This window comes from Pinus tabuliformis, chromosome 9 (assembly GCF_031772625.1).
Source record: "Pinus tabuliformis cultivar Carrire ecotype Pingquan chromosome 9, CPIR1, whole genome shotgun sequence".
In the NCBI taxonomy this organism is placed as follows: Eukaryota; Viridiplantae; Streptophyta; class Pinopsida; order Pinales; family Pinaceae; genus Pinus; species Pinus tabuliformis.
In genome coordinates this window covers 1,498,102,127-1,498,174,215 of record NC_142307.1, presented here as the reverse complement: position 1 = coordinate 1,498,174,215, position 72,089 = coordinate 1,498,102,127, and positions in this window count along the sequence as shown.

The following is a 72,089-nucleotide window of genomic DNA, read 5'->3' as shown; positions in this document are numbered from 1 at the left end:
AGTAGATATTGCAATGCTCCCTCCCACCCCCTTGTACTATTTCAAGTTGCACGAGGTGTTACATATTCATTTCACCTAATCTCCAAGATCTATTATGAAGATAGGATTAAAAAATACTCTTTTTCAAATGTCATCAAAACCCAAAAGAAATGTTGTCATCATGTTCAAATTGATGGGATCTTTCTGGTGATATAAATTTCATCTCAATCTGACTCCAAGATTGAATGTTATGCCCATTTTAATTTTAGCTAATCATCTAAAGCCATATCAACATTGAATCTCCTTGGTCATCCACATTACCCCTATTACCCCTATTTGTAGAAATTTTGAATAATATGACACTTATTCACAGAGATTATCCCGATTATACACTGTTGTGGAATACATGCATAACATAATCACCTCTATGTTGATCATCAATTTAGCAGCATTAGAAACAATGAAACATCAATCGCATGCACACATTAACAGAGTATGTCACCCGGGGAAAGCATACAGCTGAAAACGCCACACTATCTGTATATTATAATGATTGAGAACATGTAACAATACATAGTACAATACTCCTCACAAGTACTCAATACTATCTCCACCTGTTACACACAAAACTAGCTCAGATCCAAACAAGTCACAGGTTCAAATCTCTTACGCTGCTTTGCCTGCCTCCACTGCACAATCCAAAGTGAAAAATCACATGAGCACAAGCTACAATTGCCTTGGTATTGGCCCACACTGTGCAGTCCTCATTGGCATAACTCAATCCCATTGATTGTGCAAGATCTCATGGACAACTATAGTCACAATTGATAGCAATCTCAACCTCTAACACCTGTCTCGACTGAACTGTACATGCACTGAGTTAAATGATGTATTCTTTAGCTGCTTTATGAGTTAATAATTAGTGAATTAATTAGTATTTAATTCACACAACTCATCACTAGTGTATTCTTTAGTTAGACTAAAATACAACTAGTTCGACCAAGTCGAACTGAACACAACTCCGTTAACTCCACAATCAACTCCACCGAAACTCAACCGCATGAGTTCTAACTGAAGTCTTGCATGCAATAGCTCAACTGACCCACAAAGAAAGTGTATTTCCTTCTGACAGCTGCATGTGCCACATTTGTAGCTCAAACTGAAGTGCTCCAAGAGGATAAGATAATGTTTATAGTCCAAATATTATTATGAGACAATAATATTTGACTATTCTATTTTTACCCTGGCAGTCTAAAAATAGAAACCTGCCCATATGTCTAAAAATAGAAGTCCATCTATTTTTACCAACATGACCAATCATCCACAAATAACATACTGCAACTCATAGACCATGATCCATATGTCTAAAAATAGACATAGTCTAAAAATAGACATTGCACCAAAAATAGCCTGCTGGCCCACTTAGTGAAGGCGACTTCTTTCCACTAAGCTCCATCATCTTGTTTCATTCTCAACAAATCTGACTCCAAGATTGAATGTTATGCCCATTTTAATTTTGGCTAATCATCCAAAGCCATATCAACATTGAATCTCCTTGGTCATCCACATTACCCCTATTTGCATGACATGGCACGATCATGTCAACATAATGCATGGTCCTTGACATCATAGTGCTACCATGTGGCATTCATGTTTGGGTGACATTGTGTTCACATGTCAGCATAATGGGTGTCTATGTCAAGCATGGGTCCTTATGTGGCATCCACATGGTCCATGTCAGTTCCCCATGGCACTACCACATCAACACAGTTGTGGTGCCCAAAAAGTCTTCCTCATTTACTTTTGCATCCTTTTCTCAATACAGTTAGTCCAAGGAAAATCTGACACTTCAACATTGTATTAGCTATTACGATCCCTAGATGTTTGGATCTACATAACCATTTTTGCTTGGAGGTGATCCTTCCATATCCACATCTGGGCCTTTACGTATGCATGGACCCTTTGTCACCATCATATCCTAGATACCCCAATTATAATCCAACTTAGAGGTGATCCATCCCTAGCCACATTCACCACTTGACATTTCTTACCATTTTCAGAGCCCAATTCCCTAGATCCCAGTGGTCACTCGAAGGTAATATAGGTAAGTCACATGTGGCCTATTACAAATTTTGTTTCTCCTTCCACACTGTAGACGGCTAGATCTTAAATGCGGGCTGTGTGGAATAAGGGAAAATTATCTTGGATAGGATCCATCTTGTGCACATAGGTGATGGCCCTTGCCACCACCAGATGGTGGATGCCAAGATCTAACACTTTGAAGGGAAACCTACCTGAATACAAGAAAATTTTGAAAACAATATCTAGCCTTGTCTCATATCAGGTTCGTGAAAAAGAGAACTTTTCAGTGTTCACCCCAAACCCTCGATGCCTTATATGAAATTCATTTTACTAAATGATCTAGCCTGGGTGGGTTTCAGCCTACACACCAAGGTAATGACAATTACAACCACTAGATTCCTAGATCACAATTTTTTTTGTAGAAGCACTAATGTAGGGGAGAGAGGAAATCAAGGAATTTTACAAAGATTTCTTAACACAAGGGAATCTATATAGAATGCCAAAATTCAGAAGGTAATGGCCAAGGCCTAAGAAAAGACCCTCAAAGGTACTAGGCCACGTCAGGAAGGAGATAAAGGGGAACCAACAAGACCAATTTATGCTAGATCTATAGTAAGATAATGACATGGCCCCAAAGATGAAATTAACCAAGTTCAAGCACTTCATATGGTGAATTATGAAAAGAAGTCTAACTCCTTTGACTATTGTAGGCCAGCTAACCTCTTTAATGAGATAATTCTTCTTCATTCATCTTCAAGGATACATATAGGTTTGTGTGACCATTCATATGGATTATATATCATGTTTTAAGCAATCAATCTCATGATTTTACAATTACTTAGCATTCTTAGTTACAACAATGTATAAGTGTTCATAAACCCATCGAATCATCACATCATTCATAGACAAATTGACAATAAACTCTAACTAGATACTCATTTAAAATACAACATATAAAATAATTTCATATCATGTAAGGTAACCTACAATCATGGGTATGGGAGTAAGCTTCCCAATAAATAGACATATAAGTCCAATAAGAACTTATGAGATAACAAGTTCATTGAGTGAAATCACAAGATGAGTCACGGTTATGTAAGTGATCATGCAAGATGGCAATAGTCACATAGTTCAAGTAGTTCAAATATATAATACAACTTGTCAACCATGAATATGGAGTGATTTAAGTAAACCTTTCATGAGTAATACATAACCATACATCTATTAATAAAATACATCAAAATCCATAAACCAAATATGCATAGACCACTACACTTATTTGAGTGTATTGGAATAGCTAGCAACATAATGAGGGACTTCGACTCACCACCTAACTGAAGACTAGCTACACTTCACTCTCTCTTATCACTGAAACCTCTTAGTAAGATCTAGACTTTGTCGAAAAATACTTTCATAAGGGAAATTCACAAAATGGATTGCTCACACACTCAGGAGATGGATTCCACTAATGTGGTGGTTCTTTAACTACTCTCAATTAGTAAGAATCATAGTGAGTCACTTACTCTCTGAGTTTCAAATCATAGGGGTTCACCTAACTTCTAGAGGAAGTATTTTACCTAGTTCCAAGGGATTGAATCCACTATGAAGGTGTTCATTAGCCAACTAGAAAGAAATTATCAGCTCATTAACCAAACATCAGGGACTAAGTGGTTCATTATCCAAATACAAAGCATTAGTAATTTAATTAACCATTCAATAAGCACTTAATGGTTCATCAGCTAAACAACAAGCATTATGTGGTTCTGACGCGGGCAAGGCCTGCAAATACCAGGATCCTCCGACAACCATGCATATAAAACATACACCTCAATACACGCCAGAGTTTACACTAAAATTTGCGGAAGCTTGTTTCATGATGTTGTAATCTCATGATTTATAAAAACCATGCTTGGAATTAAACCCAATTCATAACTCAAATTCTTTCTATCTAAACCAATTCCAAGACAACAAAGCTTTTCAATCTGAATATACAAATGCATCTTAATCTTCTACCAATAAATTTCATTCAATTCCAACTCCCATCTTTCATTCTTATAACGCGAGAGTTTAAAATCAAAACTCAATAAAAAGATGCGGCCCTGCTACCATTTCAATCTCACATAAAAACCTTTCATCCCAAATTCAAATCTTGAAACACTTCGAACATTCCCATAAACAATCTCAAAATATATTGGCTGGATTCAATTAAAGAGTGCACCCTTACCTTTAAACTTTGATGCTTATTCCTCATATGTCTGCCCACTAACTTATTTCAAACAACAAACAGCTCGAAGTGTTTATTAACAAAACAGCTCGAATTTTTTTATTTCAGCAACTTGCATATATGGTTTTACAACACGGATTTTTAAACAACCTCCATAAACAAAGGCGCCCATATATTAAGACAGTTTCTGGCAATCATTTTCATGCTTATAACTTATATCTTACTCATTCTAGATTGCGCCCTTCAGATTCTTCAACAATCGAACTATTAGACTCATGAGATTTATCTGTTTCAAAAGACCATTGTCACAAAACATACCTGTTTATTGAAACGTTGTCATCATGGCATAAGTTTGCATCTGAATGTCTCTGCGTTTCCTCCAAGTCAACTACAACATGCACTCTTTACAGATCATTCATTTGCGTCCAAACCTGGAACAAATTCTGATAGCAAATGTCAATTGGATTTAACCTTCATTCTAAGGCAATTGCTAAACCCAACATTGATTTAAGAACTGATGTCGATTCCTATGAATCGAACCATTCAACTCAACTTATATCAATCACTGTCTTTGCAGATACAATGTGCTGCCAAATACCACGATTTCTTCTCAGAGAAAAACGTTTCCTCTGCTTCTGATGCAGAACAGAGACAAATAAAGCAGGAGAGCCAATGGCGCAGATGCTTATTCCTTCAATCGATCTCCCATTTCTGTAATAACTGCATGTCTTTTGTTGAGTTTAAAACCATTCAAACCTGCGCCTTCACGCTTCATGCTACATTCTTCACTATGGCAATTTCATAAAGTTCAGATTTAATCAAAAGCCAGTAAACCACGACTTACCAATACATCTCCAGGCTACATGTGGACTTTAACATTCAACGCATCCACATTCAGAATTCACTCCAGGTACTTTATAACATAATTTCTTCAAAACCACCTCACAGTAGATCCTTCATTTCATTTGTAGAACGTCCGGTAAAAAAACCTTTTTCAATTGACATGATTAAAATAGAACTCTGCGTTAATATTAAAACAGAACTCTGTCTCGATTTACTTCGATTAGATCATACTTCACCCGATGTATATTTAATTCTGCATTGGCTTTCAATGTAATTTCATGCAGCTTTATGACTACCGTGCGCCCTCACTACCAATCAAAACAGAAAAGAAATCGATTTATTCAACACACCCAGTTTTCCTCTGGAAATTAATAACATTGATTCTTCAGTTCATGTGTAGAGTCTCAACACACATTAATTCACACGGATTTATTATTCCAACTAACCACTGCAATTTCAATGTTATATAATATCGATTTCTGCAACTATGTGCAGAACCATATCTCAAAACTTATTAAACGCAAACATGTTCATACAGAATCGAATTCAGCATACTCATATGTATATAAAAACAAACATTCACAAAGAGCTTTCTATTCATGCCAGTTATGCAAATCTATGGCCCTTTTAAAAATTGCCCGAAGGCTTCCAAGGAGAACCCTTGCTCACTTCTCACACTCACTCACCCCTTCTCATGCCTTTGAGGCTTGATGAATTTATACAATTTTAAAAATGAACTAATTAAATGCTCAATCCCTTCAATTTCTCAACAAACCCCTAAATCTCTCAACATCCCTAAAGGATAGATCTTTATCCCTAAAATCCTTCAACTAATTAAATTCTCTCATATCCTTTTATTAAATAAAAAGATATTTACAAAAATCCTCACCTTCTCCTATTTTATTCAAATTAATTAATAAAATATTAAAAATTATCACACCCCCTTTTAACATATTTACAAAATAAAAAAACGCCCTTGATGCTCCTGCATCAGACTCCCAATGTAAGAAAATTCATGACCACCTGGTCATAAGTCTGGATATTTCCTCCTGGATCCCAAATTTTATTTTGTAATCTTCCTTTGCTTGTTAATTGCTTTACTGCTGTTGTTATCTGCTGTTGTCTTCCAGGTTTCCATATTTTGTGCTGTAATGCTCCACTTGCTGTGCTCTTGCAATCTTTCGCTGTCTTTCTCTTGTTGTCTTTCCTTTTCTTTCTTGTCGCTGCTGGTCTCTTCCGGGATTCTTTTGTCATCAGTCTTCTGATACTTTCAATCTCTCGGTCCAAATAATCTCCCGGCTGTTGATTTCTTGCTTCCTGCTGAGCTAAGATGGCTTGCTCAGTTTTTACTTTCTCTATCTGTACTATCACTTGCTGACTTCTTGCTTCTATGCTTGTTTCTGTTCTGACTGCCACCCGATCATCCATGCCCTCTTGTCTTCTGGAACAGAAAACTTCTTCTTCCTTCATTTGACTACTCAACTGAGTCAAATGTTCTGCAACAATACCTGCATTCACAAAACACTTGTTAGAACAAAAATCAGAAGGCATCAGTGCCTTGTCCTCCTTTGCCAACACTTCAGTATGCTATTCTGAATTCTCCTCCACTATCAGCACATCAGTATGCTGATTCTCTTTACCCAAAGAATTATCTGAAGAATTCTCAAGACTGTCACCCAGTCTTTCTCTCACATCATCTGCTTCAATGATATCTTTCTGCACTTGTTCACTGTACTGAACTCTTTCTTCTGCCATCTCCCTGTCATACTCTGAATTTTCCAACAAATATTCTAGCAATGCAATTTCTCTGTGACATTGCTGAAGCATAACATCACCATCACTTACAGTCCCTGCATTCATACACAACTTGTCAGTTTGAAAACTACAAGTCTCAACAACTTTAATCGTCGGTTCATATACCAGCTCTTCCAGCTGATCATCTTCTTCATTCACATGAACTTCCTCTTGTATTGTAACAGCAAAAGCATCACTGCTTTTTTCTTTAAAGTACTTATCTCCCGAGAGATTCTTTTCCATGCTTATGACAATTTCACAAGATTGCGCATCCTCTTCAACAAAACCTATAATCACATCACAACTGTCAGCTATAAAAACACAAGAGTTCACATTATGCAGCTGATCTGGATCTGCCCAGTAATTTAAGAAATCATCAATGATCTCCTCCTCTATTTGATCAATGGAAACCTCCTCTTCTAACTCAGCTGCTCTGAGTTGCATACACTTCAACTGTACATCCATCATCTGTTCGAGCTTCTTCAGCTCTTCCATTAACTGCATGTTTATCTGTCGATCTCTTTTTTGTTGTAGCTTCTACCACTTCACTTTCTTTCCCTTCAGTGGAAAGATCCATCCTCTATTCTGGTTTTCCTGCTCTTGCAGCCATTCTTCTAGTATCTGCAATTGTACCTTTATTACTGCAATGTCTCTTTCTCAAACTTCTGCAGTCATCTCATCTTTGTGGCATTCCTCTGAACCTCTTCTTTGATCCTCCATGATCATATTCTCCATGAGTTTCTCACTCACCATGAGTTCTACTAGCCTCTACGACAACAATCTCTTCTGTTGCCACTTACCTCACCAAGCTCTCCTCATTCAGTCTTTTGGTAAGTACTTGGTTCACTGCCTCTGGAACCTTTCGAGCACTCTCTCTGCTCTCTTCAGACTATCTCTTCAACTCACCTTCTTCTTCAGGACACTGCAATTGTCCTCCTTATTCAGCCTTTAGCTAAATGACAGGTTCACTGCCATCTTCTCTGCAACCATAAACTTCAATTCATAAATTTCAAATCAGAAAAGTCATCTCACCTTTAAGATCTTGCATGATCTTTTCCTCCCTGCAATCCTGTTCACTTGTGTAGTTTGCATATCAGATTTAGAAATCTGATCGTCCTTTGAGTCTTTCAACAAAAATACATTTCAATTCAACAAAACCTTCTTGTCATCATTCAGAAAATAAATATTTCAACAGAGCATTCCAGCTCTGATACCAAAATTGACGCAGGAAAGGCCTGCAAATACTAGGATCCTCCGACAACCATGCATATAAAACATACACCTCAATACACGCCAGAGTTTACACTAAAATTTGTGGAAGCTTGTTTCATGATGTTGTAATCTCATGATTTATAAAAACCATGCTTAGAATTAAACCCAATTCATAACTCAAATTCTTTCTATCTAAACCAATTCCAAGACAACAAATCTTTTCAATATGAATATACAAATGCATCTTAATCTTATACCAATAAATTTCATTCAATTCCAACTCCCATCTTTCATTCTTATAACGTGAGAGTTTAAAATCAAAACTCAACAAAAAGATGCAGCCCTGCTACCATTTCAATCTCACATAAAAACCTTTCATCCCAAATTCAAATCTTGAAACTCTTCGGACATTCCCATAAACAATCTCAAAATATATTGGATGGATTCAACTAAAGAGTGCACCCTTACCTTTAAACTTCGATGCTTATTCCTCATATGTCTGCCCACTAACTTATTTCAAACAACAAACAACTCGAAGTGTTTATTAACAAAACACCTCGAATTTTTTTATTTCAGCAACCTGCATATATGGTTTTACAACACGGATTTTTAAACAACCTCCATAAACAAAGGCACCCATATATTAAGATAATGTTTGGCAATCATTTTCATGCTTATAGCTTATATCTTACTCATTCTAGATTGCGCCCTTCAGATTCTTCAACAATCGAACTATTCGACTCATGAGATTTATCTGTTTCAAAAGACCATTGTCACAAAACATACCTGTTTATTGAAACGTTGTCATCATGGCATAAGTTTGCATCTGAATGTCTCTGCGTTTCCTCCAAGTCAACTACAACACACACTCTTTACAGATCATTCATTTGCGTCCAAAACTGGAACAAATTCTGATAGCAAATGTCAATTGGATTTAACCTTCAGTCTAAGGCAATTGCTAAACCCAACATTGATTTAAGAACTGATGTCGATTCCTATGAATCGAACCATTCAACTCAACTTATATCAATCACTGTCTTTGCAGATACAATGTGCTGCCAAATACCACGATTTCTTCTCAGAGAAAAACGTTTCCTCTGCTTTTGATGCAGAACAGAGACAAATAAAGCAAGAGAGCCAATGGCGCAGATGCTTATTCCTTCAATCGATCTCCCATTTCTGTAATAACTGCATGTCTTTTGTTGAGTTTAAAACCATTCAAACCTGCGCCTTCATGCTTCACGCTACATTCTTCACTATGGCAATTTCATAAAGTTCAGATTTAATCAAAAGCCAGTAAACCATGACTTACCAATACATCTCCAGGCTACACGTGGACTTTAACATTCAACACATCCACATTCAGAATTCACTCCAGGTACTTTATAACATAATTTCTTCAACACCGCCTCACAGTAGATCCTTCATTTCATTTGTAGAACGTCCGGTAATAAAACCTGTTTCAATTGACATGATTAAAACAGAACTTTGCGTTAATATTAAAATAGAACTCTGTCTCAGTTTACTTCGATTAGATCATACTTCACCCGATGTATATTTAATTCTGCATTGGCTTTCAATGTAATTTCATGCAGCTTTATGACTACTGTGCGCCCTCACTACCAATCAAAATAGAAAAGCAATCGATTTATTCAACACACCCAGTTTTCCTCTGGAAATTAATAACATCGATTCTTCAGTTCTTGTGTAGAGTCTCAACACACATTAATTCACACGATTTATTATTCCAACTAACCACTGCAATTCAATTTTATATAATATCGATTTCTGCAACTATGTGCAGAACCATATCTCAAAACTTATTAAACGCAAACATGTTCATACAAAATCGAATTTAGCATACTCATATGTATATAAAAGCAAACATTCACAAAGAGCTTTCTATTCATGGCCAGATATGCAAATCTATGGCCCTTTTACAAACTGCCCGAAGGCTTCCAAGGAGAACCCTTGCTCACTTCTCACACTCACTCACCCCTTCTCATGCCTTTGAGGCTTGATGAATTTATGCAATTTTAAAAATGAACTAATTAAATGCTCAATCCCTTCAATTTCTCAACAAACCCCTAAATCTCTCAACATCCCTAAAGGATAGATCTTTATCCCTAAAATCCTTCAACTAATTAAATTCTCTCATATCCTTTTATTAAATAAAAAGATATTTACAAAGATCCTCACCTTCTCCTATTTTATTCAAATTAATTAATAAAATATTAAAAATTATCACACCCCCTTTTAACATATTTACAAAATAAAAAAACGCCCTTGATGCTCCTGCATCAGGTTCTACACCCAAAAAACAAGCACTTAGTTGCATAAAAATCTATTTAGCAAGCACTTAGTATTTAATTAACTATACAACAAGTACTAAGTGGTTCATCATCCAAATAGTGAGCACATAGTGGTTCATCATCCAAACCGCAAGCACACTAAGTGTTTAGTTATTCACTAAGCTTCATACTAATCACATATATTTAAACAAATGGTTCAACGGTTTTAAACAAAGTCAGAACCTAAGGTCACATAGTATATGCTTAAGGTAATAGAGAACAAACTCAAAGTCAACTCTAGTGTTGCTCATCATACACATTATCCTCCATAGCTCCTCACCTTCTAGAAATTTAGTCTTGAACCCTTTTGTCTTCTAGGAAAAATAAGGGTTCCCTTAAACTTGAATGAGAGAAGGAGGAAGAACCAATCTCCACGCACAATTAGCAGTCAAATCCCAAAAACTAATGTACAACCCAACCAAAGATAAATATGAAGCATAAGAGGACCATCTTTGTCCGAGGACCAACCATTGCCAATTAACAATTGAGTTCTTGATCAAATTATGCCCATCCCAAAACAAATATGAAACCTCAAGAGAGATCCAACAGGAACATGAGGGAGCTAGAGCAAGAATGCGCTCCGTTGTGCGTATATATATTTTTCTTCAATAACCCAGTGTGTTCACGGAGACAATTGACATGGATCTTTAGTGTTTCTTTTGAATTGTTGGCTCTTCGACCTACAAGGGGAGAATGAGAATGGGAACTGCCCTCTCATTCCACTATCATAATCCAACCTCAGTAACCTCTACCAAGGCCAGTTCACCCAAATCTCATCAGACTGAAAATTTTGAAGTAATGGCTTTATGGGTCATTGCATTTTAAAATTGTTGGGGGTAATGAGGACATCCAATGTTTTCCCTTATTAACTTACAATTACTCTCAAATTAAAGAATAGCGAATCTTTGTTATTTATGATCTAAAACGGGCAAGTTCAGCTCTGGCGGGATGTAAGAATTGAGCTCTGAGACTTCATGATATCCATAGATGATGCTTAAAAGATCTGTATTTTTCTCAGTACACTTTATTTTGGAGATCGTTGATTACTCCTACGCAGCCAAAGACAGGATCTCGAATTCTCTACCTCGCTTCGTACACCATGTTGTTTACAGCATCGCCTCTCTTCTCGACTGGAAGATCCTGTAACACAATAATGCATCACCACACACTTAGTTTTTGAAAATCTTAGTTTTTGAAAATCTCAGGGTCTCCATACTGTTAGATTTCATTAATTTAGTATGAGGTTAATTAGTTAATCTACTTAAATAAACTTTTATTAAAAAATTCAAGTTCCTCAATAACTTTAAGATATTGCCATTATCTAAATAACTAAGTAAGTTGACCCGTTAATAAATAATTTTGAAAATTGCTTATTATTTCATTCCATATTAATAATATTATTTTGTTTTTAATTTGTATAACTTTAATAGTAATAATAAATCTATCAAATTAAATCTTACTTAATTATTAGTAATAATAGCCCCTATTTGGTTGACATGGCAGTAACATGTCAACATAACGTGTAGTTTTGATTAATGAGTCCATACAGGTGATTCGATTGAAATTTTGTATGGAATAACATGTTAAGAGTATTTTTAACCCAACTTTTAAAACTTCAAAGTGAGCCCATTATTTAAAACGAAAAGTAAAAAAAGTAAGAGAAATTAAGAAAATAATAAACACTATGAACCGTATTGATGGAATAAAACTTAGCATTACGTGTAAACCATTATTAAAGAAAATCAATTATTCATAAAGGCCACATGAATTAATTCCGTTATATCTATATCTATATATATATATATATATATATATATGCAAAGCACATTTAATATTCTCAATGTAAATGACGTTCTCCTAAATATGGACTCACTTAGAAGTTTAAAAAGTTGAGTTTAAAAAACTCTTAACAAGTTATTCAACACACAATTATCAATAATGTGTGGTCCATGTCAGCATAATGTTGCTTGTGGCATTGTTGTATGGAGAACATAATGTTGCCATGTCGACATGATGGCTGTCAATGTCAACGATGGGTCCCTATGTGGCATCCACATGGTCCCTGTAAGGTCCGTATGGCACTACCATGTCAAATTGGGCTTCATTCCCACCAAGTCCTCCTCCCTTTTCTTTTCATCATTTTTCTCATTATAGTTGTTACATGGAAAATCTAACATTTCAACATTGTATTAGTTGTTACCATCCCTAAATTCCTAGATCTACATATCAATGTTTGCTTGAAGGTGATCCAACCCTAGCCACATGTGGACCTTCACATAGGCATGGACCTTTTGTCAACCTTGTATCCTAGATCTGCCAAATCTAATCCTTCTTGGAGGTGATCAAGCCCTAGCCACATTCACCGCTTGATAGCGCTTATTATTTTCGAAGATCAGATACCCAGATCTTTATGGTCACTCAAAGGTAATATATTTGAATCACATATGGCATGTCACAAATGGTATTTCTCTTGACACACCTTATCTGCCTAGATCCCATGTGTGGGCCACATTGAATAAGGAAAAAAACTCACATATGGGATCCATCCCACACACATAAGTGATTTCCCTTAACACTACAAAATTACAGATGAACAAATCTAATACTTGGAAGGGCCCGAAAGAAAACAACTATTGAAAAGGATATCTATCATGTGTAATATCAAGGCCATGCATAAGAGAACTTTTCCATGTTGGCCTTAGACCCATGATGCCTTGTTATGAAAGTTGTTTGAATGAATGATCTAGCATAGGTGGAATTTGGCCTCCACAATAAGGTAATGTCCCTCACCACTACTAGATGTTTGGATCTTTGAATTTCCTACAAAGGAACTTAGGGAGGGGAAGAGAGGAAATAAGGGAAGTTTACAAATCTTTCTTAAGACAAGGGCATCTACCCAAAATGCAAAATTTTAGAAGGTAATGATCAAGGCCTAAGAAAATACCCTCAAAGGTATTGTTCCATGTTGGGAAGAAGATAAAGGGGAATGAGCAAGATAAATTTGTACCAAATCCATAGTAAGAGAATGACATAGTTCCAAAGGCTAAATTAACCAGGTTTAAGCACTACACACTATGAATTATACAAATAAGTCTAACTCCTCTAACTGTTGTAGACTAACTAACCTCTATAATGAGATAGGTCTTCTTCATTCATCTTCAAGGAGGCATACAAGTTTGTATGAACATTCATAAGAGTTATAGATCGTGTATTAAATAATGAATATCATTATTTTATGGTTGGTTACTATTCTTAGTTTATATAAGCATGCGTAAACCCATTGAATCATCATATCATTCATAAACGGAGTGACCATAAACTCTAAACATATACTCATTTACGAAGCAACATATAAATTGGTTTCATAACATGTATTATAACCTACAATCATGGGTATGGCAATGAACTTCCTAATAAATAGACATATAAGATAACTAAGAAATTATAATATAATAGGTTAACTTAGTGAAATTAAGGACATCAGTCATAATTATGTAAGCGATCTTGCAAGATACACAATTCAAGTAAATCAATATCACCATAGATATATAAAATGACTTGTCAATCATGAATATGTAGTGATTTAAGGAAACCTTTCATGAGTAATACATACCCTTACATCTATCAATAACATATATGAGAATCCATAAACTAATTATGCATAAACCACTTTACCTATTTGAGTGTATTGGAATAGCTAGCAATGGAATGAGGGACTTCAACCCTCCACCTAACCAAGGACTAGCTACACTGCCCTCTCTCTTATAACTAACAACCCTTGAGCCAGATTTAGAGTTCAAGGAAAAATGTTTGCATAGGGGAAATTCACCATAGAAAGCACTAGGTGGTTAATCATCCAAAGAACAAGCACTTAGTGGTATAACCAAATATTCAACAAGAAGTTAGTGTTTCATTACTTAAACAACAAGTACTAAGCAGTTCATCAACCAAACAATGATCACTCAATGGATCATAATCCAAATACCAAGCAAGTGTTCAATTATTCAGTAAGCTACATACTAATCACACAGATTTAAACAAAGCATTCAATGGCCTTAAACAAGGTCACAATAATTAAAACCTAGGATCACATAGTACAGGCTCAAGGTCATAAGAACAAACACAAAGTCAACTCTAGTGCTACTCATTATCCACATTATGCTCCACACCTTCTAGAAATTTATCCTTGAATCCTTTTGTCTTATAAGAATAGTAAGGGTTCCCTCGAACCTGAATCAAAGAGAAAGATAAAGAACCAATCTCCATAAACAATCCAAAATCATCTCCCAAGAACTAATATTAGAACCAATATAGGATAAGCCAACCAAAGGAAAATATGAACCCTAAGAGGACCACCTTTGTCTCAGGACCAAGCATTGCCAGTTAACCAATGAATTCCTAATCAAATGATGTATATCCAAAAACAAATATGAAACCCCAAGAGAGAAAAATCATAAACATGAGAAAGTGAGAGTGAGAGTGCCCTCCACTGTGCATATATATAATTTTATCCTGTCGTGGTGTGTTTTGAGATAGAATTGACTTGGCTCTTTATTGTTTCCTTCTGAAATGTTGTATCTCTAATCTGCAAGGGGAGAATGCGAATGGGCATTTCCCTCTCACTCCATCATTATAATCCAATCTCATAGTTACTACCAATAAACTCTACGAACCCCACTGCCCCCAAATCTCATAACAATGAAATCTCTCATATAATGGCTTCATGAGTTTGTAAGTTACTTTGAAATAATTAAATTTGGATGAGTCATGGCCTTTCAAAACTAGGAAAGCAAGTGGTTTTCCTCTTGCCAAAAATCCATAAAGCTATCACCTTTTTAAATTTTTATTTTATTTTAAATAATAATTTTTAAGCTTTTAAGCATGTATTAGGAAGCTATTGTTCACATTTATTATTACAAAAAGCAATGGTATGTGACAAATATTACCTACACAATTATGTTTTATATAACAATTTATATTTTGAAAAAAAGATATGACAATATATAAATATTTTAAATTTTATTATCTAATTCAAAATTATTTTATATAAAAACCTATTTAATATAATTTATAAGAAAAACTTGACATATATACAAATAAAGCATAACCCATTAGATAGAACACTGTTAATATCAAATTATTTTTAAATAATCAATTTAATTAAAATTTTCAAAATAATTTTCGACACTTTATTAATGTACTGTGAATAATGGATATTTTAGAGTATTGCGTAGAAATTACATTAATGCAATATTGGTACAAAATCTATTTAATCCAACTTTTTTTACACAACTAAGCAACCAAATAAATTAACTATATGTATTCATAAATTTAAAAGATAAACAAATAACGGCTATATAACTCCTGTGACGGAAGGTAAAATGGAATCAAAGCGTTCACAATCTGCATAATCATATTTTAGAACACAAAGAGTTTAGAGATCGAAACATAATCATATTTTTGCAGTAGATTTCATTATTCGCATACCATTATTCTTAAACACAGCAATAGCAAATCAGTCTTATTTATGTCCACAGTGGTTGTAAATGCAGAGGTCGTACGTCGTCATAATCATATTTCTGCATCGGTCAGGAGAATGGGCTCGGGAAAGGAGGACATCCAATGTTTTCCCTTATTAACATACAATTATTACTCTCAAATTAAAGATCTACGCCAATTATTTGTGTCTACAGTGGCTCCCATAACTGCAGAGGATCTACGCCGTCTAAAACGGGCGAGTTCAGCTCTGGCGGGATGTAAGAATTGAGCTCTGAGACTTTATGATATCCATAGACGATGCTTAAAAGATTTGCATTTTGCTCAGTAATCCTGGCTACTCCTGCTCGTGTGGAAGCCAATTGCGACTGCAGCTCCGACACTTTATTTTGGAGATCATTGATTACTCCTACGCATCCAAAGACAGGATCTCGAATTCTCTCCCTCGCTTCGTACACCATGCTGTTTACAGCATCACGTCTCTTCTCGACCGGAAGATCCTGTAACACAATAATGCATCACCACACACTTAGTTTTTGCAAATCTGAGGACGTTCAGATCAGTAGAGGATCCAAACACATCTTCATGCGATAAAAGATAAAGTTAATGCACACAATTATTTTGTCCTCGAATTTCATTCTTATTTACAGAGCAGTATTCCAGAAATGCGACTGTGAAGATTATTTATTCTATGCAAAAAAAACTGTAGACAAATTTAACGCAGTTGAAAATTGAAGAAGTGTATGATAGTAAGAATTAGAGCTTTCTATTTTATATAAAATAATTGTATTGTGCTTTCTATTTTATATAAAAAATTGTATTGTGGGAGATAGAGATCTGTAATTCCGTGCATGTTTAATACATCTAAGTTTAACATGTAATTTTGTTCTCAAACTTAATCTAAGTTTAACATATAATTTTGTTTTCAATAATGTGTAGACCAGCGATGGTTGCGAGGGTTTAATGATAATCTATAGTCCCAGGAATAGTTGGGAGAGTTTAATGATAATCTCTAGGATTTAATGATAACCACTCCATCAGGCTTCAGTCAGAAGACATGACTATTAAATTTACCCAAAACCCCAGCGACATGACTATTAAATTTACCCAAAACCCCAGCGAGATTTCTTCGAGACCAGAAATGATGGCTACTCAAAATTGCTGGATTTCTTGGAGACCCGAAATGACAAAATCCTTGTTCATCGGGTCATAACCCTTGAACAGATAGAAATTGCCTGAGATTATGAAGTAAAGAATGAAATCTCTATCGTTTGGTTTGTATAGATTTATAGGAGATAAAAATGAGTGGTTGGAATTTTTGTAAGAGCCACGTCACTATGTTTTTAATGGGTATTAGGATATGTTAATGGACTATATATGCTAATATGTGCTTTTTCATTATGTGGACTCATAGCCCCATTTTACGGGGTACTTGCAAAGGATAGTTTTGAAGCAACAAACTGATCTATGGTTAGGAGGAATGTTTAATGTTTGAATGTAGTTGTGTAAAGAATAATAAAGATAGTTGTTATGGTTACTATGAGTAATATTGTGTAAATGATGTCTATGGTGTTATGTCTAATTTACTAACTATGTGTTGAAATATTGGTTTGCATGTTTAATCCAACTTCGTTTACGATTTTAAGAATTATTTTAGATACACATGCACATGAATGTTCTCATATGTGTATTTCTACATAATAAGACAATTAGATACATTACAAGGTGGTATCAAAGCTCGAGTTCAACACTACACTAATATCAACTAAAGATCAATGCAACTTTGACAAATTTCTTGTTATAGAGTTTTAATTCACTTGATCCTCGGAAGATTATTGTAGTGAAATACAAAAATCCTATGTGAATTGGGTATGAATTTGAAAAATGGTTGTGAAATTAATGAGGACACTATAGAATTAAAGAATGGAAAGGTGAGTAGAGAGCTTCTATGGTGGCTAAAAATTTGTAAAATATAAAAAAATTGGGAGAAATTATATATAGATAACAATGTAGATTTTATCTTTGATGGAGAATAACAAGGTCCATGATGGTTGAAACATGCCAACAAAGCCTTTAGGGTATCAGAAGATGGATATTTTTGAACCAATGCCCTCGATTACATTCAATACCTAAGTTGACAACCTAGATTCATTTCCATGTTTATCAAGAAAATCCATTAGTTCAATGACATGGAGAATTTTTAACTTCATGAATGAATTTTTTCTAAAGTTAATTATGAGGTTTTTCTAAAAGCATGTAGAGATACAATATTACTAAAGAAAACAAAAAGTTTATGTTTCATTCAAACTACCAATGAGAAGCAAGGTCTAAATTATTGAAGAAAAAATAGAAGAAGAAATGAGGATTTTAGAAAATATTGAGAGGAAGAAATTCTTTCAGAAATGTTGAAAGAAAAATTGATAAATTTTCCCAAAAGCGCTGAAAATTTGACCTTAAGTGATGAGGCCAAAAAACTTGGTAAAATTTTCAAAAATAGATAAATGAGTGAATTTCAATTAGTTGGCTAAGACACTTCTGAGGAACTTTTTCAAAAATACGAAAAGGATGTTTCAGTGATTTGGCTAAAGGTTATTCAGTGAATTTTCCCAAAGCCGTTGAAAAGAATTCTATCAAAATCAACTAGAAGACGACCTGCATTATTTTTTTCACTATTTAAGCTTCACTGAGTTGTCCAAAAGAATCCTTTAATGAATATTTGAAAACTATCCATGGAAACTTTTGAGCAAACCAGTGTTGATGATTTTTAGAAAGTCGTCTGTGGAAACTCTTGCGAAAATCATTGATGAAACCTATATAGGAAATCCCCGATAAAAGAATTTGATCCTCCATAATTGGAGACATTCGAGAAAATTGTGGATGGAAGTACTTTACTAACTGTGACGGAAGGATTTCATTAACCATTGACGTATGATTTTGTCAACCACTGATTCAAAATTTTCCTCTATCATGGATGAACGATTACGTTGAGCGTGGATGAAAGAATCAAGTGAGTGTTGATAAACCACTGATTCAAAATTTTCCCCTATCATGGATGAATGATTACGTTGAGCGTGGATGAAAGAATCAAGTGAGTGTTGATAAGTATTTTCTTTAGTTCACTAATAATGTTGATAAAATGGTTGAATGAGGGGATAACAAGTAGACACCAATGCCATATTGAAATCCGTATTCCATGCTAGGTCATCTAGATGCTAAATCAACAAGATGATGGTTTACTATTTAAAAGAATTGTTCAGTAAAAAGGTTTTTTTTTGGAGATACAACAAAACTAATTAACTCCAAATGAGAAGAAATTTGTTGGTTAATTCTATAATGTCAAATTTTTTGGTTAATTCTATAATGACAATGCCTAAATAAGATCTAGTTATGATTAATATCAAATTCTACAGCAAATCTCCAAAAGATGAAAAACTATGGTTTTTAAATAACAAGGAATCAGTAAATAGTTTATTGATGAATTTTAAGATATAAATTTTGTGAAAATTCTAGATATGTAAAAAAAAAAAAAGTAAAATGTGAAAATTTGAGAATTCCAAAATCATCAATAATTGTTGATGTGTACTCACAACTATAGTTGGTCTTTACACCTGATACAAAATCTGGTTTACTATTTAATGGTTTTTCTTCTACATGTGGTAAAAGTTAGGCTTTGTGAACTATCGTACCATCTAAACAAGTATAAAAATGGCGAATTATTGATTTCAAAAGGTTGTCTTTTCAGTCAAAAAGTAGAGTGGGATGTGAGTATAATCATTGAAAATCTATGTTGAAAGAGGTTATTTTTAAAAATTCTTAATATTTTTATTTGCAATAATATTTTTCATAAATTAAGATGAAGAGAGAACTATATCCTAATTAATTAAATATTATGCAATATGTGTAACTCTTATTATAATTGTTGCATGGACATTTTGTAAAATTAGAGGTACAAGAAGATTTTTTGAATAAGGTTCTCATAAGCATGGATATGAGATCAAAGGGTCGAATATTGGCCCAAGAAATGTAGAGACAAAGCCTAATGGATATACAAGGAGAGTTGATCATATAGTGTTGGTTGAGACCATGAAGAACATACAAAAGAATGTATGAAGCTATAGATTGGAGAACAAAATGGTGATAAGAGATTATGAGTAGAATCAAACTAATAGTCCATCGCTATAGGGTCTAAACAATCTATAGATGAAAATTCAAAAGGAGTCCACCACAAGACATGCAAGAAATGCAACGTATGCAACATATGATAATACTTGTCAAAGTAGATATGAAGAAAATGAGTCTAGGAACTCAAGAAGTGATATTAGCCATTTTCATTCCCTAAGTATTTCAGCGTGAATATATCATTAATTCTTAAGATCAAACAGTAGCCCAAGCTTTGACATTGAATACATAAAAAAAGGATGATTTAGTTGCATTATTTGCAATAAGAGCTTAGAAATATATGCCAACCTACATTTGATGGAGATCATAAGAAACATGAAAAGGTTGAAGCATGCTTGTTGGATATGAGAAATTATTCATAGCTTCATAGTTATTCATCCAATCTCAAAGGAAATATTTATGTCCATCATGTTTAATAAAAGGTGTCAATATCATGGAACTAAGTGAATCACATCAAGCATATCAATGAGAAGAAAATTTCTTGGAATTAATGGCAGAAGTGTCCTCAGACACGTAATTTTATTAATCAGAAAAAAACAATTACATAATTGATTTTGCAAGAGTTTACACCCGAACAACTCAAACACTCTTGCAGTGAGCTATTTATAAGCTCCATGTCCTAACTACCTCTAATTATGGATCACTTATTAAATAACAAGTGTCCATTTACAATAAATGCTATTCAAACCAACTAGCTAACGAATCTCCTAAAATAGAGCCTAAGATACGACACATTTGGAGAGTCATATCTTGTTACAACAATATACGAAGTCTAATTGTCTCCATTAAATAATTAATCATTCTAGAATAATAATTATTAATTTAATTTCTTAAATTAATAATTATTTTATTTCAATTTTATAACCTATGATAATAAATTATTTTTGGATCATCTAACATTCCCCCCTATGATCCAAAGATACATTACAACAGATACCAAGTTCATCCCTGAACTTAGTAAATTTTATTCTGCCAAGCGGTTTCATGAAAATGTTGGAGATCTGATCTTCGGAAGGACAATAAACTGGCTTGAGGACATCTTTGGCAATGAGAGATCTGATATGATGATACTTGGTGTCCACATGCTTTGTCTTTGAATGAAAAACTGGGTTCTTGGCAAGTTTGATGGCTGACTGGCTGTCAATGAATAATGATGTAGCTTCTGCCTGAATAATGCCCAAGTCCTACAAAATTCGGCGCAACCAAACAATTTCACATGCTGCTTCCCATGCTGAAATGTACTCTGCTTCTATTGAAGAAGTGGCCACTGTAGCTTGTTTCTTACAACTCCAAGATACTGCTGCTGACCCCATATTCATTAAATAACCTGATGTTGATGCTCGATCATCAATACTCCCAGCAAAGTCGGCTTCGGAATATCCACCAAGTACAAAATTTTTAGTCTTTGTGTAAAGAAGACCAAAATCTTTTGTTCCTTGGATATATCGAAGAACTCTTTTGGCTGCATTCCAGTGGCTGTGTCGTGGTTCCTGCATAAAACATGAAAGAATACTGACTGCATAAGATAGATCAGGATGAGTATTTGTCAAATAAATCAAGCTGCCAATCAATTGTCTGTAAGTTGTACTGTCAACCTTTTCCCCCCCTTCAAATTTTGAAAGTTTCAAGTTTTGCTCCATGGGGGTGAGAACAGGCTTGCAATCTTGCATGCCAAATCGCTGAAGAACCTCTGCAGCATACCTACTCTGAGAAATGAAAATATGATGTGGACGTTGGAAGACTTCAACTCCAAGATAGTAGTGAAGTAATCCCAAATCTGTCATCTTAAAACTTGCATGTAACTCCTTTTTCACCTGTGCAATATGATCATCATGATTGCCAGTGATGATCAAATCATCTACATACATAACAAGAATTACCAGATATTTTCCCTGATGTCGCACATACAAAGTATCATCAGATTCACTTCGTTGAAAACCAACTTTCTTAAGGTATTCATCCATCTTTGCATACCAAGCTCGGGGAGCTTGTTTTAATCCATATAAAGCCTTGATGAATTTGCAGACTTTATGTTATTGTCCTTCAACTTCAAAACCTGGTGGTTGGGTCATATACACTTCCTCCTGTAAATCCTCGTTGAGAAAAGCACTTTTCACATCCATTTGATGAACTTTCCATCCTTTTTGAGCGGCCAATGCAAGTGTTAATCGGATGGTGTTCCATTTAGCTGTTGGAGCAAAAGTTTCTTCATAATCAATGTCTTCCTGCTGCGCAAAACCCTTTGCGACAAGTCGTGCTTTATACTTTTCAAGTTCACCCTTCTGATTATACTTAATTCTATAAACCCATTTACATCCTATGGGTTTAACATTTGCTGGACAATCAACAAGTTTCCAAGTGTTGTTATCAATTACTGCTTGATATTCTTCAACCATAGCCTGTTGCCATTCTTTATGTTTTACTGCTTCTTTGTATGTGGAAGGTTCAGTAACATCATTTGCTATCAAGGCAAAATTGCCTTCACTTCTATGTGCCCTTCTGGTGCCAGTTTTATTCTGTTCATCAGGCTTTACATCTTTCAAAAGTTGAACTGCCCATTTCGGAAGTTGGTGCTCACTTGTTTGTGCTTCTGTAAAGTCCCCATCATTGTAAAGAGGATTAATATAAATTGATGTACGTCGTTCAGGTGAAGAATGTGGAGAATCACTGTCAGAAGAACTGCTGCTGCTTGGAGATGTGGATGAACTGCTAGAAGACCCAGATGATGTTGTTGATGTAGATGGACTGGATGACTCATCTTCAAAGGAAGGAAAATCAAGTTCATACCAATTTGGTGAAGTTGGTTGACTTTGCATTTTACCATTTCTTTTACTTCCTTTAGTTTCTAACTTGTGAAGAAGATTTTCAATTTCTTCAGCACTCTTACTCTCTGTTTCATCAAAAATGACATCCCTGCTCACAATGAATTTTCCATTGGTCAAAAGACGATACCCTTTCTTCTCATCAGAATAGCCAATCATTATGCATTTTAAACTTCTTGAGTCAAGCTTAGTTCGTTTTTCTTTCGGAACTAAGGCATAACACACTGAACCAAAAACTCTAAGATGTTTAACTCGAGGTTTGAAACCAAACCAAGCTTCATAAGGTGTGATTCCGTCTAAAGAAGCAGTTGGAGATCTGTTTCTTAAGTAGACAGCTGTATGAATTGCTTCCGCCCAATATGTTGGACTTAACCTCTTGAAAGTTAACATGGATCTCGCCATTCCTAACAAAGTGCGATTCATTCTTTCGACTACTCCATTTTGTTGTGGAGTGTAAACATTAGTAAGATGTCGTCTTATGCCATTTTCACTGCAATAAGTTTTGAATTCATTCGAAGTGAATTCTCCCCCATTATCTGTCCTGAGAGTACCTATCTTTTCTCTGACTTCATTTTCAACAAGTTGGCGAAAAATTTTAAACATATCAAATGCTTCTGTCTTGTTCTTCAAGAAGTAAACCCAAGTCATTCTGCCGAAATCATCAATGAATAGTAAGAAATATTTGCAACCACCAAATGAAGTTTGTAGTGGACCACAAACATCACTGTGAACTAGTTGTAGCCGCCTGTTTGCACGCCATGAACTTGTTGGAAAACTTTCTCGATTTTGTCTGCCATAAATGCAAGCTTCACATTTTGCATTTTCCCTTTTGAATGTGGGAAGTTCTTTAACCATTCCTTGTTTCTGCAATTGAGAAAGGCTCTCAAAATTCAAATGTCCATATCTTACATGCCATAGTCTTATAGGTGAAATACCTGTAGTCACTGCCCCTGCAAAATCAGAATGCCTTGGAATAACTATCCCTTTCATCCGTAATAGTTTTCCATCTTCATAACCTGTCATGACTGTTTTCAAGTTCTGTTTCACTGAATTAATCTTCACTAAACCATCTTCCATAATCACCTGATGTCCTGCTTGTCGAATCGTGACTAAAGAGAGCAAATTTTTCTTAAAACTGGGTACATACCATACATTGGAAATCATTTTTTCTCCAATGCCAGGGAGAAAAACTTTTACTGCTCCTTTGCCATAAGGAGTATGTTTTGTATCATCAGCAAGAAAAATGGAATTAAGTTGGCAATCTTGAAAATTCCAAAAAAAATCACGTCGACAAGTCATGTGCTGAGTTGCCCCGGAATCCAAGATCCAGGCATCTTCGTAGTCACTTCTAAGATAGGATGAAATTTGTGATGCTGGTGAGGAAGTAAAAACATATTCGGAGTTATCTTCATCTTGATCATTTGCAAATTGTGCTGAATGCTGCTGAAACTTGGGAATTTTATTAAGTGATGTTCGACAATCTTCAGCATAATGGCCAACTTTGTTACATCTTCGACACACAATTTGACTTAAGTCTCTTCCTCTTCCTGAAGATTGTCCTCTGCCTCTGCTTTGACTTCTATTTTGAGATTGTCCTCTACCTTGATTATTATATCCTTGTTCTTGAAAATTGCCTCTTCCTTGGTTGTTTCCTCTACCTTGAAAATTATTTCTTCCTCCTCTGTTAAAATTGTTTCCTCTACTTTGGCTTCGACCTCGATTATGTGTTGCTTGATTCTGATTCCATCTGCCTCTTCCTCGAGAACTATCTGCTGATGACTTACTAGTGCTTGCCTCTGTGAGAAAAACATCTTCACCAACTTTCTTCTTCTTCCCAAAAGTTTTATCATGTTGACTCAACATTTCACAAAGCTCATCAAACTTTAGTTTCTCTAATTTCCCAGTTACTTGTAGAGTCTCTAAAAAATGTGTATAGGAAGAAGGAAGCCCAGCAATTACAATTTTGACCATAAAGCTATCATCAATTGCGGGAAAACAAGCATTAATAATTTCTTGCCTGATATTCTTAAGTCTTGAGAGATATTCAAGAACATCACCGCCTTCAGTTAATTTTTGTTGCAACAATTTTAATTGTAGATCGACTTTCTTTGATTCAGGCTGAGTATCAAAGAGGTCTTTAAAAGTTTTCAAAGCAGTCCATGCATCTATAGCATTTTCTATATGGACATACATTTCATCATTCACAGACGATTTAATAAGAGCTAAGGCTTTAGCATTCTTGATTTCCCATTTTGCTAGTGCAGCTGCATCTGTGGGTTTATTTGGCTTAACATCTCCATCACATATTCCCTGCCATAATTCATTGTAAATGAGTGTGCTTTCGATGAGACGATGCCATGTTTTATAAGATTTGGTGCCTTCTAGTTTGTCGGAATCAGAAAACAAATTAATCAACTTAGACATTTTAGTGTTGAAGCGTCGCACCAAAAATTAGAACAGAAATGACAAGATAGTCAACACAACACACCACGCAAAAAACACGATCTATCAGGGCTTGGCCTTAACCCTCGAATAGTCGTCAAAACAGGAGACAATTGACTGAGCTTTGCACTTGGCTCTAGTCAATTTCTCAAATTTTTACAAGGCAACTTTCAAAATTTGACTTTTTACAATGGTGCTTTTGCACAATATGGTAAAAAAGAAATTACCCCCCCTCAAAGTAAAATTACTTTGAGTTACAATCTCTCCGAAAACAAATTACAACTAAAGTCTCCTTATTACTCCAAAATTTACAATCCTTAACATTTACAAATATCCCTTATTACTCCACAAAACATAAACTCCAAAATTAAAAAATCATGAGATTTCTCCAAAATACAATATGCATTATATTACAAAAAAAAAAAAAAAAACTTTATGATCCAAGCTGACAGGCTTCACTCTGGCTTCTTTTGGCTTTACATTGACAGGCTAACAGGCTTCACTCTGGCTTCTTGGTAGCTGGCTGGCTCACACTAGCTTCTTGCTCTTTCCATAACCTCTGCACGCATTGCATAATTCGGTCTATTCTTCTTGACTGGGGGAATTCTTGCAAGGTCCTTCTAATTGAATTTGACCAATCAGAAAGTTTCCTTTGGGTATATTGATCGTTGATGGTGTAGGAGAATTACAGGCCTTTTTCCAAGCTGATAGTAAAGCCTGGGTATAGTCTCTGTTGCCATCAGCTTCTACACCATTCTGCTGAACATTAAACGTAGTTGCAGAATCTGTTATGCTATTGAAATTGGTGTCATCAGCTCCTGCACGATACTGCCCAACAATAAACGAGGTTCCAGAATCAGTTATGCTATCAAAATTGATGCCATAAGCTTCTGCGCCATACTATTGAGAATAAAACGTAGTTCGAGAATCAGTTATTGGATCATTGGGGCGTATAGAACTGGCTCCTGGCAACAGAGAAGAGCCCAGTAAACTACTAGCTGATCATCTGATTCTCATAAAACTCTTGAGGAGCCGATGGCCCTCTGTATGAAATTTCCACAGGGATTTGCCTTGCCATCGGAAGCACAGTTGAAGGCATGTTTTGTATGTTTTGGGCAATTAGATGTTTCAGGAACCAGAATTTACTGTCATATAGGCTGTGCTCGAGTGGTTTTTAAGTGCACTTCGGATGCAGGAGCAGCTTATAAATATGCAACTCGAAATAGCTTGTTTGGTCAAGCTAATGTGAAGGTTAGGCTCAAGCAAGTCCCTCAACCAAAAGAAGAAGAAAACAAAGTGCAAATTTTTTACAATAATAAAAAATGATTTTTAGATTTAAAAATCTAAAATGAATAATAAAATTCCCTTTCCATTTAAACAAAAAGCCAGACAATTTCCATACCAATAATCTGTTGATCAATTCAATGGAGTTTTCCAACAACTTGTAGAGCTGGAATCTCCTCTTCACATCAGCTGCGGGTTTTGGTGTAACAACAATCGTGATCCCAACAGGAATCATTTAAAGAATTTATTTTAAAATAAATACTTGTTGGAGCATCAAAATGACAAGAATACTGTAATTTCCCCATCCACTTAGGAGACATAAGGAAGGGGATTCATAGGCCTAATAATGTTACCATATGGTAAGGCAAGAAAAAATTAATTAGGGGAACACAATTGGCATAGGAGAAAACATTACAAAAGAAAAAGTGGTGAACATGGGATACATGTCCTAGGTTAATGAAAAGTTATTTTTAAATTTTAAAGTGAGAAAACCCACTAAAGTGACTTTATTAAAATAAAAGGGTAAAACGTTGGTAAAAGTGGTAAAACTTTGGTAACAGGTTAAAAAGTTGGTAAGAGTGTCTCCTCATTCTTGCATTTACTTGATAAAAATAAATTTGGAGATCCCTTGGGAAAGAGTTTAGGATTTTTGGAAACTCTAATTATGATTTCTATTTTCACTGTTGAAACTATAATCCCTAGCAAGTTCAAGAGAGAGCACTCATATTTCACCATCATGGTTCAATGGAGAGGAAGATATTAGTAGAAGAGTACGTCAATGGTGTTATGAGTTGACGTTAAACATCAAATTTTGGTATTCTATACACCTCTTATAGGCTAAGTTACCAAACTAAATATGTGGCATGAGTTGATGAAGAAGGGATGAGTTTTCTTTCACTGGAGATCTATTGTTTCTCTTGTATTTTATCACTGAGTTTTTGGTTGAAGGGCGAGTTAACCACTACTAAAGAGGTAAGTTATTATTGTTGGAGGGTCAAGTTCTACTATGTATTTTGGGTTGATTTTTGTCATCCTCAAAGGGGTCGAGTCTACTGTCTTATTGCTTGCAAAATTTGAATGATTTAAGAGGGACGAGTTTATCTTCCTAGGGGGCATATACATATCTTTTTTATTGCGTCCATGGAAGAAGTACCTTTGCATTGAGGGATGCGATCTATAATAAATTTGAGAGCCAAGGTTCATAAAGAGGGAAGTACATATCAAAGCTTATAAAAGGAAGTAAGTCTGTCATAAAGGGAGATGAATATGTTAAAGAGGTTGAGACTAATAAAGTGAGGGATGAGTTAATGATTCTGGGTTGGTGTTTGGTGATTGGGAAGTTGAACCATGTATACATAAGTTGCTGAAGCATTCATGTAGCTTATATCAATATTGTGGACCAATCTTCTATAACTAGGAATTTGGTTGAAGCACGTTATCATTATTGTAATATTTTCATCTAATCTTATTGTAGATAACTCCTACCACCGGTATCTATAATCTTTGGGTTTAATATAAATCATTCATTATTATGTGAAGTAAATTTTGGTTCTTTCAGTGGTATTATGTTGTTATCTAATGTCAAATAGAAATGAAAACACACCTATAGCCAAATATATGCCATGTATTTGATGAAATTTCATTGTGGTACATTTAGATAAAATTTAGAAAACTCGGTGGAAACTATAAGGTATTATGACAGGTTATTATAGAGTGGCATCACAACATGGTCTTGGGCAACCATGTGGTTTGAAGGGGAGCCTATATTATTAGTTTGATGAGTTCAAAAGATAACTGCTACAAAGGTACCACTTATGGAAGAAGTTATCAAGTGAGAAACTCTGGGAAAGGGGAAAGAATTAGAAGTTCCATATTAAAAGGAAGATATAGTCATGGGGGATAAGGAGAATCAAAAGTTCGATAACTTGATTAACATCCTAAATGATTTGGCTAAGGGTTGGAAGGTGATGATAAAGCTAATGGGGAAACTAGCCAACGATTGAGGTTCTATTGAGGTCTCATGGGGAGAGAAGTTGAAGAAGGGTCCCATTAATGGTGAAGGATATAATAATGGAGAATCCAACCATGCACACACAAACATCCAAAGCCACCCACACATATATAGAAAATCATCTATACCCACTATGTTACAATTATTAAATGAGACAACAACTGGTCATGAGGAGTATAATGATTAAGACATACCTTTTGGGGAGTATCTCGAAGAGTATATGAGGATATGATGGGGCATTCAAGTTTCCACGTGTTTCACATATTTCTACCAAATCTAGATGAAAAAAAAGCATGAATGTGCTCAAAAGGCCATGAGGCAGAACAATGGGCTTCAAAAGACCCCAGAGAAAGTGTTTATCCCATGCTTTGATGGGTCGTCAAAATGTTTAGCTAGACCATGGGTTCAAAAGTTGGACACATACTTCCATCTACATAAGATGACAGAGGATGATTCCATTAAGTTGGCCACATTTCATCTAAATGGAAAGGTCCATGAGTGGTGGTACCATCCGCTAATGACCTTGGGTCATGCGAGCATAACTTCATATTTCAAGTTTACTTGAGACTCATATAGAGATTCATTTCAGAGAGTTGGCACAACTCAAGAAAACTAGCATTCTAGAGGCATATATCTCTAAGATTAAGATGTTAACAATTATGGTCACCAACATATCTGAGGAACGACTAGTGATGTTATTTTTTGAGGGGTTACCTGAGCCTCTATGTGATTGGGTGGTTATTAGCCCACCACTCTATGGGATGTAGTTAGTAGAACCAGAAATATGCAGGATGTTGTTCTAGGGAGAAAATTTCGTACCAAACCATCCTTTCCTCAAAAGATTAAAGAGACTAAACCAGTTGGTACGATAGGAAATCAAAGTTAGATGACAAGACCTTTAAAGAGCTCAAGAAGAGGAAGCTTTACTTCATCTATTAGGAGCCTTCGCAACCACGACATAGATGTGTAGAAAAGGACAAACTAGGGGAGGAAAACTATATTAGAGTCTACTTGGATAGTAACAATGATGAGGAGTTAGGGCAGGGACATACATAGGAACAAGGACATCTAGCAATAAGTGAGGAGTCATCCTAGGGTGGGCTGAAGGCCTTGTTATTGCATCCATGCCAAGAATCCCAAAGTACCATGTATTAAAGTACCATGTATTAAGAGTTAGGGGGCTCATGTTAAGGCATAAGGTGATAGTGTTCACTGATGGTCATAACTTTATAGATGCCGTGATGCTGGATATGAGCGAGATTTTGACGAAGGAGTTTGAGGGATTCATGGTGGTCATCAAATGGAGTGCATTAGATGGGTACAAGAGCTGGGACTACACATTGGCGAATGACGTCTTTGTCATGGACATACGAGATACCAATGTGGTACTCGATGTTGAGTGGCTTTACTCCATCAAGATATACACTAGAGATCAAAGGAGGATAGAGATGAAATTCATAAATCATGATGGCAGCAAAGAAATAAAACAAATAATAAATTGCATTTTAGTTTCTGAGGATACCAAACAAATAAAAAGACACATGATGTTTTAAAATACAGAACATTACAACCTCTCAAATTAAGCAGAAATAATCAAAATTCAATATATCAGATCTGAGAAGAACTGGTGATAGAAGCTCGAGCAAATTAGCATTAATCTATTGGCTGATGTGCTAGTAAATGTTAAGCAGCAAAGCCTAAATACGAAAACCGCATTAGAGGAATGTAACGAACCTTAGAACAGTTTGATGACGCGGCCATTTCCGAACACCCTGCGTACCAGCAGGAATTTGTGGATATCGTCCGGAGGAAAATATGGTGCCAGCACGCATTTTTCTGAACACTTTTTTCGCCGGACTTTGCAAGCAGCACATGCAGGTGTCGTCGACGAAGTGGCGCAGCTCATCTACAAAAAAAACCAAAAATAGCCATCATAATAACGGCCAACTATCTGATGTCAGAGTTTCTTGGAGGTCACAGTTTCATTATGTAATTTTTTTAATAAATAGATCTTTTAACAGGAAGAGGACCTATAATAAAGTTGTCGGAATAATGTCGTGAAGAATTTTGAATTTATGATTTTACAATATTACATAAAATCTTAAAGAAGTCGTCTATTTTTTAAAAAATAATATCAGTCCAGCAAAGAAAATGCTGAATTTATTAGATGATCTATATTTTGGTGGCAATTTTGATATCCTAGTCCATATAGACTCAGAAAAATCTATGAAGATATCATATGATTTTACACAAAAGTTTAAACTATAGTAAAATCTTGATTCGTATTTGAAATATCTGTTGACTTTGATCAAAGTGAAGATTTTGGATTTTTGTCGGCTAAATTTATGATTAAAAATTCTTTTACTAGAATAATAAGTTGAGAAAGATTGCTGGGGTTCCTGCTGACCCCGTAAATTCAAATGTAAAGTTGACGGGCTATTCTATGGCCTTTAAAGTTTAATAATGACCCCAGAAATCCTAACGAATAAACAAGAAACGTCGGTGTTTGCCACTTGAGTCGTTCCCGTGACGCGTCTATCGCCGCCGTAATTGTAATCCGCATTCTCACTGCATCTTTGAAAGTACATGGAAATAAAATGGGAGAACACTATAAAATTCTTGAGAGGGCGTACTTCTAAAAGTTATTGTCGCCCAATTTGAAAGGCTCTCAATCCCCATTGGGGGCAATCCCATGCCGACATCGAAACGTCAATCCGCCTGGATCCGACCTTGTCACTTAACAATTGACAATTAACGAAAAAGTGTGCGCACCGACTATTAAACGACAATTGGCGCAGACCACCTCCACTTCAACTACAGTAATAATCTACGTCATCACATCGTTTACAAGTTCCTTTGGGTCATATGATGAAAATTGGGATGACTATGAGAGAGTAACGAAGAGGAATTCACAATGTGGTGAATTCGACTCCCACAAATTTAGGGCCGAGAATGAAAATATGATGGAAAAAATAGACAGCCGGGTAACGAGGAAACATGTGAACAAATTTTTTGTCAAACAATGTGTAAATAGTTAGATTTATATCAAGTGGAGAAATATTGTCTCAATGTAAGAGGGATTGCGACACGGTGCATTGCTGCTGCTTAATGTTACTTCATGGTATTACGGGATAATCAAATACCAATTGATGTTAAAATGCGTTAATCGTATAAATAGATAGTAAGAATTCAAAATATATCTACGAGTTCAGAGAGGTGTTATGTGTGATTATATATTATTATAATTATTAATTAAATGATATAGGTACTTTGCCATAGAAATTAAAATATTTACTTTATTTCATATGGTTAGGGTTATATTTAAGTGATTCTTAGTACATGTAACCATATTAAAGAATAATATTATGGTTTATCAATATAAAATTTTAAAATACCAAATTCTATAATCAAAATATTTTATATATATTATATATTTAAAAAAGATATAGTCACTATCAATCCACCATAATCATTATAGTTAAAAAACATCAATCATAGTTAACTAGGGTGCTCATTGCCAACCATTGTCAACTATAGTTTACTCTAGTTAGCATGGTTAACCATAGTTATCCATGCTCAACGATGGTCAACAATAATTAATCCAAGTTGCCTATAGTCAACCATGGGCAACATACATCTATCATGCTTATCTTTGGTCAACCATAGTCGCCATAATCAACTTTCAAAAACCATGGTCAACCTAATGTCAACATGGTCAAGCTAATTCTCCATAGCAAACCATGGCCAATTGTAGCCATCTATTACCAACATGGATAACTATAATATGTCACAGAAAACTATGGTCAACCATGGACTATGTGGTCAAGCCGTGTTCACCGATGGTCAATTTGGTCAACCCATGTTCACCCATGGTTAAACCATGGTCACCCATAGTCAAGTTCTTAAAATCTTCAATGATATTGATATTAATGTTAATAAGGTTTAACAATAAGGTTTATGAGCAAATTTCAATAAGGCTTTATTTACAGGGCTTAAAACTCTTTAGTAATAGTAATGTTGATATTAATAAGACTTAGTCCATAGGAGCTAGCTCAATCAAATATCATCATGTCATGAAGTATCATCCAAACCATGAAATTCAAGGTTCAAATCCCCATGACTCAAACCAACAAAAGAAAAAAGATATTAATAAGGTTAAAAAAATTTAATAAGAAGAGTTTTTAATAACATTAATATCAAGGTTTATTAATAAGTTTGAATAAGGTTTTGTTAATAAGGTTTATATTTAATAATATTTCAAGTTTACTTAGTATTTATTTTTTAATAATAATAATAACAATGACAACAATAATAATAGTAGGTTCCTTAATGGTATTGATATTCATGCTTCACGTAACGTTTAATATTTATATTTAATAAGCCTTAAGGTTTATTTAATATTTAATTGGCATCATAATGTGCTAACCTAAATTGACATAGCATGTGTGGAGCAAAATATTCATGTTTAATTTTGATGAACAAAACTCAATGTTGTAATAATAATAACAAACAAAATTCTTCACTATGACAAACAAAAAATCAACATCACAATATGATGATCTGAAATGAACATGACAATGTGACAAACAAAAAACTGATGTCACACTATGGGGAGCAAATACAAATGTTACAATGTGATGACATAGTCAAGAATAGTCAACTTTTATAATCAATATTTAAATAGTTAACCATGGTCACATATAGTCGACCATATCTTTACCACAGTCAACAATAATCAATCTTGTTCACTCATAGCCATCCTCAGTCAACCTTACTTGACCATATTCAACTATAGTCAGCCACGGTTGACCAAAGTCGAACATTATCAACCCTCGTCAACCATTGTTAGTCTTGGTTAGTCATTATCAATGTTTAAAAAAGTTTAATAACAATAATAATAATAATAATATTAATAAGGTTCACTATTAATGATATTAATGATACTATTACAAATATTACTATGAAAGTTGACTATATTAATATTAATATTGTTAACATTATTTTTTTTTCCCTTGGAAAAATCTAGGCAGATCAAGCTCGAAGGGAATCTTCTAAAGCTCATCGGCCTAACTAGCAGGGCCTAAGCCCAAGGGCATAGAGGAGAATTCACCCTGTGACCTCTTGATCGACGAGGTACTTAACAACGGGGACTCAACCAGTTGAGCTAACCCTTGTGGCATATATTGTTAACATTATTTATAAGGTTCATTAATAATATTAATATTAGGAGTTGTGAGTAAGATTTAATATTTATATTTAATAAGGTTTAAGGTTTATTTAATATTCAACATTGAAATGTGATAAAAGGAAATCAAAGCATGGTTGGTCATGGTTGAATAAGGTTTACAATAGTTAATCATTATAAGCTATAACCAATTTGGTCAACCATAGTTATCTATGGTCACCATGGTTTACTATGGTTGATTTTGGTTGACAATAATGAATTATGGTACCCTATAGTTAACTATGGTCAACATGGCCAACCATCGGAAGCCATAGTTGACTCAGTTCGTGATGGTTGACCATAGTTTGCCAACCATGGTCAACCATTAACATTAGTAAACTTTCAATAGTCACAATCATCAATGGTTAAGGATGATCAACCATGGTCTACCATGGTCTACTATGGTGATCTCTAGTTGACCATAGTAAGCCATGGAAAATTATAGTTGTGACAACTTTGGTAAATTTCCTCTTACTATAAATATAATCTCTATTTCGTCAAATTAGAAATCACTGAGAAATTGGGAAACTCATTCAAGAGTTTGGGGAAGGAGAATTTGCTTGCAGAAACCTAGTTGATATTAATAACATACTGTGTGCTTCAAATTAACGGGTGTCATAATAAATTCAACCAAAAAAGGAATGGTTGGGAGCCATGCATAATTATCTAAAAAAAAATATGTAGAGAGAATCAAAATTAAATGAAGTATGTCCATGCTTGCAGACAGAGGCAATGAAGAGGGTGTGCCCACACAATCAAAAATTGGTGGATGCATCCTTTTAATGGGATGAATTAATGAAGGGGGAATTACCTTTGTGCACATAGAAGAGGTAGGTTTATCCACACATCCAAAAGAGCCACAAATACGAGAAACTAGAAGGGGAAAGTAGTGGAATTAGAAAACATGGGAGATTATTATTTAAGGAAAATGATGGTGAAAAGAAAAGGGGAAGGAAATTTTTTTTTTGACAAAGAGAGTTCTCTCTATAGCAATGCAACTGATAAAAGAACTATCAGTTCCTTACCTTGAGGTTGAGAAAACCACTAAGAGTGTCTTCTCTAAGGGCTGATGAGCCCTTTGAGGACCTTGTGCACTGATGAACCTAATTGTTATTAACTTTGCATAGGGCTACATTGTTATTTTCTTTGATAAATGCATTACATTATTTACACATTAAATTCACCCCACAACATTATAAGATTATTACAACATATGCAATTATGTAGAAAGAATAACATCATTAGTATTGCAGCGAAATAGTAAAAGGAAAATCAAAAGAAAAGCATGCACACAAAGAGCCACTATGATTGATCAGAGACTAGGGAAAAAAACCACAAGGGGGAAAACCCAAAATTCTTCTTCTTCTATTAGATATCATCAAATTTTCAGTTGTGATATATAGTACATCATCATGATATATCATAAAGCAATTCATGCCACCTAGGACCAATCCAAAGAGGTTCAGAACTTCGTTTGTGAACAATGCCGGACATATCCACAGGGGCTTCATTGGGGAAGAAATGCCATAGCACGTGCATTCATATTGGGGAATATATATTGAGGAAAAAATGACATAATATATTGAGCATATAATAGGGGGTAAAGGGTTTTTATACCGGCGGACATAAAAAATGGAACTCAAAGTTAATGAAAAAATATAAAGGGGTATAAAAAATGTTAATGGAAAAATGGATATCTACAATATCTAGTGAAAGTAGGGGTTTTTTAAATTGTGAAGGTGTATTGGGTTCGTATTAATAGGGGGTTAAATAGTGTGATTTTTAGAGGTGTTTTCCAATATGTAGTAAAATTAATGGTATTGTTTAGTATTCCACGAGTGCACGTGATATGTCAAAGGTTCATTGAGTGAAGCCCCCATGGACATATCATGCTTTCAACAAGATTATCCATATACTCCTAATGAATTTGAAGATACTACCATGTCAGATCATACTAAGCCTAATATCATCAATAGAACATTATCTCACATGAGATACAACATAGGTCACAAAAATCAAGGGTCACTACTATATTGGAAAACATACATTACTATCATTACGGTTACTTTAGATCTCTGCAAAATAGGTAAGATAATTTTCATCATGAGGGTCACTTATTTCCATAGGTCACTAATTCAAGGTGATATCATGCAATATTTCCATAGATATATACAATCGTAATGTCAATTATGTATTACCAATTCTCATCCCATCTAAACAACTGAGCTAAGACTAATATATTCTACAGTGTCGAGATAAACCATAATACTATTGTAAAACCTGTTATCCTCCACAATATCCCAAGGCTGAGAAGGGAGATCCACTAGAACAAAATGGCTAATTAATTACTAAAAAAGCGACTAAAATTTCCATATAAACGACTATTTTTCAGTCGGTGACTAGTAGTAGCTAATTTACAGTATCTTATAACGCGACCAAATTTTAGTCGTTTTTAGCTTAGTCATTTATTGGTTGTCTCAATTTTATCTTCTAGTAGTATATTTAGTCATAAATTTAGTCATTGATTTAGTCATTAATTGCCACAATTAATAACCAAATATACAACAAAATATATTACTATATGATCGCCTGAGAAACCAATTAATGACCAAAGTAATATGACCAAAATGTTGGCCGTGTTATAAGATACTGTAAATTAGCTACTAATAGTCATATATGTGCAAATTTTAGTCATCGTTTGAAACCAATTAATGACCAGAGAAATATTACTAAATTTTGGTCACGTTATAAGATACTATAAATTAGCTACTAATAGTCGTATATATGCAAAATTTAGTTCTTATTTGTAATCACAAATTTATCATTTGCAATAGTCATTTATCTTTTTTTAGTACTTTCATATTCATTATATAAACGACTAATTTAGTAGTTTATATTCGTTTCATTTACCCTCATTAATAATCATTATAAATGATTAATTTAGTCGTATATTCATTTTATTTGTGTTCATCATTAATCAATATAAACTACTAATTAAGTAGTTTTAAATTGATTTTATGTGTTCATTATTAATCAACATAAATTAATTAATATGCTCTTGCAGCTAAATTTAAAAAATGTCATACAATGTGCATGTTCATCTTATATGAAAACAAAAAGCTGCATATGTTAATTACAATACTAAACAATATCAAATGGAACTATAAATAATTTCAACCACGTAAATTGTATTATATGAAATGTTAAAGTATTACAATATGAGTTTCCAACTTAATATTAGTTGGACTACGATTTACACATGAAATGATGTTTAATCACTTCAAAACATTATCATTATGTTGCCAAGGCATTGCAGGTGAATTCACCAACTCTAGAGACTTGACCATGAATATCTATGTGTGTGTCTTATGTGGGATACTGAATCTAAGGGTATCACTATATAGGTTATCTTCTCTCTCTTTTTGCATTCCTCGCTCCAGTGTTATTGCTCTGAGCCTCTTTCTTCAATTCCTGCTTCTTACCATCAATACCGAGTTCCTTTTCTGAAAACAAAAGAAGGTACAATGTAGAGTGCAAGACATGAAATACAATGAAAACTAGAATAAAAACTAAAGTAGACTATAAAGATTTTATACGACATATAACTGAACATCAGCAATGTCAAAGCCATTTTTCCCCATACAAGAAAGAAACTCGAACAAGTTTTCTTCAGTTGGGCATTAGTGGCCACTATAATATGGCCAAATGACCTGTATAAACAAAGCAAATAAAATGTCACCATATAAAATAACACCTTAATAACTTAGTATTCAACCTTCAGTGAAAGCTTAGGCACAATCATGCCAAGTAAGTTACATGCTAAAAATCTCAAGTTGTAGATAACTTGTGAAAACAAATAGTATGAGGTGTGATGTTTATTCGCAACAACATTTCATTTTCTAATGCATGAACTTGGTCAAGTATATAAACAACATGTGCTCAAATAACAACATGAAAATAAACTTTTATGATAGTCATAAAAAATTTTAACAGAAAATGGCTACAAGGATTCCAATCAATATCATGTAATACTAATTTCATCTTCAAGCTTTGGTTGTTGTTTAAATGGACATGATACCAAGTATTTTCAATTTCATAGTTAAAAGACAAAACAAAATCAAAATAAGCATTCAAAATACAATCAAACAATAAAGAGAGTATATCACGAAATGGACATTGCAATTATAAAAAAATATGTTTACCTGTCCATCGATGTCTTATTTGGCAATCCTAAAACATTTGCTTGACCAAAATAAACATTAGTCGGTGAAAGAGTCACAACATTAAAAACCATAGGAACCCCTACTAAAAACATTTCCAAAGTCGACGGCTCAGGTGCCTCAAGGATCTCTACCAACAAATTAATCATATCCAATGCATGCTATGCATTGTCTCCCCATCCTTTTTCCAATCACATTTCCTTTAACATGCCCACAACATAGTCAAGTAACAATCAAACAAAGGCATTAACATGTGTTTTTATCTTTTATATCTATAAAATTTGACTCTTATTTGTTTCAGGAATATATTAATTCATATTTAAAGTCTTCCTGACATATGATAAGGTATCAATCAAGCATGACATCAGAAAAATCAACCTCAATGAGATCCTCAAACAGTTTCTACAATATCAATATTTTTCTTGCTATGATAGTTTCGGTAAAAAAATAAACATATATGCAAAAGAAAAATCCATATATTAGTTATCTTCAAACTTTGTAAATGGTGTATTCTTAGGTAGCTTTTTAAGATGTTCCTCCGCCTTTACCAAAACGAACTGTAGCTTGGTTAAACTCTATATCCTTTCATTCGGCATCAATTTCTGCAAGATAAATGTCAAACATTATTCTTTCCCATTTCTAAACATGCTACATATGATAAATTTAAAGTCACATAAAACCAAGAGAAAACCCTTTTCTAACCAAAACAAATAAACAAATAGTGCCTCTAATAAAAATTCATTCTAATATCATCAAATGAAAATAGAGTGGACCATTTTTGCTGCTTGACTTTACCTGTTTTTGTTATGAAAGTGCTCGGGCTTTAGGAACCAACAAATGTGAGGGAAGTTGTAAATATGAAAAAAAATTATGTTGACCTTTGTACACTTCTTGAAGCAGTCTCTTGCAACCTTTTACCCAGCCTTTGATCCATTGTAGAAACTTCATATGAACATTTGCATCATGATGAAGAGTGCCATATTCTTCTAGAAGATTAGTTGATCCAACTTCCATTGCTTTGGGCTCTGAACTAGGCCTTGAAAATTGGTTCATTCTTCCGTATAGTTGTAATTCTTGCATGGAATCATTTAGAATTCCTATGGCTCCCTTATCCCCTACAATAATAGGCAAGTTGTTTTGACATCGTGTTGCCACAAAAGTTTCAATATTTTTAGTTTTCTGGTAAGCTTGATAAGAATCACCCCAACCAGAGGGGAAAAATGTATTCATATTCATTGAACACTCTATTCCACCAAAGCTTCCAGCCAAGTTAGCTTTGCAACTCCCTGAAAACTCAATGATTTTATCAACGTCATTTCCATTGGATTGATTTGCTGATGTCCTCATAGCATGGTAAATTTTATCATCCTAGTCCAATGTTGTCTTCTGAGCAACCCTATCTATCTCATCTGACCTCTCATTAATATGAGAATTAAGAGAAGGATATTCATCTAAATTCTCTCCACTCACTTTTTTAACTTTATCCCCTTGCAATCCATAAAATATGGGTGGGCCTATATTGACTTAACGAATAGTTTGACTTTTTCCATCACCCATATCTTGTTGATCTTGGAACAACATAAATCTTATTTGTGATGGGTTTGATTTAGAATATGAAGGCATTATCCGTAATGAAATTTATGAGCGATGACCTTGAGAAAAAATAATTCCTTCAGACATAGGATGGCTTGAATTCATGACACGTGTTTGTAGCATAGGATAGCACATGAGGTGATGCCTGTTGATGAATTGACTGTTCATCCAAATCTGGAATTTGTTCTTTGGGAATGGTCTGTTGATGAGAAAATTGCTCCTTGAGATGAGACACCTTCTCATGAGGCAAAGTCTGTTGATAAACAACATCTTGAGGCAATTGTTCATTATAATTATGAGATGTTGAAGAGAGAAAATCTATGTTATTTAGTAAAGGCTATGCACGAATGTTAGTGATTTGGTACAAGGAAAGACATGGGAAGCAAGGGAATTGTGGAGATTCCCTACAACTCTTTTCCCAAATGTGACACATGAGGATGTATGCTTATTACACAACTATATTTGAGAACATGCACCAATTTGAAGGCAAGACTATTTTGGATGTAGGCGCAGGAAGTGGTAATTTGGCAATCTAGTACGCACAAGATGATGTAAGGAAAGTTTAAGTTATTGAAGCAACCAAAATGTTAGAACATGTATGTCCACATGTAATCAGAAATGGTGTTAGCCACATTGTCGATGGAAATGAAGGATCTATGGAGGATGTCATGTTTCTTGAAAAGTTGATGTCATTATCTCAGAGTGGATGGTGTATTTCTGTATACATGAATCCATGTTTCGGTGATCCATAGACATGATCAATTTTTTAGGCTAGCTATAATCATGGCATCTATGTGTACACTTAGTTCTCATTATTGTTGTTGTAGTCACATGGTGGCCTTGTTTCATGCAATAGCTACATGTTACATGTTGATGAATGAACTTAAGCATTAGCTATAGTTTAGTTATTGATTTTGGATTATGAAGTTGAGTTTGTGAATTGGAAATGTTAGAAGAGAGAATTCTCAAAGCTTCAATTTATAAATTTTATATTGTGTTGATTCTTTCACTTGTCCAATGCACTAGGGGTAAAGTGCCCCACAACCCCTAAATTGGAGACAACTATGGCCTTTAAGCATCATTGCTTCACCTACACTAGTTCTCCACACAGTACCATGTTGAGGGCTCTTAAGAGGAATAAATATATTTGGGAGTGTCCAAATGCTTGAAGAGAAAGTTTGTTCAGATTTACATGGAAAATATTGTACACACTCTCTTTGATGTTCCTTCTTTGAAGCATCATACCAAGAGAGGCAACATCATTTAGGACTTGCAATTGAAAAGCACTCTGAGAACTAATTTGGATTTTTTTGAGATAATATGGCTTGCCAACCATCGAAGCAAATTTTTGATGAGGCTTTGTTGTTGAACTCTAGAAATATAATTTTCCAATGACATGCAACATTTTGTCACATTTTTAATAGTAATAGCACAATTTCTTGCCACCTTTGAAGGGTTATGGAAAATAAATGGCATACTCTATTCACATTGCAATTGAAAAGCACTTTGAGAACTAATTTGGATTTTTCTGAGGTAATATGGCTTGCTAGCCATTGAAGGAAAACACTCTTCATTCAAAGAAGAAGATTTGATGACAAAAGATGACCCGTTTGTTGCATGTTTTGGTAGTGGCTTAATGATAGTAATGCCAACACTTCAGGAATCTGGCATTTCAAAAACACGCAGAATGTGAGCCTTTGACTTAAGATGTTGAGCATGTTCCTTGACACTTCTTTTCCACAAAGTGAGCAGTGATACAACATTCAGTTGCTTTTCAACCTCTTCTATTCCTCAGCCAATGGTCGTTGTATTGCCTTATTTTCCTAAATTAGACTTAGGCTAAGTTACAATAGAAACTTACTCAATGTTTGAGAAAGTGTCCTAAGGAAACTTTGGGTGACTTTTGCATGTCTAGACACTTAGACATGTGTTGACCTAGCTACAAACATCAACAACACAATATCCTATCTAATGGAAAATAAATCACCTAGATCGAGAATATTTAGACTCTCTTTCAAGCCTTCTTTGATCCCAAATCCCGAGTCACTCACTTCAAGAATTTGATGCTTAAACCTCCAAGATGCTTCGGCTTCCAAGTAGTTTCCTATCTATAAATAAGAATTTTTTCTTGTTTAAAAGAAATGATTTTCTGGTTAAAAATCATGATTTTTTTAAAAGATTTTTCTCTATGGTGTTTGGTGTTTGTTCAAATTATTAGAGCCAAGCAAATGAATGTTCACATAAAGTTGAGCAGTAGAATATCAATAGTAGTCTACCTAAATAAGAAGGGAATTTTGATGTCCAAGATTTAGGCACTCTTATTTTAGGCAAACATCCCCTGGAAAGTTGAGCAGTAGATTTAGGCAAACATCCTGGGCATTTAGGCACTCTTATTCCTTCTATAAAATGCTGGTAAATCTAGTACCTTACAACATGTACCTTCTAGGGGATGTTTTCCTTCCAACAATGCCAGGCTTCACTCAAATTTTGCAAAATGGTGTGAGGTTTTTTTTTTTTATGCCTCTATCACAATATGGTTGAGTATGTCAGAAATCAGATAAGAGAATCACTAAGAGACTCAGAAATTGCATAACACTAAAACAATGTAGAGGGAGAAATAGGGATGTAGAAACTTCAAAGAAAACAACCAAATTAATCATTACAAAATGAGCTAGAAAGAGGAGAAATAGCATGCCCATTAAGGGTTGAACATATATAGAATAGAATAACTCAGACCTCTTTACTATTAGCATCAAAGAAATTTCAATCTAATTGATGCATTCCAAACAACAGAAACATCCCTTTCTTTCCAGTTATTAGAGAAGGAAAAAATTAAAATCACCTGGCATTGCATCAAGAGCATCATGCATGACAACTGCTCTAAGCTCCAAATCAAAATGACTTTCAACCCTTTGTTTCATCACAATTTTTTCCACTCCCTTTGAATGACAACCTTCAAACTGTCGTGCAAGCAAGTTTCCAAGCCACCTTTCTAGCACTGGTACTATAAGTCTATACCACATATGAAAAAAAAAAATACTCTCCACATTGGAGCCCAAAATCCACATTCAGTTCCTTTCCCAACGGGGCTAGTGTTAAAGCAATAATAAATCAAATGCTTCAGATATTTACACATTCTTATTTGGGGCATAATCTGATATACTTGTAATGATACATACTAGTTAACTTCCCTACATGTGAAAATGTTGTTGGAAATAATACTGAGAGGGGGGGTGAATCAGTATTAGCAAGTCAATAATATTTCATTTCACAATCAGATTTGTATACGCTACTTCAGTTAGTGAAACCTGTGTATATACGAAACTGTAGTTAAGGAAACTAGTGTATACCTTGCAGACTTATAATTTAGTTAATTCATCAGATGTTGATCTTTAATCTGTGCATCAAAACCATATAAACAGTAACTAGGTACAGTAAAAACAGAGAAGACAATCACACAGAAGAACATAAGATATAAGGTGCAAACCCAACGTGGGTGAAAACCACCTGCCGTAATTCGTCTCTATCTTCTTTTAATAAGAAACTTCTTTTCACAATATTTCTATATTGGTGCAGTCTTATACCAGTATGCAGGCTTCTACCTGCAGAAGGCTACAACCTTCTCTTGTTCTCCAGTTTCTCCTAGAAGGGAGCTTCAACCCCCTTAGTTCTTGTACTAGCTGATGTGTTTACTAGTACGTAGGGGATGACCTACAGAAGGCTACAACCTTCTCTTTTCTTCCAGGGACCACGTTTCATAAATTTTCAGACTGGATCCATCACTAACATCAATCAAACATCAAATATATATGCATCAACCAATCTCCTTTGTACCATCCAAAACTGAATCAAACAACCACTTCTCTCAATGCTGTAACTAGAATACTATAACAGTAACCAGAACCCAAGCCAGAACCGAGAACACTGCAACAGCAAACAGAAGTAGCTAAAACATATTTTATGAGGTATGCACTACTTCATTATGCCAAACCCGTGTGCATACGCATTCTTCCCAAGGCGAACCTATGTATACGTTGTTCTTAAATGCCGAACCAGCATGTATATGTGCCTTTTCTATAATGAACATGCGTACAGATCTGTAAAAGATGATTTAACCTTTACAACTATTCAGACATCAGTTATACCTAGATCATCAGATTTACAGATTATGACATGTGCCAATTATTCAGATAAAAGATCAAACCACACAAAGATACTTCTCTTCAAGCCTTAAGATCTTGACCCATCAATAGAACTTATCCTTCATCAAGCGCTCAGGTTCATCCTTGATTCAGATCTAGCTATGCACCATAACCCAAAGACCTGTATTCTAGATCTTATTCTTCATTAGATATTCAATGCTTGAGTGTCTTTGCCTAATGATCTTCTCCTCCTTTTATAGTCTTAGGCCTTACTCAATACCATGGTCCAAAACCACTTAGAATTAATACCTTGGACCATAGAATGGAGATCGGTGGAGTACATGTGATCTGAATGTCTTGCAATGTTTACATCATCCAAAGAAGTTGTGTGCAGCAAGATGCAATAGCCACATATTCTGCTTCAGCTGTAGATAATGCAATTGAACTTTGTTTCTTGTTGAACCAAGATACTAATCTGGAACCCATATAGAATTCACCACCACTAGTGCTCTTTCTGTCATCCACGCTTCCTACCCAATTTGCATTTGTATATACATGAAGAGTAAGATCTGTATCCCTAGGATACAATAAACCAAAATTCTGAGTTCCTTGAAGATACTTGAAGATCCTTTTGACTTCCTGAAGGTGTGATTCCTTTGGATTTTCTTGGAATCTTCCAACTATTCCCACTGCATGCATGATGTCTGGTCGAGTACCTGTTAGATAAAGCAGACTGCCAATCATGGATCTGTAGGTTGGTTGATGTATTGCTGCTGATTCATCATTTGAACTGAGACTGCATCCTGTTACCATAGGGGTACATACTGGTTTAGAATCTTCCATGCCATATTTTTTCAAGATCTACTTAAGATACTTGGTTTGTGATAGAAAAATACCATCTTTATTTTATTGAACTTGTAAACCAAGAAAATATGTGAGCTCACCAAGCAGGGACATTTCAAATTCTTTTTGCATTACCAAAGCAAAGTTTTGACTCATGGCTTCTTCATTACTACCAAAAATGATATCATCAACATACACAACAAGTATTAGAAATTTATCATTGTCAATTTTTATATATAGATTGCTATCAGCTGATCCTTTTGAAAAACCTTGTTGATGAAGGTATTTGTCAAGACGATAATATCAGGCCCTTAGAGCTTGTTTTAGACCATAGAGAGCTTTTCTGAGTCTGCATACAAGTTTTGGATTATTTCCAAGGATGAATCCATCTAGTTGCTCAATATATACTTCTTCTTCTAAGTCTCCATTAAGAAAGACAGATTTTACATCCATTTGGTAGACTTTGAATTTTTGAAAACTAGAAAGAGCAAGGAACATTATTTTGGCTTCAATTCTAGCAATAGGTGAAAAAGTTTCTTCAAAATCTATACCTTCTTGTTGAGCATACCCTTTACAAATAAGTCTGGCCTTGTTTCTAATAACCTCTCCATTTTCATTCAGCTTGTTTTTGAATATCCATTTGGTTCCTATGATATTCTTATCATGAGGTCTAGGAACTAATTCCCAAGTATTATTCTTTTCAATTTGCTCAAGCTCTTCATTCATGGCCTTGACCCAACATTCATCTTTGCATGCTTCATGTACATTTTGCGGTTCGATGGAGGAAATAAATGCTAGATAGCTTGAAGCTTTTGTAATAGTTCTTCTTGTCTGCACACCTGCATCTTTCTGTCCCAAAATTTGAGTCTCTGGATGATTCTTCTGAACATACCTGGATGGAGTCTTTTCTTCTACCGTTATCTGTTCTTCTGGTGCTTCATTGGTTTCTTCTTCAGAATTAGTCTGATTTGATGTGGAAGGATAGTCCTTATCTTCTTCATAATCTTCAGTTTTTACCTGCTTTGGATTTTTGCCTGCTTCATCAACCACAACATCAATACTTTCGACAATTTTCCCAAGTATTTTATTATAACACTTATATCCTTTACTTTGGGAAGAGTAGCCAAGGAGAATGCCCTCATCTATTCTAGGTTCAAACTTGCCAAGTTTTTCATCAATCCTCTTGATGTAACATTTGCTTCCAAAAACTTTGAAGTATTTTACAGTAGGAGTCTTACCATACCAAAGTTCATGTGGAGTTTGTGTGTTGTTTACCTGAATGTTTGTTTTGTTGAGAATAGTGACGGAAACAAATGCAGCTTCACCCCAAAAGGTTGCTGGAGTTCCAGACTCATCTAGCATGGCACGAGCCATTTGTTGAACAATTCTGTTCATCCCTTCTACCACTCCATTTTGCCGAGGAGTCCTTACAGTAGATAATTCCCTTTTTATTCCATGTTCTTCACAAAAATTGAAGAATTCCTCCGAGGTAAATTCCCCTCCTTGATCAGACCTGAGGCATTTGATTTTGCGATCTGATTCATTTTCAACCAAAGCTTTAAAGGATTTGAAATTTTCAAATGCTTCATCTTTGTGCTTTAGAAGTCCTATCCAACACATTCTGGAAAAATCATCAATAAAAAATATAAAGTATTCTTCTCCATGAGGTGACCTTTTCCTTGAAGGACCACATAAATCAGTATGAACAAGTTCAAGAGGCTTGCTAGCTGATCCTTCCTTTTCTGGGAAATGTGCTCTGGTTTGCTTACCAAATTGACATGATTTGCATATTGTATTTTCTGGAATTTTGATGTCAGGAAGATCACGAACAACCTAGTATTTGCATGCTTTCCTTATTTAAGGGAAGATTAAATGCCCCAATCTTTTGTGCCATAGCCAATGTTCATCATTTTTTCTTAGATAGCACTGTTGTTGTCCTCCCTTGAGTATGTATAATTTGTTTGGAGTTCTTATGCCTTTGATCATGGTTTCTCCTGTATCAAGCCCACGAACAACACACCCATTTGATTGAAATACTACTCCATTTCCTTGATCACACATTTGACTAACACTTAATAGGTTATGCTTAAGACCATCAACATACATAACATTCCTAGCTTTAACCTTTTCTTTTAAAAGAACAGAGCCTTTACCTTTTATGACAGTAGGAGTGTCATTTCCAAACAAGACCTTCTTTTCCTTTTCTAAGGCATTATATGATTGAAGTTTTTCTTTATCACCTGTCATGGGTTTTGAGCATCCACTGTTGATGTACCATTGATTTTCTTGTCCTTTTGCATATAGGTCTATACCACATCTTTCTGTTTGCGGTTCTTTCTTTCTCCATGTTTTGGGACCCAATGAAGTTTGCTCCTTCTGAGATGTTTGCCAAAATTTACTCCTACATTCATAATCTTCATGCTCGAAGTTGTTACAGATAGAGCATTCTATTTCATTTTCAAGAGAAGAAAAGTTTTTGTAGGTCATTTTCATGATCCCAGTCACATTCCTTTGATTTCGTGCTTCTCTAGTCATGATGGTCATGTAAGAAACACATTGAGTAGCTTTGTGTCCAAAGTTATGACATGAGAAACATTGGCCATTAAATAAATTTCTGTGATTATCGAACCTACTGACCTGGTGATTGTAGTGTCCATTGACATTCATTCTTGAAGAAAATTGATATGATTTACCTGAGGTTGGTTGTAGCTTCTGTTCATCCTTGATGTAGATTGAACCCTATTTAGCTAGTGATCTTCTTTATTCCTCTGCTGACGATTGTCAAACTGTTCACTTCTCCTTGTTGCATCAAGACAAATTTTGGAGGTTGATGGCTTTTGTTCTTGAGATGCTTCTTCAGTATATCCAAGATATATCTTTGTCAGAGGAGAACGCTGCATTTTGATAATTTCATCTAAAGTTTCTGATCCTTTAGCAAATCTGAGATTGAGAGCTTTTGTTTTCTCAATATCTTTTCTTAGACCCATAATTTCACATTCTAATTTTTCATTGTGTTTTTCCCTTTAGGCAAGTTGGAATGTCAGAGTATCTATAATCATATTCTTTTCTTCCAAAAAAACTTTAAGTTTAGAAATTGCTTCATAAATACCATCTTCATCTAAAGCATCCAAGAAATCATCATCTTCAAAAGCCATCAGAAGTCTATAGTCATTACCATGTTCATCTTCATCACTCTTTGATAAACCATCGTTGTCTTCATGCGTATAATAGCTCTTCTTATTTACATTCTGCTTTCTATTCCATTTTGTTGATTCCTTACGTTTATAAATTTTATCTTTATGAGGACATTTGGCCGCATAATGACCAAATCTTCCACAAGCAAAGTAGTTGAAAGGTAGCTTACCTCTGAATCTTCCAGAACCCCGTTGAAGGTTCTTGACAAAGTTTGCTTCTTCCTCTCCTTTTGAAATATGTCTTGATTCACTAAGTTCTTCTCTTCCTGAAGCTTTGAATGTAGCTTCTCTCATATTTGATGGACCCCCTTTTCTCATTTTGAAAGCAGTAAGGATTCCATGCAGTTGTGTCATAGTGATACTCTGAAGATTCTACTTTTCTTCTATGGCAGAAACTTTTGATTCAAACTTAGAAGACAGGGATTTTAAAAACTTTTCAACTACAGTAACTTCTTTTATCTCTTCACCCAAGTTTTTCATGCGATTAACAATCTCATCTATACATAATAAGTAATAGCTATACTTTCATCATTGTGCATTTTGAGAGTTTCATATTGAATTATGAGAGACTATAGTTTTGCACGTTTTACTTGATCGCCTCCTTCATAGCTTAGAACGATCTTGTCCCATATTTCTTTGGCGGTTTTGAGCTGCATAACCTTGACAAATTCTGATTGTGACAGACTCCCCAATAATGTATTGACAGCCTTGGCATTTGTTTCATACTGCTTTTTACCTGCCGTCTATAGGAATTGCTGATGGAAATGTGTATCCTCCTTCCACGATTTCCCAAACATTTGTTCCAAGAGATTAAAGATAGGTTGTGGTTCTTACCTTCCAATAGAAAAAGTTGCTCCCATCAAAGATTGGTGGTCTAATGGATCCCTCTCTTTCGTAGGTACTCATGATGATAGATCTTCCTTCAAGCGATCAAGCTTCTTCTGAAGGACCTGCTCTGATACCAATTGTTGGAAATAATACTGAGAGGGGGGGTGAATCAGTATTAGCAAGTCAATAATATTTCATTTCACAATCATATTTGTATACGCTACTTCAGTTAATGAAACTTGCGTATATACACAACTGTAGTTAAGGAAACTAGCGTATACCCTGTAGACTTATAATTTAGTTAATTCATTAGATGTTGATCTTTAATCTGTGCATCAGAACCATATAAACAGTAACCAAGTACAGTAAAAACAGAGCAGACAATCACACACAAGAACACAAGATATAAGGTGGAAACCCAATGTGGGTGAAAACCACCTGCTGCAATTCGTCTCTATCTTCTTTTAATAAGAAACTTCTTTTTACAATATTTCTGTACTGGTGCAGTCTTATACCAGTATGTAGGCTTCTACTTGCAGAAGGCTACAACCTTCTCTCATTCTCCAGTTTCTCCTGGAAGGGAGCTTCAACCCCCTTAGCTCTTGTACTAGCTGATGTGTTTACTAGTATGTAGGTGCTGACCTACAAAAGGCTACAACCTTCTCTTTTCTTCCAGGGACCACGTTTCATAAATTTTCAGACTGGATCCATCACTAACATCAATCAAACATCAAATATATATGCATCAACCAATCTCCTTTGTACCATCCAAAACTGAATCAAACAATCACTTCTTTGAATGCTGTAACCAGAATACTATAATAGTAACCAGAACCCAAGCCAGAACCCAGAACACTGCAACAACAAACAGAAGTAGCTAAAACATATTTTATGAGGTGTACGCTACTTCATTGTGCCGAACCTGCGTGCATACACATTCTTCCCAAGGCGAACCTGCGTATACCTTATTTTGAAATGTCGAACCAGCATGTATATGCACCTTTGCTATAATGAACTTGCATACAGATCTGTAAAGATGATTTAACCTTTACAACTATTCAGACATCAGTTATACCTAGATCATTAGATTTACAGATTATGACATGTGCCAATTATTCAGATAAAATATCAAACCACACAAAGATACTTATGTTCAAGCCTTAATATCTTGACCCATCAATAGAACTTATCCTTCATCAAGCCCTCAGGTTCATCCTTGATTCAGATCCAGCTACGCACCATAACTCAAAGACCTATATTCTAGATCTTATTCTTCATTATATATTCAATGCTTGAGTGTCTTTACCTAATGATCTTCTCCTCCTTTTATAGTCTTAGGCCTTACTCAATACCATGGTCCAAAACCACTTAGAATCAATACCTTGGACCAAATACCTGTGGTCAACAGTTTGGACAAGCTACCTTGGACCAACACCATGGGTCAAAATACCATGGACCAAATACCACAGACCAAAACTAAGTTTTCCAACATGTATGCGCCTTTCCTTTCGTGAAAGTGCGTGTATATGCATACGCGCCTTTTGGTCTGTTGACCCGCGTGTATATGCGACTTGATCAATGGGGAACCTACATATACCTATTTTATTAATTCTCTGAGTCTGAACTGTGATCTACCATCTGAGTGCGTTGCCATCAAGGACAACACCTGTGTCATAGTGCCAAATCTGTATCATAATGCCAACAAATGTATATTGTAATCTGTCTACCAACTAGAAAGTATCTACATTTTTGAGTCAAAATTGGATATCTGCATCGACAACTAGTTTTGTTAGTCACAAAATTTCACAACATAAATGGAAAGAATTTCCAAAACATTACTTCTTACACTCCTTTGTTTTGAGTGTCTTCATAGGCTTTAGATTGAAATTGTAATCAAGATGAAGATAATTCAAGTTCTTTTGGTGAATAATAATTTTCAACATATTGTAACCTTGTCTACAAACTTGAAGCCCAACCTCTGCCCAATCTAGCTTAGTTGTCTGGAAAATGTTGGTAGCTTGAAGGGAATGAAACAAGTATTTCTTCTTTTGATCCTTTAGAGTCCTGTGATGAATTTCATTCAACACATAACATTTTAGGAGCTTCTAATAGGTCACACGAACCTTCATTAGATATGTGGAGGGGTTTCATGACATGAAGCATTCAAGGAATCAAATCCATGCCACATGCAACACAACTAAAGAACCCAAATAACATGAATATGTGTCATGCATCATTAAAATGCATACCATTGTTCCTTGTACCAATCAGAAACAAGAGGAATATCTTTTGCTTGTCGCATAAGACCTGATTGCATATTGAATTGATGTGGAGCAAAAAATAATGAAATACCAGCAACTGTTGTATCTGTGTAAATTGGTGTATGGTGCAACAAAGGTTCCATGCCTTCTGGAACAAAAAAATAATCGTCTTGATCCTCCTTGTAAGTTTTCCCCTCATGGATATTAGTCTTATGAAAAGAAGTTGGATGAATCAGAGGATCAAAATAAAATGTTGGTAAATCTAGATCTTAAGTTTTTATGTACATCACCATGGGACTATGATATACACAAAACTTAAATTTCTTAGGCCTATTGTTGTAGAGATGAGGAAATGAAATTCTATACTCTATCTGAAGTGGAGAGTGGATAATAAGCTTATTAATATCATTGAAATCATTCCAGTCTTCATCACCCTTCTCCATATATTGGTACAAAGGATCAAACTTTGGCCCTCCTGTTGTTAAAATAGACATGTCAGTAAAAGTTTGAACTTGATTGCAACAATAAAAGTTATGACAAGAGAAAACAAAATAGATGACCAAATATTGACCCAACAATTTCCTGGGCATTGGCTTCATAATACCTAGTATGCACATGTTCAGTTCTTTTGTTTTGAAAAATGACTCCATATCAAAGAGATAGAAATAGTTTTTATCAATCAAGTCATAAAGTAGTTGTCCTGTGAGATGATGCAAAGTTGCCATGATGGGAAGTGATAATTGCAACCTTCTATAACTAGGCCCATTTATAAGTTTTGTTTTCAACTTTTCACTAGGGGCTTGTTGACATAAAACCATGTGTATACAACAAAATCTTCTTCCTCATACAACTCCAACTGGATAGGTTCAAGAGGGTCCACATCTAACAAATTGTCTGCATAATTTAAAGGAGGTTCCTCATCATCAAATGGTGGAAAGCGCATTCTTTTAAAATGTCACTTGTCTCTTTTTTCTCTCCGCATTATGATCCACATTATACCCCACTGCAAGAAAGCTTCCAATTAGGCACAATTATTCATCATAAGACTAAAAAAGGAAAGAACATAATCCAAATGTCAAAAGAACATGAACTTTACATGTGCCATATATATGGGCTCAACAACCCATGGTATTTAATTAGCAAAAGTGATAGCCCCAGTTACGTGATAGAGTACCTTCATATCCTGAACCTGAATAGGAAACATTCATCAAATATAGAAAGCATAATGCACCAAATGCACTCCTCTATTGCCAGAATAGGAAAATAAATAATATAAATATACACAAGGATTATATTTTAGCAAAAATATATTATGATAGCGATTAGTCACTAATTTATGGGTTTCATGAGCAAGGAATTTTATTTTTAGATGGCTCCCATTGAGAGCCTCTACGATTTATCATCTAGTAATAAAAGTAAAAGAGAGTCAATGTCATGTATGAAGAACCCTTCTTGGGCATGTTACAAATGTATATAAGTCAATAAGATTGTCAAGTATCCCTCCAAGGCAAACACAAGTGATCCTTCTTCTAGTCGGCTTCAAGATGAAATATAGAACTCATGTCGCCTCACCTAAATTGGAGACACAACTCTTCATATAGTCAAGTCGGCTAATATACATGGATAGACTACTATAAATAAGAAACTCGGCCTATTCCACAGTCAAGAAATTCAGATCACATCTGAAATTCAGTGGCTAATTGCAGAGACACGTTTAGTGAAGGAGCCCATATTAGGGTACAAGAACTCGGGAAAATTACAGATATAAGTTCAGATAGAAATTTCAAAGACAAGTATTTCAGTGAAGGAGCTCAAATATATTACAGAGATAATAATAGTGAATAGTTCAGATGCAATTACAGTGAGATGTAATTACAGTGAATAGTTTGGATACTATTAGAGTGACTACAGTAAATATACGTCTCAGTGCACTTAAAGTAATGGTCTTGGTGCTATTACAATCTCAGTACAATTACAGTGGAGCCTATCATAGTCTTAGTTCTATTTCAGTGGAGATATCTCAGTGCTGCTACAACAAGTGATCTTGGTATTGCTACAACAAATAATTTCGATGCTACTAGCAGAAAAGAGGCTGAGACAAATAAGATTTGAATTCAAAGAGGAAGTAGTAGAATTCTAGAAGGATAGCCAAAATTTTTGAAGCTAAATAAGATCAAAGTGGAAGTGGAGTTGTATCTTGGTCTTGGAGTGGCACAAAGGTCCGGGTCTTGGTATTTATCAATAGGAATCTCTATAAGAAGAATATGTGTGGGTTTTCCTCTCAAAGAGTGAGAGGTTTTGGACTTGGTTAATAACCTATATTCTATGTCTCTTGTCAAGTTGGAAGGAAGAAAAAGCTTCGTAAAGGTTGGGATTTCGGGTCAAGGATAATGGCCTAGTTACAAATAGTTTTTGATGCCCAATGCTTCTTCTACTGCTATTAATGATGCCCACTGATGCTACTATTGTTCTTTTCGCACTTGTTCTCACTGTTTCTTGCTTCTATAGACTTGCCACTATACTGTTGTACCCAAATGTTGCTGCCATTTTCCCTGTGCCATGCAAATGCCTCTTCTACACTACACAAGTCTCACTACTACTGTTGTTTATCCATTTTCCGCCATCTCTTCTACTCTCTTCATGCTAATGATTATGACCACTATTGTTTCATGACCCTTACTTCTATTCAAACCTTAGATGTGTAAAATCATCAACATAGATGTTCTAGCTTCATCAACAAATTCTTGGCATACTTATCCAAGACACTACCACACTGACTCTGTAATTTCACTGTTTACTTGAGTTCCTTTAGTTCCTGAAATTTTACTTCTTGTAGACTTCAAGCATAAGCATGTTGTCACATGATTTTCTTATTACTTCATGTGTCAAATAAATCATGCTTCCAAATCAACATTTGTTAATGTTTTAACTGTGATACATATGGGGTTGTTTGCACTATGATGATCTCCCAATAGGTCTCCATATCTAGATCAACCAGGCTTGAGGGTAATGAGACACATAGTGCCATTGTTATAATATCAAATATTTTCCATGCTGTCATATCACTGCTACAAATTATGGATGGATGAATGTCTGCCTTACAATAAGAAAAAATCTTAAAAAAATTGCCTTTATACAGAATTAAGGCATACAATTAATTCTTGATACTTGTAATACTAAACAAGATCTACCACTGAGGATTCACTCTTCAGATGAGGATGATCTGGTATTGTCCTATAAACATATCATCAACTACGGATCATTTTTCATCACAGGATGAGAAGTTTGATCTTGACATCATGAAACAATTTCCATTAGTTTAATTACAAGTGCCATCCAAATATAATTTGTGAAGAGATATTACTCCATCGTCAGTGAAAAGGCCAAGTCAAATTTTGATTGTACATTCCAGTGTAGGATATGACTGAATAATTAGACAACCATTACATGACATCATTAATTGGTCAAAGACAACTTCAGATCTAACTACACTTGTTGGTACGAAACTTGTCGGTCAAAAATTTCTCTTATGTAATTTCTACTGAAAGGATTTTCTTAATTCATTATGGATCACAAAATCTTGAATACAGAAACTTCAAATCTATTTGACAAAATAGTGATTACAATTAAAACTATTCTGTTTTCAAAAGACATTCTCAAGATCCCTTTAATATCAACGTACTTCAGATGGATTCATAATTTTTAAACTTCAAGGTGAGCATTGATATAGAAATCAAGCTTGAGACTTTCAAATGCATAGTGCTCAGATAAGGTGGAAATATTATGGAGTGATGATTGGTATTCGCCATTGTACATGAGAGAAAAAAAATAGTAGCCACCTTCAATGAAACCCCAATTCCAACGAGTCCCAAAAGAAAATATTCTGAAAAACCAAAAAAAATAAAAATTCCCATAACTTCTCCAGATTAGGTTGGAACATAACTTCTCCTATACTAAACCCTGAGATGACCATAAGGGCATACATCTAGAGTGGCAGTCAAAGAAATTGTGAAAGAGACCCAACTTCCAAGCTATTTCTCTGTTTTTTGTACACCTCCAAAAATATGTGTATAACATTCTACCTGGCGAGCCGAGTTTGGGTTCTAGAAAAATTTGTGTATAACAATCTACTTGGGGAGCCAAAATTGGGTTCTGATTGAGGGATCGAGACTGATAATAAAGTGGAGTTTGTGAGAGACTTTGTAGTTTCTAGAAGGAGGTATGATTGCTGGTGTATTTGTCAGGTTCCGATCTGAATTATAGTGCTCTGTAACAATTATTTACTAGAATGTGTGCCATTTTATTGATTGTTGTCATATTATCGAGTTAAAACATTAATAAAAAATTCTCATTCCATTGACATATGGCATATATCCATGGTATTTTCTAGTTGAATGTTTGTAAAATATATGTTACCATCCTATATTATCTCATTTGGAACCAAAACAATGAAAGTACACCTACAACACTCTGACATCAAACCTTTTGAATAAATGCTTCATTGGAAACATTTCATAAACTCAGAAAACTTAGTGCTATATTGGAAAATTTCTTTTTGGGAATATTACACTTACAAGTTTAACTATGTAGACCCAGTGAATGGTTAAGAGGTATATGATGTCGATGGGAAGTTGGTTTCCTCTGTGTGCTAAAGAGGGCAAACCCAAAATTTGGTTGCATCACCACTATTAACATCTGGAGGCCTCTATTACCCTTCATTTGTAAAATAGATTGGATGTAAGGTGAAAATCAGACTTCTTGCAGCTCACGCAGTTGTCAAGGCATATGCATATTGTTGCATGAAGAGCAGGCTTGACATTACAGAATATCAGGTATTTGTACCATTTTTTCAAATGACCCAACCCTCCTTGAACAATGTTGGATTGGGCTTCTCCAAAATCATACAATTCTACATACATGTGTGCTCTCAAAGGAGTACAAGCTATTTCTGGATGGAACTCAATAAATAGCCATTGGATTAGTTGTGCTACCATATCTACATGAAGTCAGACCAATTATTCTTCAATCTAGCACTTTGGATGCAACCCCACGAAGTTTGGGCATGGAAACCCTTACACCCAAAATACTAAAGAAATGAATTCACTGTATACCAACATGTCTAGCTACGTCGTGGTTCAATTGGGAATATAATAGAGAAAAGATTCAAGGACCTGTAAATGGAAAGAAAATGATCTTCTAATTCCAACTGAGTTTTAACAATTAAAGACAATATAACATCAAACCATTTCGGAAGAAAGTAAAATTAAATTATCTAGGTAAAGCAACAGTACTTGTGAAACCTCAAGAATGCATTCCAAATAGAAGTAAGTTGGCTCCCCAATGCTTGGAATCCTTCTAGCATTTCCACATTGGATACCAATGGCCAGTGCACATTTTTGGACTCAAATGATCCACTTTCTTGCTGCAAAAGAATTGTACAAGAGGAATAAAAACAATGGTACATAATGATACAACCTCATAACTGTGCATGTAAATACATTTGATTATACTATATATTAATCATGTAAAATGTCAACCCCCATCCTAAATATACTTCAGAATACACACACAAAGGAACCCTACTAGATAATGAAAATTGGTATCTTTACCTCTGAGGCACTGCTTGACACATCTATTGATCCTTCCAACATTGACTTCTCATTTTCAGTTACTTCATCATTTCCAAAACCCCTTAGATGTCCATTAAGTTTATTTTTAACTAACTGTATAATCAAATGTTCTATTTTATCCAGATCATCAATTCTTTGATTAATTTCCTTGCCAAGATTCTGCAATTTATCAAGAAGAATATCCCGAGATGTGTAGAGTGCTTTCTATAAGGAAATATCTTTGGAATCAACTTCAGGCTCCTCAGTGATTAGAGTTTGCCATCTCAAAAACTTCTTGTAAGATGTCATTAGAGTAACGATAATTGTTTACCATTTAAGAGAATTAAACATGCATAGAGTGCATCATAATGAAATAAAGCATGTTACCAATGGTGAGATCTTAATAGAAAATGTGAATCTGATCTGAAATTATGTTAATATCCATTAACTATTTCTTTTCTCAATTAGAATAAAAAGGAAAATGGTACAGATACAAACATAGAATATATGCATGCTTTCTTTCATCCTCGACGAAATTTTTAACCCATAGCAAACAACTTAAAGAAATAACTCATGAAATGTGATATTATGTGTCACCACATTGAGCAAATTTTGCACTTTGGAATCTAAGTAAAGCAACAATACCTGTGAAACCTCAAGAATTGCTAAAACTAAAAATTCCAAATTTCTGCAATACTATACCTAAACCTACAAACACATACTGCTGATAAAAACAAAAAACATGCAAATTTGAACACTCAAAACAACATCATGGATTTTCTATTAAATCTGAAAAAAGAAGCTAAATGCTACAGCTCAAAACTCAACTCTCAAACCATAAAGTGCTTCCACTTTATAGACTAGGAAGAAAAACAGGTACAATGAATCTGAATGCATGCACAATACCACCTCTACTAGAAATATTAACTCCTAACCCTAATACACCTTCCTCACAGGGATAACCAAGCCAAATAAGGTGCACCTCTACATGCAGATAGACTAAGGCATGGAAACATGCATCCACCTAGAGATTTTTCCCCCTTCACTAAGTTAGGAATCCAAGTGCACAAGTGCCAGTACAAACTTGAACTACACCCTCTAACTATACATGCAACTTCTAAATAAAGAAAAAGACAAATTTTGAACTGAACTGCTGAATATGGAAAAATCATCTAAAACTAGAACTGGAATGCACATGCATTTTTTTGGCATCCACACGCAGGTAAAATTACACATGCATACAAAAGCATCTAAGCTACACAGGTAAAACTAACACTCCCTTTTAGAAAAGAACATGTTCTCCATTACACGAAGCCTCTCCTTGAACATCTCAAACTTCCCCTTTGCCAAGGGCTTGCTCCAGGTATCTAGAACCTGTCGATCTATAGGAATGTACTAAAAAATCATTACTCCAATTTGATCCCTATCTCTAATAAAGTGGTACCAGTACCAAATATCAATATGCTTGGACTGATCATAAAGCATTGGATTCTAAAAGATTTTTATACAACATTGATAGTCATATAAATCATAGTAGTGTCCAAAGTTTACCTTTCAAATTAAGCTAATAACTTGTGAAGTTAAATGGCTTCAAAACTAGAGGAGTTGGATGCCATGTACTCTGACTCTATTGAACTAAGTGCCATTGAAACTCACGAACCCAAACAAAAGAAACACCTTGAAGCACTCCTCCTATCACTAGCACTATCTACTCCATCAAACCTATAAACCCATGCAACATCAACTCTCCATCACCAAAATACCTTAAAATACTAGAAAACAAATTTTGGAACAACTCAATGAACCTACTCGGGCTTCACCATATACTAGCTCACAGTGTTAACTGCAAAACAAATGTCCAGTCTAGTATTCACCAGATACATGAGGAAGCCTATCTTCTCCCCATACAAATTGAATCAATCAAATCAGAATCAAAATCAAATTGGCATGGTTTCTAGAAGGAAAAAAAGGAAATTTATATGTTGGATGCAATCGTAAAAAATGTATCTAGTTCTCTAGTATTAATTGCCATATGGGATGGTGTATATAAATTCCTTTAAAGGTGATTTCCAAGATGAGATCACTGCATAATTTATTGCCTAATTCTTTGTCTGCATTTTTTTTGATATGGCATCTTAGAATACAGTCTTACACCCTCCCATTTAGAGATACATAATACATTCTTTAGTAGTCGCTAGCCATTGCTTACCAATTTTGATCAGCAACAAATATGTTTTACACCATGAAAATGTATTCGTCTAACCCTCTTACACTCACTTTGAGTGTGTGGCTATAGGGATCATCCCTTGAAACACATTAAAGTGGATTTTCTTAGAATAGGTACCTTTTTGGCTGCCTCATCATGTGATTGCCAGCTGGGTGCATTTTCTAGCAAAGGGGAATAGCCTTAGTAGATGGGGAGGCATTTCCTATCTCAGATGTAGCCCAGAAAAATAAAAAATTAGAAATTGAAAAAATTAAACATAAGAAATAAAACAAAAAAAATTACATAGGAAATAAAACAAAAATAATTATATAGAATGCCTCCCCACAATGAATTTCTGCTTTGGGAAGTGCGTCCTCCCAATTTTTTTAACCATCTAGAGAAGATTCAAGACAAAAAATGTCAGTGTTTAGCATAGAAATTTTTGAACTTGATGTTACTGTTCTAGATGCATTGAATAGTTTGGAGAAAAATTGTTATAAACTTGAAGGAAAAACAGGGCAAAGGGACCATGAAAAGTCTCCAAAACAGACCTGTGTTGACCAACCCCACCCCAAGGAAGTTACCCAGCTAAGTAGTTCAAGGATCCATTTGGGAAAATACTTATGTAGGTGCCCATTATCTCCTCTTTTATGCTCTTCCTATGCATTCCTTCTTTTGGTATTCCATCTTTCACAATATTCAACAATTTGTTTCATAATGATGTAAATTCATCCCACAAAGCATTTGGCATCATGGTTCCAAAAGGTTATTTTATTTTGGTCTTTAGCTTCTTCAAAAAGATCAATATTCAGTATTCCAAGGTGGTCCCTTGATTTTTGATAGAGATGGGTTTTTGATGAAGTAATGATATGAAGGTTTCTATTTGTTGGAGTCTGTGAATCTCAAAATATAAAGGAGGCCTAAATTGGACCCACAAACTATACATACAACTTTATAGTTTAGATGTAAACTAGTGAAGGCAACCAAAATAGTCAGACAAATTCCAATAATGGGAAAAGAGAAAAGCCCACAAATATGAAGGGAAAATAAAATGAAAGAAGGTCCTTGCAGCTTGAAGAAGGCTCAGAAGGACAACCTTGATGAAAAATTAAGAGACTCCAGAAACATGGCATACCCTCCATGCTTTGCTAAATCCCCTCATACGAAGCAACCAAAGGAAGAATATGCTAGACAACCCTAGGAATCCAGAGAAAACCCAAGTCGCATTTTAGTGGTCTTGTAACATTGAAGGTTAGCTCAACAATCCCCCATAACAAAAATTGGAGTGAAGTATTCTCTTAGATAGTCCTGTGAATTCTTGACACAAATAGGAAGGGTTGATTGAAAGGGAGGGATGAAAAGATGGAAAAAGAGATGAAGCGACCATTCTCAATTGATGAAGATGATAAAAATATAGAAAATCAACAAACAACAACTATAGAAAAGGATACCAATGCAGGCCTAGAAGTGTAGATTGAAGAATTAAACATTCCTCGGGATAAAGAAAAATCAATGAATCCTGGGATTTCTCCCTCAATAGAGGTTGTTGTCAATAAAACTCTCTTGGTAGGAATAAAGCAATATCACAATTCTGACAAGTCTGATTCTAATAAGGAGTTGTGCCACCATAAAATTTCTGGAAATAAAAAATTATGATCTACAGTTAGTCCTTGTATAACCTTCTCGAGGAATACAGATTAAAGTTGAAAAGAAAAGATGAAAACAAAAAGTAGGATCAAGGATAATTTTCCTCATTATTAATTGACATTATTTCTTCAGTGTAATTGATGTGTATCTTACATTTGTATCAATATGTATCTTATGGATATTTATGAATCATTGGATGCTTTTAAAGAAATTACTTTTATAAAATGGTCTATAAGGTCATTTCTAAGGTGAGGGCAGCAAAATGAAACACATTCTCCCTAAAATCATTTCAGAAACCCATTGTGGACTTGTTAAAGGTCAACACATATAGGATAGCATCACAAAATTATATTGGTTTGGAGAATTATATATCCGGATATGGTGAGCTCGAGTGCATTTTCACAAATAGAAACATAGTAAAAGGCTCCATAATTTGGTTTCTGTTGTGTTGGAAAAAAATTTGGCTACCCAAGTGCCAAGTTAGCAACTTAACGTAGGTAAAGAATCGAGGAAAGCTCATTTTTAGAAGTATATTGGTTTGGAGAATTATATATCATGAGCTCAAGTGAATTTTCACAAATAGAAATCTTGTAAAAGGCTTCACAATTTGATTTTTTAACTGAACAAACATAGAGATAATCAAACAACAATGGTTTTAGGAGTTCAAAGGAAAATATTTGGAACAAAACTTGGAGGTTAGCCAGGTGTCGCTTCAATAATCTCTCTAAAAGACTTGGGACATGAAACCATGTGCCTACTAGATAAAGCAGACAGAAGGGATGCTTAGGGAAAAGATCAAGAAGGATGTCAAGATAGCAATAGAGTTAAGCCAGGAGATTCGAACCAACTTATAGACCTAGTGGTTAGCTTTAAATCCTTTGCAGAGAAGAAACATAAACTTTGATTTAAAATGGTCATCTTATTGTAGAATATGGTTGTGTATTATTTTTCTGTGTGTACAGTTTTTTTTCCCAATTTCATGAGTTAATGAAGAAAACAAATATGTGTTTCTGACTATTTTCTGAGTACTTTGAATTCTTATTAGTTTGTTGTTAGTACTTTTCAGTTATCTTATTAATTTTCAGATCTAGAATAAAGAAGTAGTTTAGTGAGTTCCTTTAAGTTTCAACTTTCTAGGATTCATAGTTATGGATTTGTTTACCATTTAGTGAAAATGTTAGAAATGACATCCTTCAGTTCATGATTTTCCCATATAAGAAGTCATGTTTATATTGTACAAAGCCATTTCTGAATCTGTCAACATTTCTGAAAGACAGTAAAATCTGTGTGGTATCACATTTCAATTTATCACAGTGATTTCAGTTCACCATTAATTTGAACCTTGAGTATGAACTGCAACTACAATAAAGCATCTGTTAATTTTTTATAACATGTTCTTTGCATAGGATAGATACTTCAGCGAACCTAATTTTCATTAGCAATCACATTAGACATTATTATTATGATAATAACTGAATAAATAACATGTTATAAAAAATTAACATGGAATCAGAGCCAGGAGAAGTCAAGCCCAAGCTAGAGTTAGATGGACCAGTCATACGGATGAGAGATTCTCTATGGCACTATTTTGAGGCAGATTTTGTTGTATGGTTAGCACAGAATTTATGGCTTGGCTCAGAGGCTTATCCTCTCATGACAGTGGCACAAGAACTTCTTCACATATGATCTCATGATGGCTCCTTCCAACACGGTGTTCCTCTCTCTTCAGAGAAATCTAATGGGTTGTAAACTCACTGATAAGGTATTCTCTCTCACATGTCTAAGGCACTATAACTCGCTAGTAGGCTTGCACTCTCACTACAAGACTCCTTCCTTGTGATCTCGCTCTCAGGTACCACTATAATTGCTTACAATCTCACACTCGAGTATGACTACTATAACATTTGGTCTCGATCTCACTGAAACAGCGTATGGTTTCGACCTATTTGATCTTGTACTGGTTGGCTATCACTTCACTTTATGTATCATATGGCGTCTCTGTGTCATGTATGGCATCATCTACTTATGGTATCACTGCGTATAATATATCTGCATTATGTACAACATCCTCTGTTGGTTTTTGTGGCAAGGAACCTGATCTTGCCCTTTCTCTTCGCTTCCCTTCATTTTCTGTGGCAGTCTTCATTTTCTTAATGAAACTCAGTAAAAATGTATTGCATTGTACAATTTGGTTTGCAGAAGTATTGAATGCCTGAGAAAAGGGGTTACCTAGCTTTTGTATAGAGCCGTTGTGACTTGTAGGCTGGACCTCTTCATCACCACTCTTTATATTTCCATTTTGTGCTAAAGCATCACAACCCTTTGATATAGCTTCTGAGGTGTCTACTTCAATTTTTATCAGGCTTTGAAAACACTGGAGTAGAATGCTTTGGTTCGACTTGTCGATTTGGAAGAGCAAGGCTATCTCCAAGGTTTGCCTTGTAAGAATCCTGTTTGACATCAATGGAGATTAGAGTGTCCATACCTTGTGCCTCCGAAGTTAATCTCCTACAATAAATTGTCTCACAAGAGATCCAATATGTGCACAAGGTCACAACTTATATCTTCAGAAATATAGACTTAATTCAGAGATCGAGTCTTGAAGCATTTTGGAGCCCATATGCATAATGCCTGTTCGAAGGGTGTTTATGTCTTTATTTCAATCAATCTTGGAAGATTCCTGTGACCTACTTATGCATTTTCCAAGGTAATTAAACATAACTCTGTGGCAAGGTCAAATTCTAAAGCAGCTCATATCAGTCGCTATGATTTGTAATTGGGTCAGTATATCTCACCTAGAATAAATTTTTGTGAGCTTGAACCTGAGGTAGAAATTTCACTGAGTCTACAATACCAAGACTCATTTATAGACATATCGTACACTCATTCAAAAATTTCTGTGGAGCACTTCCGACTGAATCATGAAGAATTTTTGTGTGAGGATTAATGTTCTGGTGATTTTAAAGGCCATCTGTCCCTCCTTCTATAACTGATCTATGCATATACATTCAGCCCCTCCCTTGATCAGATATTTAGCATGCATTTCATTAAGGCAGAATATTCAATATTATTTTCTGATATATCTTGTGGACAAATTTGCATAAAAGGCTGAAAATTTAAGATGCAACCCCTTCCTCAGAAGCTTATACGTATGTATGCACTTGGCCCTGATCAAAGTTTTAATGCTAGCATAGACATCTTGATCTGAACATCTTGTTTATCTTCTTTAGGACAAATTCACAATTCTATAAGAATGTGTATTTAAGGTATGAGACTACATTTTTCTGAAGAAACATTTAGGGTGAGCTTCTAAGGAAATCATTCGTGTCAAATTCAGATTTGATTGAAGGTTCAAATTTTGGATATTGATTGTATGTCGAACTGGAGCATATCGAAAGTACTTACTTTACAGTCAATATATATAGTTAAGTATGGTTTGAGGCCTTTAAGGCTTCTCTTCAAGGTCATCTATATCAAGCGTGTCAAAATCTGAAGTACACCTCTTACGACAAGAAAAGTCAAAGAAAATCACACTAAGGCAGTTTCGGTGCAAATCACTTGGCACCTCCATACAATCAAGGATATTAGTAACAATGTACAACAATGTATTCATCCTAAGAAGCATCACCAGTAGTAGCATTTGTTGAAATGGGTTCTATAGTAGAAAAGAAGCTTTGGTCCATAAGAAGGTAAATCGGTTTTGTTATTTATTGCACACATGAGGTATTCAATCAATCATAAGGATTGATCCCTAAAATAATTTTATACAAATGCTATCATATTACTATTATATGTCGTGTGGAAGTACAGTAACAAAACATAATCATTAAAAATATTAGGAAATAAATATTGCTAATATTTTCACTTCAAAGATCAGACTGGCTTGAATCATGTAATAGCAAAAAAGGTATGCTTGGATGAGGATGGTGCCAGTCTCTTAGTATCTTCGTTCAGTCAGTCATTCTTATGAAATCAGTAATAAGGTTATATTGATATACTGTTGTTGAGGCCTGTCAGTTGAACGAGAAGATCATGTGAGAGAGTTTACTTGGGCATTGCTGAGGTTTGGTAATTGAAAGTTGTTGATATAGTTGCAGCATGATAATGTCTCATCTTAAAGATGAGGAGAAGATTGAAAAAGGTTGGATGTTCAAACGAAGTAAGTCTTCAGAGGGAGCTATGGAATCCCTGGTAGAATGGCTTGTTAGCTCTTCTTGCCTGATGATTTTTACAACAGAAAGACCATGTCATAAGACGTTGATCTTCAGAAGCTAGATGACTGAATGATTTTGGATTAATAGCAGGTTACAGATAGCCTGATGGTTATGTTTTGGGCAAAGTTACTTTTCTAATCTTCAGAGGGAGCCTATGGTTAGCTTACAACTATTGATAATGTCTATAAGAGGGAGTTGTCTTAGCCTTGATGCACTTCTTCCTAGATAAAATGGAGAAGTTTTTGATCCAAATAGAGACAACTTATGAAGGCTCTCATGTTCATGAAGATATCTCTGTTAACTATGATCTACAACACCCTACCAAAATTGCTAGATTGTCAGTATGATAAATGAAAAGAGAACCTTTAGGTGCTATATCTCTTGGAATCCACCCCTTATTTCATGGATGAATCAAGAACTAAAGTCTGGGAGCATCATTGAGGCTGAATATTTAAAGCATCAAGCATGGCTTATTATGAAGCCATTTGGGTGAGAGAGCTCTCCCCTGTAAGCGATTTGAGCACGTGTTGGAAACCACCATTGTATATTGCAGAATGTGATTTTCCTTTCACAAAATCCCATGTTCCATGATCATTCCAAGCATGTTGGCATCAAGTACCACCTTATATGAGATATAACACAGCAGGGAGCAATCAAGCTCCATCATTAGAGAATGGTTGTGCAGATTATCGACATCCTCTCTAAGCCTCTTGGCAAGGTCACGTTTATCTCCCTTTAGGTAGAGGCTGGGAGTTGTGGATAGACCCTACTATGAGGGTCTTGGTTGAACATTGAGCTCTGGGAGCTCCTAGGGGATTGGGGTACTTATTGAGCTATGAGCGACCATAGGGTGAGTAGTTCACCTTCCCCTATTGGTGCATTGTGTACAGGGTGAGTGGTTCCCCTTCCCCTGTGATACCCCACAATAATTGACATGTGTGTAGGGTGAGTGGTTCACCTTTCCCTACGATTGTAGACACATGTATGTATGGTGAGTGGTTCACCTTCCCCTACTGTTAATGACATGTGCATAGGATGGGTGGTTCACCTTCACCTATGGAATAAGAGGAGGATGAGTGGTTCACCTTCTCCTGCAGATGCCCCAGCGAGAGATACATATAGGCATTTGTTGACATGCCAGTGGGACGTGGTTCATCCTTTCCCCACATATAGGATGCTCATTCCCTACGATTATGGGTTGGCATGTCGGTGGGACGTGGTTCATCCTTTCCCCACATGTAGGATCCTACCCATAATTGATTATTGTGCCTTCAATTTGTAGGACGTGGTTTTTCCTTTCCCTACTTGTGATTGTGATGTGTGATTGTAGGATGTGGTTCATCCTTTCCCTACGTGTGATTGTGAGTAGGATGTGATACATTCTTTCCCTGCCATTGACTCAATATCATCCTACCCATGTAGTCTGGGACACATGGGAAGTACCTCTCATCTGGCAAATATTGAGTTGGGAAAAGTGGTTAGGGACCATAGCACTACCAATGGATGTATAGGGTACTACCGTACTCCCTATGAATAGGATGAATGGTGTTCTTCAACTTGACCGGGGATCAATTCTAGTTGAGGTTTTACCTCTGGAATAACTTTTGTCAGTGGCGCGTAGTAAGGTCTTGTGACTCTCTCTCGATCAATTCTTCTTCATTATTATATCAGTGTTCAACAGAGCAGAGATGAGATTCAGAGATGGTTTATGTCAGTAGGTTGATTGATGATGATAGATGGATTGGCAGGTGGAATTCTCCCTAGTTGAGAAAATTGGAAACTAGTTCCAAATTCTACTTTGGACAACTCCTTTGGTAATGATAATTGAAACATTGAATTCCTCTTTTCGAGAGGACCAAAATCGATCTAAATATTGTTAAATTTGGACAAGTAGAAGTGGGATTTTGAATTTATTCTTCCACATGAAAATTAACAAGGTCAACCTCACCTTATGTCGGCTCAATAAGCCCAAGAGTCATGTCTCTTCAACCCCATCGAATTATATATATATAGAGGAGCCCTCTCCCTCATTTGAGACACATTGACTTGCTGGAAATTATGTCTGAGGTGGCCATGGAATTGGAGGAGGTCGAAGGTTTGTTTATGGGTTATCTTCTACCCTAGAGTCATGTCTCTCCAAGCAAGACAACCGCAGGTCTAAGGAGGTTTTTTCATTGGGTGATTCTCTACACAAGGTTTGAGTTCCCTCAGATAATTAGCTGCAAGGTTTGAGGACTATTTATGAGTAAATTCTGGATCTAGTAAAGTCCGCAGGCATGCTTCAGGTTAGGACAGAGAGGCCGAGAAGGGTCAGATCAGCCACAGAAGGATCAAATCATCCATCTATGGACAACCCCTTGCTTGACAAGGGTAGCTGCAGATGAAAGGAGGGTTTCTAGGTTAATTGGATGGAACAAGGGTGAACTGTAAGAAACCCTCACTTTCCATTGTTGACAGAATGATATCATTATAGTTTTGAGTTGCTCACTAGTTCAATGGAATTCATTTTGGATCCTCAAATTGGAAAGGCATTTTGTCTCTAATCATTGTACTTTCTCTCTCTGTTGAACATTTGATATTAATAATAAGATGAATTGATCAAGGGTTTTCCCCGTCGTGGGGTTTTTCCTTGGCTTGAGCCATATTTTGTGTCCTCTTGTCTTGGCTTGTCTTCTGCACCCTTTTTTCATGTTCTTTCTTCAGTTATTATCATAATAATAATGTCTAATGTGATTGCTAATGAAAATTGGGTTTGTTGAAGTATCTATCCTATGCAAAGAACATGTTATCAAAAATTAACAACATCAGTTTTCCTCATAGAAATGTTTTCCAAGTTGACAAATGATACAACTGATATTTCGTTTATTTACTAGTTTTCTCAAAATAAAGTGGCATCAACATGTTTGCATTTAGATTCTGGATGCCAAATATTATATGTCCACGATTAATAAGAGAGATTACAAAATCTCAAATGGGAAGCAATGATGAGAACCAATGAAAGTAAAATTACATTGCAACTTCTATTGCTCTAGACCCATTATCACAGATTCAAGGCTTAGTCATTTTTTAAAGGAATGGAGAATAAGATCCTTCACTTAGAACAAATCAGAGAAAAATACCCAGTTCTTACGTAATAATTCAAGTATTGAATAAGTATGCTTTAGATGAACTAAAAATTTGGATGTCAGGACAAAGCAATGCTTAAAACCTGAGCCATGACCAAGGATGTTTTTCCCCATTACGGTTTGCGAATCTCATGCTAGTCTTGTCAGCATTGATAAATATATTTTCTTGAACTGGTGGTAATGCCAAGAAGGGTAAACAATAATAACTACTTTAGAATCTTACAAATGCACATTGACAACTCTGCCTTTTGCCTTGCACTGAATCTCATCAGTCTTAATATAGTGCCTCATAAGAAACAGAGAACTAAAACATTTGTCAAATCAGAAAGGCAGTAAAGATTCATGATCTCGGTCATTCATGTGTCTATCAACTGGCATTACCATTAACCAAATTTTTACCTAACTTGAGAGTAGATAAGTGCTAAATTTTATCCTTAGATATTTTAATAAAATAAAGCATGGTAAAATTAGAAGGAATAAAAGATCATCATAAAAAAAGAAACAAAAACAAGTTAGGCAGAATGCTAAAACCAATTTAACTATATAGAGAAACTTCACTGCTACATCTAATAAAAGAAATCAAATATAAACCAAGCATTTTGTTTAAAGCAATTTTTTGTTTGGAAGTTCTTTGAAAAACATGCCCTGCAGAGCTACACCATAAAGAGCAGATTTTCTTTGCCTTAAGTGCCAAGCTTGGGGCTTATGTAGTCACCCCGCTCCCAAGATTTTAACCCAGTCTCATCCTTTTGATTTTCACACAATTTAGGTGGGGCAGACCACAGTGAGAATGGAACCCTGATGGATGCCTCTATTGACCTCAGCAGTGAACCAATGCACCATTGGCATTTAAGGTAGTTGTCAAGGAAATAAATTTCAAAAGATAAAGTTGTTAGTAAAAGACAGTTTAAGATGAAAAAATATGATGATGCCTATATTAGATTTCAAGCTATAGTACTTGAACTGCCATATCATGAAGTATGTCTTAAATGTTAAAAATAAAAACAAGTCACAAATCAATCTAGTTGGTACAGTAATTGCCACCATCCCTATTAGAATGAGGTTCATAAATTAGTAAGTACTTATTCTTGCAGCCTTCTAGAAGAAACCTCGAAACCCTGTTCTTTGCATGAGCTCATGTGCATGCATATAGCATGCATATAGTAGCTCATAATATCAGAGGAAAAGGTGATGGCTTAAGGGATAAACCTTGATGAGTGTAGCTATCACCATGGCTAGATAGTCACCATCCCAGCCACACCACAGGGAGTAAAAGCTATTTTTTAAAATTGGAAGATGGCATTCACCCATATATTCTACAATTCCATATGATATGTTTTACTAGTAACAGAGTCTCTGATGTAGGTTTTAACCCCGTACAAAAATTACCTCATACGAATTCTAAAAAACAGAAAATAAATAATGTGAGAGTAGAACACATAAAACAAATATACACAGAGATTTTCCCATGGATCCCAAAATCGGGACTACCAACTTGATTTTTTATTATTATTTTCCTTTCAATGTTATAATACATATTTATACATGCTGAAGCATCCAATACCATGGACCGAAAACCATCGCGTCCAAAAAACATGTGTGAAAAGCATGCACAAAACCATAGGTGGGTCCGCCCATCCTAACATAGGGTCCAAAATCAAAATTTTCTGGGGCGCTGCCCCGGACCCCATAAAGTGGGGTTACGAGTAACCCTCAAATCCCCTGTTAACTACGTGGAAAGAATATAGCACAACCCAATATTTTCCCACTTGTTGTTTTCTTTCCACAGGAGGCCACAGGAGAGCTTAGTCATTTTTTCAGGCCTGAAATGCCCATTGTTTCTCTACACCAGGAGAACTTCTCAGAGCTCATAGATTTTTTCAATGCATTTGCAGTATTGTTCGAAGAGTCCACCTTTACCAGCAACACCTGTTGGTCTTCTATCATATCCCTCACAAAGTGATACTGAACATCAATGCGCTTTGTCTTTGAATGATAAGCAGGGTTCTTTGCTAAGGAAATTGCACTTTGGCTGTCATAGTCTATCCTTATAGCTCCCTGTACTAACCCCATACTTGAATACAATCTCTGCAACCAAAATGCTTCCTTGCTTACATGAGTGGCTGCCATGTATTCTGCCTCTGTAGTTGATAGTGCCACTACAGATTTTTTCTTACTCATCCAACTGACTGCACCTCCAAATAGGTTAAACACATACCCACTTGTAGATCTTCTTTGATCCAAATCTCCAACCCAGTCTGCATCAACAAAGCCATGAATATCCAACATTTTGTCCAATCCTAGTCCTCCTTGGTAGCACAAACCATAATCACTAGTGCCACGAAAATACCTGAAAACCTGATTCACTGCTATATAGTACTCCTTCCCTAGTTTTGACATAAACCTGTTCAATACTCCCACTGCATGTGCAATGTCTGGTCTAGTACAGACCATTGCATACATCAGGCTACCAACTACACTTGCATATGGAACACAGGACATGTCCTCTTCCTCTTCTTGTGTCTTGGGACACTATTCAGTAGATAACCTCACACCTACAAGAATAGGAACCTTCACCGATTTACTATCCTGCATATTAAACCTCTACAATATTGTCTTGACATACTTCCTCTGGTTTAACTAGAGCTTCCTCTTTGCTCGATCTCTTTTAATTTCCATGCCCAAAATATAGTTTGCAGCACCAAGATCTTTCATGTCGAATTTGGAGGACAATTGAGTCTTCAGATCCTAGATAATTTCTTTGTCATTTCCAACCAGCAACATATCATCCACATACAAGACCAGATAAATAACATGGTCACCAATTAATCTAAAATACACACATTGATCTGGTTTGCTTCTGGTGAAGCCAAGTTCTCGTATAAATGTATCAAATTTCTGATACCACATCCTTGGTGATTGTTTTAACCCATACAGAGACTTCTTTAACTTGCATACCAGTTTTTTCTTACCCTTCACCACAAAGCCTTCAGGTTGCTTCATGTAGATCTCCTCTTCCAGATCCTCGTAAAGAAATGTTGTCTTCACATCCATCTGTTCTACCTCAAAATCAAAAGTAGTGGTAACAGATAAAAGTAATCTAATAGAGGTTACCTTGGTAACAGGAGAAAAATATCACCAAAATCAATTCCTAGCACCTGGGAATAACTTTTTGCTACCAACTGAGCTTTGTATTTCTCCACCTTTACTTATGCATTTGTCTTCTTCTTGAACACCCATTTTCTACCAATGGGTTTCCTTCCAGCCGACAACTCCACCAGATCCCAAGCCTCATTTTTGTGCAAAGATGCCATTTCATCAACCACGGCCTCTTTCCAGAGTTTTCCATCCTCTGAATCCACTGCTTCCTTCATAGTTTTGGGATCATCATCAGTAACAAACAAAGAAAAATTTGAACAGAAAGGAGATGGACTATACCTTTCTAATTGTTTTCTTTCTCGAACTGATATTCTCACAGCTGGAGTTTGTGGCTCTTCATCTTATAATTCCTCCTCTGCTATAGATTCTGATTCTTCCTCCTTTATCTCAAACTCTATCTTCTCAGGTTCCTTTGGTTGGAATTCATGTTTAATAACATCTTTCACCTCTTTGAACACCACATTTTGGTTGTACACAACCTTCCTTTCTACTAGGTTCCAAAGCTTATAACCCTTTAAACCATCCTTATACCCAATAAAGATGGACTTTTCAGATTTACTATCCAACTTAGTTCGTTTCTCCTTTGGAACATGTACATATGCATCACATCCAAATACCCTCAGATGTGAAAGAGAGGGTTTCTTACTAGTCCATACCTCTTGTGGAGTCTTATCCTCCAACGCTGATGAAGGTGACCTGTTGACCAGGTAACATGCAGTATCCACCGCCTCTGCCCAGAATTCTTGTCCTAACCTGACACCACTGAGCATGCTTCTTGCCCTTTCCATCAATGTCTTATTCATTCTTTCTGCAACTTCATTTTGCTGAGGTGTATATGGAGTAGTCTTATGTTGTGCTATACCACACTTCTTACAGATTTCTTCAAATTCCCTGCTCCAAAAGTCTCCACCATTATCTATCCTCAATACCTTTATCTTCTTCTCTGTCTGATTTTCCATGAGAATCTTAAATTCTTTAAACCTGTCAAAGGCTTCATATTTATTCTTAAGGAAATGTATCCATGAACTCCTTGAGAAGTCATCTATAAATGATACATAGTACACAGACTTACCCAGTGATGGAACCTTCACAGGTCCAAACACAT